Here is a 72,089-nt window from a genome sequence, read left to right as displayed (position 1 = left end):
TGTTTCATATGAAGTGTGCATATAGTATGGGACATCCCATATAAGAACTGACCATTCATTTCTTGTACTTATTAGAAATGGGGTCTTTATCCCCCTCAAATTGTAATAATGTCCCATATCTCAAAAATGCTGCAGTAAAATGGTTTCATATGAGGTGTGCATATAGTATGGGACGTCCCATATAAGAACTGACCATTCATTTCTTGTACACATTAGAAATGGTGTCTTTGTACCCCTCTAAATCGAATAATGTCCCATATCTCAAAAATGCTGCAGTAAAATTGTTTCATATGAGGTATGCATATAGTATGGGGCTTCCCATATAAGAACTGACCATTCATTTCTTGTACTTATTAGAAATGGGGTCTTTATACCCCTCTACATTGAATAATGTCCAATATTTTGAAAATGCTGCAGTAAAATGGTTTCATATGAGGTGTGCATATAGTATGGGACGTCCTCTATAAGAACTGACCATTCATTTCTTGTACTTATTAGAAATGGTGTCTTTATAGTCTTCAAAATATAATAATGTCCCATATCTCAAAAATGCTGCAGTAAAATGTTTTCATATGAGGTGTGCATATAGTATGGGACATCCCATATAAGAACTGACCATTAATTTCTTGTACTTATTAGAAATGGTGTCTTTGTACCCCTCTAAATCGAATAATGTCCCATATCTCAAAAATGCTTCAGTAAAATGGTTTCATATGATGTGTGCATATAGTATGGGGCGTCCCATATAAGAACTGACGATTCATTTAATGTACTTAATATAAATGGTGTCTTTATTTTCCTCAAAATTTAATAATGTCCCTTATCTCAAAAATGCTGCAGTAAAATGCTTTCATATGAGGTGTACATATAGTATGGGATGTCCTCTATGAGAACTGACCGTTCATTTCTTGTACTTATTAGAAATGGGGTCTTTATACCACTCTAAATTAAATAATATCCCAAATCTTGAAAACGCTGCAGAAAAATGGTTTCATATGAGGTGTGCATATAGTATGGGACATCCCATATAAGAACTGACCATTCATTTCTTGTACTTATTAGAAATGGGGTCTTTATCCCCCTCAAATTGTAACAATGTCCCATATCTTGAAAATGCTGCAGTAAAATCGTTTCATATGAGGTGTGAATATAATATGCGATGTCCTCTATAAGAACTGACTGTTCATTTCTTGTACTTATTAGAAATGGTACCTTTATAGTCCTCAAAATTTAATAATGTCCCATATCTAAAAAATGCTGCAGTGAAATGGTTTCATATGAGGAGTGCATATATTATGGCATGTCCTGTATAACAACTGACCATTCATTTCTTGTACTTATTAGAAATTATGTCTTCATAGCTCTCTAAAATGTATTAATGTTCCATATCTCAAAAATGCTGCAGTAAAATTGTTTCATATGAGGTGTGCATATAGTATGGGACATCCCATATAAGAACTGACCATTCATTTCTTGTACTTATTAGAAATGGGGTCTTTATAGTCGTCAAAATATAATAATGTCCCATATCTCAAAACTGCTGCAGTAAAATGGTTTCATATGAGGTGTGCATATAGTATGGTACATCCCATATAAGAACTGACCATTCATTTCTTGTACTTATTAGAAATGGTGTGTTTGTACCCCTCTAAATCGAATAATGTCCCATATCTCAAAAATGCTGCAGTAAAATGGTTTCATATGAGGTGTGCATATAGTATGGTACATCCCATATAAGAACTGACCATTGATTTCTTGTACTTATTAGAAATGGTGTCTTTGTACCCCTCTAAATTGAATAATGTCCCATATCTCAAAAATGCTTCAGTAAAATGGTTTCATATGATGTGTGCATATAGTATGGGACGTCCCATATAAGAACTGACCATTCATTTCTTGTACTTATTAGAAATGAGGTCTTTATAGCTCTCTAAAGTGTAATAATGTCCCATATCTCAAAGATTCTGCAGTAAAATGGTTTCATATGAGGCGTGCATATAGCGTAGGACGTCCTGTTTAAGAACTGACCATTCATTTCTTGTACTTATTAGAAATGGGGTCGTAATACCCCTCTAAATTGATTAATGTCCCATATCTCCTTTTCTACGAATCTGAAATACATTCTTTTTTTGTGATTGCCATCATAACAGGGATGATATCAACTGGTAAATTAGCCGAATTAAACTAGTTAAAGGTTTTTTGTTTGTTTTTAAATCGTTATCCATTCCCTATGAATCAACCCCATTATTTCAGCAATATAACACTAAGCTCACAATGTCAAATGCAGAAACATTAATACATGCGTTCATGACCTCGAGGCTAGATTATTGTAATGCTTTATTGGGTGGTTACTCTGAACCGTTAATAAACAAACTCCAGATGGTTCAAAATGCAGCAGCTAGAGTTCTTACTAGAACCAGGAAGTATGACCTCATTAGCCCGGTTCTGTCAATACTGCACTGGCTCCTTATTAAACATTGTATAGATTTTAAGATCTTGCTAATTACCTATAAAGCCCTGAATGGTTTGGCACCTCAGTATTTGAGTGAGCGCTTATCGCATTATAGTCCTTCACATCCGCTGCGATCTCAAAACTCTGGCCATTTGATAATACCTAGAATATCAAAATCAACTGCGGGCGGGAGATCGTTTTCCTATTTAGCGCCCAAACTCCGGAAAAATCTACCTAACACTGTTCAGGAAGCAGGCACACTCTGTCAGTTTAAATCTAGATTACAGACCCATCTCTTTAAACTGGCTTACACATAATACACTATCGCATTTCTATAATTCAAATCCGTTACAGGATTGTTAGGCTGCATTAATTAGGTCAACCGGAACCGGGAACACTTCCCAAAACACCTGATGTACTTGTTACATTGTTAGAAGAATGGCATCTACGATAATATTAGTCTGTTTCTTTTTTATTCCGAGGTCACCGTAGCCACCCAGATCCAGACTGTATCCAAATCAGATGATGGATCAGCACCTACAGATGACCTCTACAGCCAGGACACCTAGATGAGCCCCAGTGCAGCAGGCAAGCTTAGGGAGCTTACCAGGTCGTGGACGGCACCTTTTACTGCCAGAAACTGCCCTGCTAGCTCCTCCCCCCTCACCACCCTCACTGGTGGTGCAGCTAGGGGGTATACGGGGGTGGAGCAGTCGGTTGCGATGCAGTTGTGTCCTAATACTGTCTCCACCCGGCAGGGCAAACCGTGCCTCCTCTTCCGGGCCTGTAGGTACTCGTCTGGTCTGTCCGGCGATGCTTATGTGGCCTGTGGAGAAGCTGCCTCCACCTTACGCTACGGCGTTACTGCAGGTTCTTCAGGCTAAAAGCACTGAGGGACATGCACGAGCGTGGTCACGATCCAGAAGCTCTGAGAGCTTTGTACCGCGTCTGACCTCGCGCTACAAGCGACGAAGGTCATTGCGCGGTCTCTGGGTCATGCGATGTCCACACTGTGGTCCAGGACCGTCACCCCTGGCTGTGTCTGGTCGACATGGGGATGCCGATAAAGTTTGGCTCCTCAAGGGCCCTGTGTCCCAGACTGGCCTCTTCGGTGACGCAGTCAAGAACATGGCCCAGCAGTTCTCGGCTGCTCAAGAGCAGGCTGAGGCGATCCAACACTTCCTGCCCCGGCGGGCAGCTGCTGCCTCCACCCGTCTGCCGGCTGCAGCACCCCAGTCTGCTCGTTGACGAGGGCGGCCCCCTGCGTCCGTCCCCATTCCCGCACCGCATCCGCAGCAGCCTCCAGAAGCGGTGCCGTTGAGCTGGTCCTGGCGCCCGTCAAACCTGGCAAAGAAGCCCCGGGACAGGCAACCCAGAGAGAAGAGGACTGCTTCAGGAGGTGGTGGATGCACCTCCCCCAGAGTAGGGGCCGGGTGGAGAATCTTTTGTTTCAAAAATCTCGACAAGAAGCAGTTGTCTCTGCCTCTGGGTCCCAAGAAGGCATGGGGAGTCACGGACGGACCAACACCGGACCACACTCATCCTCCTCTTTCACCAGCTGGCAGCAGTGGGCGGTTCGAGAGCTTCATCAAAGGCTCTACTCACGCACCCTCTGCCAAACCACGGAACCAGGTAAGCGTGCACCGCACACTCAGATCCCTCTTTGATCAGCCACGGGCCGTGTTCCTGCGTTCCACCTCGCTGCCCCACCATGGGTACGTTGGTGGTCCCGCTGGTCCGCTTGTATGGTGTCTAGGTGCCTGGCAGCGCTACCCAGCCCGTCTTGCTGGCTCCGGTGGACCATCTGACTCGGCTATGCGGTTCAGTACCCTCCCAAGTTCAAGGGCATCCACCTCACAGCAGTGAAGACAGCTGATGCTCATGTCTCATGTGAAGAGATCGCTGTCCTACTGGCAAAGGATGGAGCCGGTCCCTCCAGCCGATATGAAGACAGGGTTTACAACCCTTACTTCATTGTGCCCAAGCAAAGCGGTGGGTTATGACCAATCTTGGATCTGCGCATCTTGAACCGGGCCCTTCACAAGCTTCCGTTCAAGATGCTCAGGCAGAAATGCATCTTCGGGTGCATCCGTTTGCAGCTATCGACCTGAAGGACGCGTACTTCCATATGACGATCCTTCCGCACCACAGGCCATTCCTGCGGTTTGCGTTCGAAAGACGGGCATATCAGTACAAGGTCCTGCCCTTCGGGCTGTCCCTGTCACCCCGTGTCTTCACGAAAGTGGCGGAAGCAGCGCTTGTTCCCATGAGAGAACAGTGCATTCGCATTCTCAACTACCTCAACGACTGGCTTATACTGGCTCAGTCTCAGGTGCGAACACAGGGACTTGGTGCTCTCACACCTCAGCCAGTTGGGCCTTCGGGTCAGCTGGGAAAAGAGCAAACTCTCCCCGACGCAGAGGATCTCTTTTCTCGGTATGGAGTTGGATTTGGTCAATCAGACAGCACGCCTCGCGCAGGAACGTGCTCAGTTGGTGTTGAACTGCTTGAATACGTTCTGATATCAGTTAAACAACAGTGAAGCGTTTTTTCCCCACAAGTTTAATGTTTATGAATGAATTTAACGTGAAAGAATATCATTAATCTTGACAAACTATATATCATTCTGAAGGTCTAAGCCTCAAGCATCGACGACAGATCGCTGTTTTTCGATGGAAAGCTTATAAGGAATGTATTTGCTACATTTGCGTAAGCAGTACACATCAAAACATGCAGAATAAAAAAGCAGTACGTACCAGATTCATTGTAATAACGAGTCACAAACGCGTCCACTGCTGAAATCCCAGTTTAGTTAGAGAGGTAAGGGTCCACAGAACAACATCCCAGCGAGCACTTTTAGTCCAACGAAACAATAACGTTGTAATAAGGATGAATATTCCTTTGTTTACGTTTCATTTCTTCGGGAGAGTTATTGTTCGCGTCCGTTATGGAATAAATTACGCTCAAAAACAGCGTCTTGGTGGTAAAAAAACAACACGGTGTTGTAGCATACAGTTTTACAAACAGAATGAGACCGTCCACGGAAAAAAAAGTCTCAGAAAAGCGGAATATAGTTTATTTGAATTTGGTGCGCTCTCCTGCCAGCGCGTGATGCACGCTGTGACGCAGCTGCCATCTGAGCGGGGCGTAACTTAGCGATCTGCTTTATCCATAAAAAAATGTTTGTTTTTTTTTCTTTTACATTTTTTATATGTGTGTGTGGGGATTGTGGCCGTATCGGCATGATTATCATATGTAAGGAAGCACATCAGTGTGTTTATTACCGACTCTATGACGGCTATCATTGTGATTCATTGATCAGCTATTATTGATTTTATGGCCCATCTGTACGATTATCATCTGTATGGAAGCACATCAGCGTGTGATTACTGACTGTATGACCATGCCTGCCAATATCACTTATCAATACTGATCTGGCAATCAGAATACTTCAGTATACATACTATATACAAAGCATTTCTTTTTTTTTTCTTTCCTTTTTTATTACTCAAATAATTATTTTTGTATTTTTTAGTGCTCAAATAAATCACTTATATGATGTCTAAAATTCTGTCTATTATTTTATAATTGAAAAACTATGCAGGAATATGTATAATGACTAAACTAGTTTGTATAATTCTGCAATCCATTTGGTGGTTATTTTTCCTCAAACGGGGGTGGGAGGACTATAAATAGTTTCAGTAAAAATATTGCAGGAATCTCATTTTTCATGGTATATAAACTCATAAGACATGTGGCTTTCAATCCATTACTTTTCTGGATTGCTCCAGGACTTATTTCATGTATTTGTAAAAAACATTCAGTGTGGAAAAATATTTTTCAAGGCACGTCAGTGTCTATAACTTTTTATCTTTTTGAGCATTATCAACTCTGGATGATGGATAGTAAAGCATAGAGTGTCTTCTTTCCAAAGATACCTAATTTGTTTGTGTAGCACACTTTGTCAGGAACTGTTACCATTTTAATTTAGGTAGGTTATTTTCACCTGTGAGGCCCAAAATGGGGGGCGAAGGTTAACAGGTTAAAAACTAAAATAAGCTATTCGTTTGTTGGTGTAATAAGATGTCACATTGATTTATGCCATAAAACCTGGTAATTTTCAGGAATCGCGTTAATAAAATTTTATAGTTTAGTTTTATAATGTTGGAAATTATTACAGTACACACGCTACAAAACAAATGTTCATCCAACAGCAGGAGGCGCTGTCTGAAAAAAACGATAGTTCTAGAAGTGCTGCTCTGAGCGTGCAGGTCTGAGTGTGCAGTTGGGCCTCCGGGCCTGCAGCTTCACCCTACTCGCCTTGTTGGCAAAGGCTATTTACTAACGTGTGATTGGGTTAGTCAACACCAAAATATGACGCTCATGTAGTATCAGTCTCAGTGGCGTAGATGGTAAAGCTCTTGCTTTTTAATGCAATCGACCCTACTTCGAGCCTGCCTTTTGCCAAACTTTTTTTCTTCTTTTTCAAATGTCATATTGCATCAGAAAGGCATTTAGTTTCAATAAAAATGAAGGAAATAATCAAAAAGTTGATTTACACTCAAACGTTATTGCATACAGTTTTATAATGTACTACAATACTCAGGTGCAGATAATTACCACTATTTCCAATAAGTAGAATAAATAGCAGAAAACATTGCTATTTTAACAGTGTAAATGGAATTTATAGCTATTTGCACAGAGTGTAAATAGCATCTATTGCTATTTTCACTTAGTGCAAATAGCCGCTGCCTTATTTTATATACAGGCTTATATACTTAAATTAAAACATTAAATGAACACAAAATAGACATCCAGAAGATGACACATTTACACGTCCAGGGACGTGCAGAAAAAACGTGTAATTCACGGCCAGAAGACATCAAAGAAGTCCAGTATATCCAATTTTCATTTTGGATATATTTTTCAACCATGACGGGACGTGTCAGAGGGATGTCTTTTCAACGGTCGTTAAACGTCCAAATGTTTGCTGGGTAGTGTTTCACTGCTGGAAATGTTAAATCATATAGTATGGAATGTCCCATATAAGAACTAACCATTCATTTCTTGTACTTATTAGAAATGGGGTCTTTATCCCCCTCAAATTGTAATAATGTCCCATATCTCAAAAATGCTGCAGTAAAATGGTTTCATATGAGGTGTGCATATAGTATGGGACGTCCCATATAAGAACTGACCATTCATTTCTTGTACATATTAGAAATGGTGTCTTTGTACCCCTCTAAATCGAATAATGTCCCATATCTCAAAAATGCTGCAGTAAAATGGTTTCATATGAGGTATGCATATAGTATGGGGCTTCCCATATAAGAACTGACCATTCATTTCTTGTACTTATTAGAAATGGGGTCTTTATACCCCTCTACATTGAATAATGTCCAATATTTTGAAAATGCTGCAGTAAAATGGTTTCATATGAGGTGTGCATATAGTATGGGACGTCCTCTATAAGAACTGACCATTCATTTCTTGTACTTATTAGAAATGGTGTCTTTATAGTCGTCAAAATATAATAATGTCCCATATCTCAAAAATGCTGCAGTAAAATGTTTTCATATGAGGTGTGCATATAGTATGGGACATCCCATATAAGAACTGACCATTAATTTCTTGTACTTATTAGAAATGGTGTCTTTGTACCCCTCTAAATCGAATAATGTCCCATATCTCAAAAATGCTTCAGTAAAATGGTTTCATATGATGTGTGCATATAGTATGGGGCGTCCCATATAAGAACTGACCATTCATTTCTTGTACTTACTATAAATGGTGTCTTTATTTTCCTCAAAATTTAATAATGTCCCTTATCTCAAAAATGCTGCAGTAAAATGCTTTCATATGAGGTGTACATATAGTATGGGATGTCCTCTATGAGAACTGACCGTTCATTTCTTGTACTTATTAGAAATGGGGTCTTTATACCACTCTAAATTAAATAATATCCCAAATCTTGAAAACGCTGCAGAAAAATGGTTTCATATGATGTGTGCATATAGTATGGGATGTCCCATATAAGAACTGACCATTCATTTCTTGTACTTATTAGAAACGGTGTCTTTGTACCCCTCTAAATCGAATAATGTCCCATATCTCAAAAATGCTGCAGTAAAATGGTTTCATATGAGGTGTGCATATAGTATGGGACGTCCTTTATAAGAACTGACCATTCATTTCTTGTACTTATTAGAAATGGGGTCTTTATCCCCCTCAAAATGTAATAATGTCCCATATCTCAAAAATGCTGCAGTAAAATGGTTTCATATGAGGTGTGCATATAGTATGGGATGTCCTCTATAAGAACTGACAATTCATTTCTTGTACTTATTAGAAATGGGGTCTTTATAGTCCTCAAAATGTAATAATGTCCCATATCTCAAAAATGCTGCAGTAAAATGGTTTCATATGAGGTGTACATATAGTATGGGATGTCCTCTATAAGAACTGACTGTTCATTTCTTGTACTTATTAGAAATGGGGTCTTTGTACCCCTCCACATCGAATAATGTCCCATATTTTGAAAACGCTGCAGTAAAATGGTTTCATATGAGGTATGCATATAGTATGGGACGTCCCATATGAGAACTGACCATTAATTTCTTGTACTTATTAGAAATGGTGTCTTTATACCCCTCTAAATCGAATAATGTCCCATATCTAAAAAATGCTGCAGTAAAATGGTTTCATATGAGGTGTGCATATAGTATGGGATGTCCTCTATAAGAACTGAACATCCATTTCTTGTACTTATTAGAAATGGTGCCTTTATAGTCCTCAAAATGTAATAATGTCCCATATCTCAAAAATGCTGCAGTAAAATAGTTTCATATGAGGTGTGCATATATTATAGCATGTCCTGTATAACAACTGACCATTCATTTCTTGTACTTATTAGAAATTATGTCTTTATAGCTCTCTAAAATGTATTACTGTTCCATATCTCAAAAATGCTGCAGTAAAATTGTTTCATATGAAGTGTGCATATAGTATGGGACATCCCATATAAGAACTGACCATTCATTTCTTGTACTTATTAGAAATGGGGTCTTTATCCCCCTCAAATTGTAATAATGTCCCATATCTCAAAAATGCTGCAGTAAAATGGTTTCATATGAGGTGTGCATATATTATAGCATGTCCTGTATAACAACTGACCATTCATTTCTTGTACTTATTAGAAATTATGTCTTTATAGCTCTCTAAAATGTATTACTGTTCCATATCTCAAAAATGCTGCAGTAAAATTGTTTCATATGAAGTGTGCATATAGTATGGGACATCCCATATAAGAACTGACCATTCATTTCTTGTACTTATTAGAAATGGGGTCTTTATCCCCCTCAAATTGTAATAATGTCCCATATCTCAAAAATGCTGCAGTAAAATGGTTTCATATGAGGTGTGCATATATTATAGCATGTCCTGTATAACAACTGACCATTCATTTCTTGTACTTATTAGAAATTATGTCTTTATAGCTCTCTAAAATGTATTACTGTTCCATATCTCAAAAATGCTGCAGTAAAATTGTTTCATATGAAGTGTGCATATAGTATGGGACATCCCATATAAGAACTGACCATTCATTTCTTGTACTTATTAGAAATGGGGTCTTTATCCCCCTCAAATTGTAATAATGTCCCATATCTCAAAAATGCTGCAGTAAAATGGTTTCATATGAGGTGTGCATATAGTATGGGACGTCCCATATAAGAACTGACCATTCATTTCTTGTACACATTAGAAATGGTGTCTTTGTACCCCTCTAAATCGAATAATGTCCCATATCTCAAAAATGCTGCAGTAAAATGGTTTCATATGAGGTATGCATATAGTATGGGGCTTCCCATATAAGAACTGACCATTCATTTCTTGTACTTATTAGAAATGGGGTCTTTATACCCCTCTACATTGAATAATGTCCAATATTTTGAAAATGCTGCAGTAAAATGGTTTCATATGAGGTGTGCATATAGTATGGGACGTCCTCTATAAGAACTGACCATTCATTTCTTGTACTTATTAGAAATGGTGTCTTTATAGTCTTCAAAATATAATAATGTCCCATATCTCAAAAATGCTGCAGTAAAATGTTTTCATATGAGGTGTGCATATAGTATGGGACATCCCATATAAGAACTGACCATTAATTTCTTGTACTTATTAGAAATGGTGTCTTTGTACCCCTCTAAATCGAATAATGTCCCATATCTCAAAAATGCTTCAGTAAAATGGTTTCATATGATGTGTGCATATAGTATGGGGCGTCCCATATAAGAACTGACGATTCATTTAATGTACTTACTATAAGCCAGAAGCATTTGAAGCATTTGTTTTTATCTTCCTTTACTGCACACTAACATAATTTAACACAGTAATTTATATTTAGACTATGTTCGCACTGTGGTTGTTTGACAACCACATTTACTTAAAAGTGGAAGTAGCGAAATGTCTTGTTAACACAGCAGATACTGCAGGTGTACATTTGGTGAATGCAGTTTTCACTTCTGTAGATAACCTTTGTGGGAACGTAACCATATTGTCGACTCAAATACAGGACTGACAAACATTTTCTACTGAATGTGGCTATTGTTTGTTTGTTTTTAAAGAAAGGGCTAATTGAATAGAACATGATCTTAGTAAGTGTGATTGAAAGCTTCTTTTTTTATTTACAAAAACAGATTATTTCTCTGATTTTGTTGGTAACAAATGGATGCGATGTCAAATTAGATCATTTATATTGCATATTTATTCTATTTTAATCCTGAAACTCATACACCTAAAGTATAGATCATACATAGATTGAATCGTAAATATAATTTTTCATTAACCGACATATGTTGAAACCATTAATGGGCAGTTTCCAGCTCAAAGAGTCCACTATTGTAGCCTCCAAGGTATTTATTAATCCACTCCATTTCTTTTGGAGTTATTGCTGTCATGGCAAAATTTCCACTCAAACATTTACATTTATAAGCTACATTTGGAATAAGCCTTTATCTAAAGCAACATATTGCTTTCAATGTATAGTCTGCATGTTTTATCCATTCATACATTTATTATTATTTGAACATCAAACCCATGACCTATATTCAGAGAAAGATTTCTTTTAGTAAGTCATATTCTTTGAACTGGTGGCCCTTTTACGAGCTAAATTCTATTAAATGGCCAACTGGCTGCTTATGACCAACTTGTCCCTTGTATTTTAAAAGATTCCATAGTAGTGCCAATTGCCAAAAAAAAAAAAATAATAATAATAAAATGATTATAAGCCTGTTGCACTCACCTCTTTGGTAATGAAATAATAATTTAAAAAATAAGTTAGGAAGGGGATTTTTGCCAGTCAGCACTTGATCCTATGTAGTAGATAAGGTAGAGGAGTGGAAGATACCACTTATACATTACTAAATATGATGTTAAGACATTAAGGTACAAATTGTTATGTTCAACAAAAACACATATAAACGGAGCTTCGGGTGAATGCTAGTTTACTCAAGGAACTCCAGCGGCAACAGCACGGAATACGGTATAACTGTGAAGTGTCCGCATCAGCATGACTTAACGACAGTATTACTACAACTATAACAATAAAGAACTGGTTAGCAACCACAACATTCCCCCCCCTCCCACCACGCTTAAGTATGAAACATAGCTTCAAAGTCCTGGAAGTGTGCAGGATGTGCCCTTGTCCTCACAGAGCGAATAGTCATAGGGGCATCTTCAGATTGTGGGCTCTGACAGCATTCGGTTCTCACTTCCTGTCTGGTGGCTACATCAGAATCCAGATTTAGTGGTGGCAGAATGGGGTCCATAGGCTGGTTCAGGTTTTCCTCCATAACAGAGGGGGTGGGCACTCTACGAAGACAACTGGCATGACAGCGGGATCCATTAGCTAGCTCAAAAGTGACCTGGAGGGGCTCAGACAGGAAAGAGCTCAATTTATTGCGGCGATGTGGCCTACAGGCTCTTACCCAATCCTTTACTCTTATCTTTGTGGGCCGAACATGATGATTGCTGTCATATCTGGCTCTCATGTTGCGCTGATGTTGATGAACCCGTACCCGAATCGAAGTGTTCACTGGGAGCTGGTGAGGTGGGCGCATCCTGTTCAATGGTAATTCTTGTTCCCTGCCAAGCATAAGACAGGCAGGGGACACCCCAGTGGTGGCATGTTGGGTAGTGCGATAATGCAAGAGGGTCTGGGAGAGAGCAGCCTTAAATGGGAAACCTTGGGCAAGGTGTGCACGAATGCCATTTTTCAGGCTTTGATTAAATCTTTCCATGCTGCCATTAGCTTGAGGATGGTAGAAGGTTATGTATGTGGGCTATGCCTCTTGAAGCCAGGTACGATGAAAACTCACTGGAAACGATCTGCGGCCCATTGTCAGTGGTAATGGTCTGCGGGATTCCCCATCCGGAAAAGAGTTGGTCCAGGAGATCAACCATTGTGGAGGCTGTAACTGAGCCCATAGGCACAACCTCGGGCCACTTTGAGTGGAGGTCACACACCACAACTAGAAACCGCTGATGGTGAGGAACAGACACACAAATGTCCAGCTGTAGATGCTTCCATGGCTTGGTGGGCCAGTCAACAGGTTGCAAAGGTGGCGGTGCTGGAGCACCTGTTTTACCACTAAGCAGACAAGGTGCACTGTCACGTACAAGAGCTTCTAGCTCTCTGTCAATCCCTGGCCACCAAACCAAATCTCAGCACCTCTGCTTCAGTTTAACTATCCCCACGTGACCCTCATGTGCTATTGACAGCACCCGCCCCCTAAGGGACAGAGGAATGACTGCTCAGTGCCCCCACGCAATGCATGACTCACCCCAACATGCCAATTCTGCCCTGACTCGGGAGAAAAGTGTCAGGTCAGCGCTCACCTGAGCAGGCCAGCCGTTCTGAATGTACGTGCTGAGGGTGACGAAGAGTGGGTCTGCTGCAGACTCTCGCTTGAGTTCTTCAAGAGACACTGCGGCCTGTAAGGGCTCATACACTAACTGCACAAGATCGCTCTCTGTATCTGACTCTGGCTGCTTGGCTGTGCTAGTTGGCTCTGCAGCTGAACATGACAGGAAATCTGCAACCACGTTGTCTTTTCCAGGAGTGAACAGCAGCCGGTAGCTGTACTGATTCAACCTGTCAGCCCATCGGTGAAGCATGAGGGGCTTGTGGCCCCTTCCGGCAAAGGACATGAGGGTAGTGAGAGCCTGGTGGTCTGTTCTGAGAGTAAAGGATCGTCCATATAAGTAAATGTGCCAGCACTCACATGCCCAAATGCACGCCAATGCCTCTCTTTCTCCCACAGAGTATTTCTGCTCAGCAGTACTCAGAGCCCTTGAAGCAAAAGCAATAGGCTTTTCAATGCCATCGTGCAGCTGTGACAGGACTGCTCTGACTGCTAATGTTGATGCATCACATGTCACCAGGGTGGGACTGGAGAGATCAAAATGAGCTAGAGTTGGTGGTGACGTGAGAAGGTGTTTGAGTCATTGAATAGCCTGCTCACAATCTGCCGTCCATGCCCAAGGGGTGTTATGCTTGAGTAGCTGTCGTAGAGGGGCAGTGATTTCAGAATACTGAGGTAAGAAGCCGAGCTTGTAAGCAGTCATGCCAAGGAAGGATGCAAGCTGTCCAGCTGAGGTTAGCACTGGAAGGTTGAGAATGGCTTTTACGTTGGACTGCAATGGTGTGATACCTGAGCTGGACACCCGAAGACCTACAAAGTCTATTGCTGGGACAGCAAACACGCATTTTTCTGTGTTTAATGTCAGATTGTGTCTTGACGGAGCTGTGAACACCCGTCTGAGGCATTCGTCATGAGTTGCCATTCCTTTCCATGTACGAAAATATAATCTAAGTACACAGCCGTACCTAGGAGTCCTGCTAGAACAGCAGCCATGATTTTCTGAAAGCAACTAGGTGGTGAACTTAGGCCAAAAGGAATCCTTTTAAAATTAAACAAACCCATGTGAGTCACAAATGAAGTCAGGTTTCTGCTGTCCTCGTGCAGGGGTATCTGCATGTAACCTTGCTTAAGATCCAGCTTTGTGAACACTGAGGAACCATAGAAGAGTGTTGCGAGTTCCTCAATAGTCTGCAATGGGTATTTGTCTGGCACCACAGCCTTGTTAGGTCCACGAAGGTCAACACAGAGACGTATGCCACCAGACCGTTTTTGCACAATCACAAGGTTTGAGACCCAAGGGGAAGCATCAATGGGCTCAATGAGGTCTGCAGCTAGCATGCCCTGTAGTTCAGTGGTGACCTTGTTGCGCATGGCGAGAGGCACTCCTTGGCTGGATTACAGGAGGTACATCTGGGTTAAGCAGGGGTTTGTGGGAAAAAACAGAGAGCCATCCCAAACCACTGAATAGAGCTGGAAACTGTGTCTGCCATGGAGAGTCCACCTGAAGAATGGTTGCACCACAGTTGTCATGCAGAGAAAAATCAAGGCTAAGGAACAAGTCAAGCGCCATGCTGAGTTACGTAGAATGGAAACTCTGGTAGACATTTTCGCCCATATTGTACTGGCAGTTTAACTACTCCAGTCACTGCAATGCTGGCTTGGCCATAACCACAGAGCTTCAGAGGTTGTAACTCAACAGTCTTTCAGCTGCACACCACATGTAGAGAAAGTGACTGAGTGAAGACCAAGTGTATGAATTACTGCTGGTGAAGGCTGCAAACTGGACTTTGATCTGCACCGCCTTGCAAAGTGGTTAAGCTTGCCACAATGTCTAAACTTTTGGCCGATAGCTGGGCAGTCTGGGGACCTGTTGGCATTAACGAATGGAGCCACAGTTGCCACATTTCCGTTTTTGTTGCCTTGACTGAAGCTGTGTTTGCTGGATGATTGCACCTGCAGACTGGAACTCATCATCCATGACTGTATTTGCAGGTACATCGGTTTTAGAGGTGACATCGGTTTTAGCTGCATTAGTCTCTGCAATTTTAGCTGTGCACTGTGCAGCTTCTTCAATTTCTTCAAGTATTTGCAGCGCAGAGTGTTTGGAAGATCCGTAATCCCTCAGCGCCGAGACAAGGAGGAGAAGTGCGCGCTTTCTCAAACAGAGCTTCAGGTGAATGCTAGTTTACTCGAGGAACTCCAGCGGTAACAGCACGGAATACGGTAGAGCTGTGATGCATGTGCATCAGCATGACTTCACGACAGTATTACCACAACAGATAATTACAATGAAGAACTGGTTAGCAACCACAACACAAATAATCATGTATGTTTGTGTTTCATTGATTTTTTTCCTCTGCTTTTAACTGGGTTCAGCCCAATATTTGGCAAGGACTCTTACCAACAATATTCACTTAAAATTGACATTGTGTGACTTAAACATTGTGTGTTGGTTAGTGGATTTTTTAACTAACAGATCTCAAAGAATATGTGTTAATGGTGTGTTGTCCAATGCATTGTTGTCTTCTTCTGGTGTAGTATAAATATTTAGGGCCTGTATTTGATGATAAACTAAAATTTGAAGCAAACACTGACATTATATAGGGAAAGCTCTTCAATGTATTTTGAGGAAACTAACAACCTTTCGTATAGATGTTTCTTTTATCCACATTTTTTACACCCGTTTTATTAAATTTGTCTCAAGTTTTTCCAATATTTGTTGGTATGGCAATCTGAATGTAAAGAACTGGAGTAAGTTGAACAGTATAGTTAAAATGTGCAGCAAGGTAGTGGGCACCAAATTTATGAACATATTAACCAGGAAGGGCCATTTAGTCCTTTCCGATGTCACCCACCCATTGTGTACTGAATTTCAACTGCTTCCCTCAGGAAAGATAAACTCCCTTTGTGCAAATCAAATAGATTTAATAATTATTTTATGCCTGCTGAATAATGTTTTTAAATGACTTCTTATAAATGTGTATTATTTAGTGTGTGTTGTGTTGCTGTTTGTATATGTATACTGTTGTGTACATAAAGAATGGCCTTTAAGGATGATAAAGTTAAGTAAGTTTAATTTACTTTTAATAAACTTTTTTTGCCTGCATGAGTGGAGGAAACCTTAATGAACAAACTTTTTTACATTATTGACAGCTATTATGTGTATTATGCTGGAATATTTCAGTATTTAAGTGTCATTTTTTTTAAATCAATTCATTAATTTATTTGAGAATAAAATTGCTCTGACGATCACTCCAAAACAAATGTCTAGTTAACACAGATTTATTTCAGAATGAAAATTACATGTAAATCTACTGAACAATCATATTATATGACTTTAGTAGAGGCTCTCATCAGGTTTGGGGGTTTCATTCTTCTTTGATCTGAGAAAAAGAAAATATGACATACAGAAGTCATGTAAATACTCATGTAAGTACATTTTTCAAGCGTAAGCTGAATACTGTATGTTTCTTCTCAGTAAATGCAGGCAAGCATTTACTTTACAGAGTAAAGATTCGCAACCAACCTTTCCAGCATCACGGCTCTTGACTCTGAGCTTGTTGACTTGAGACTCAGCAATGTCAGCACGCTCCTCAGCCTCCTCCAGCTCATGCTGCACCTTCCTCAACTTGGACAAATGAGTGTTGCCTTGCTCCTCCTAAAGAGTAAAATTTTTAGTGTTTGTTAACTAAGCTGTGGAACATCAGTTATACTGTTCCACTACATAAATTACTAATGAATTAATAATCAATGTGTCAAAATGTTCAGATTTATTTAACATACCGCCTCCTCAGCCTGCCTCTTGTAGGCTTTGACCTTCAACTGCAGCTTATCAACCAGATCCTGAAGTCTGTTGATGTTCTTCTTATCCTCCTCAGTCTACAAACAATAAAAAAAAATTCATAGATTTGTATGGATAAACCTATGGATATGGTAGGGAATGATCATACCTGATAAGACAGCTCTTTCACTCTCCTCTCATATTTGCGGACACCCTTAACAGCATCAACTCCACGTCTCTGTTCTGCTTCAACTTCAACCTCAAGCTCACGAACCTTTGATAGCACATAATAAATAAGTGAACTAAGGTTTCAAGATGGTGCTTTAATTTTTGGAATACGTGTAAGCAACATCTTCAAGAGATTTATTTACTCTGCTCTCCAACTTCTGGAGTTGTTTCTTTCCTCCCTTCATGGCCAGATTCTCAGCCTCATCCAGACGGTGCTGCAGGTCCTTCACTGTGACCTCCAGATTCTTCTTCATCCTCTCAAGGTGAGAACTGGTGTCCTGCTCCTTCTTGAGCTCTTCTGCCATCATTGCAGCCTTTTGCATTGATATAGATATATATTAGATTGACATTTTTAAGTACACAAATGTTTTGTGAAACATTTGGCAGCTACGGTTTCTCACATCAGTGATGGCTTTCTTGGCCTTGTCCTCTGCGTTTCTGGCTTCCTGTACAGTGTCGTCAACTTCACTCTGGATCTGAACAAGGTCAGACTCGAGCTTCTTCTTGGTGTTCAGGAGACTTGTGTTCTGCAATATGGAAAGCATCCGTATAAAAATGTTAAACAATGCTCTCAATTTCCTTAACTTCACTGTAAAAACAACATGCCCTAACCTGAGAGTGCAGCAGCCCAACACGCTCACTGATGTCCACCAGCTCTTGTTCAGCCACTTTGCGGCCTCTCTCTGTCTGCTCCAGAGCAGCTCTCAGCTCTTCAATCTCAGCTTGCATCAGAGTGTTTCTGCGCTCCACCATTGCCACCTGCTCCTTCATGTCTTCCTGTCCTATCAGAGCATCATCAAGGTGCAGTTGGGCATCCTGGACATAACAATAGCATTACAGTAAGCTTTTGATGTGCTTTCTGTTTGCCTTTACTTAGCATAGGTTAGATTATACAAACAAATTTATGCACCCCAAAGACAAAGAGATGCCACATACCTTGAGTTGTCCCTGAACGTTCCTGAGCTGTTTCTGGGCCTCAGAAGCTTGGCGATTGGCATGGCTCAGCTGAATCTCCATCTCATTAAGGTCTCCCTCCATCTTCTTCTTGATTCTCAGGGCATCATTCCTGCTCCTGACCTCAGAGTCCAGAGTGCTCTGCATGGATTCAATGACTCTCTGGCTGTTCCTCTTGATCTGCTCCATTTCCTCATCCTTCTCTGCAAGCTTCCTGTCAATCTCACCCTTGACCTGGTTTAGCTCAAGCTGGACACGGAGAATCTTGGATTCCTCATGCTCCAGGGTGCCCTTTGAAAAATAACAAATAAAAAACATTTACATTTCAGATTAAAAATATGCATTAACAACACAATATAATGCTTCTAGCAAGAATTACATCTCAATCTCAGGATACTCACTTCAGCTTCCTCCAGGGCAGTCTGAATCTCAGACTTCTCAGTCTCCACTGTCTTCTTGGCCTTTTCCAGCTCATGGATGCTCTTACCAGTCTCACCTAACTGCTCTGTCAGATCTGAAATCTCCTCTACAAGTTAGAAAGAAAATATTAAATCAACAAATATACTGTGAATCACTACAGATTTAACACTGTAAAACAGATTTAAATAATCAACTTAGTAATGTCATTCTTACGCTGCAGATTCTTGTTTTCTCTCTTGAGGGTCTCCAGCTGATCCATACTCTCCTCATAAGAGTTCTTCATCTTGAACAGCTCAGTGCTGAGTGAACGAGCCTCTTTCTGGGCACCTTCCAGCTCTGCCTGACCTTCCTCATATTTCTGCTTCCATTCTGCCAGGACCTTTGGTGAAGATATTTCAAGGTCAAGTTTATTTAGAACATCTTCAACAAAGCCGATTTTAGCCATAATTTAGGAAGAGAATATCATATAATGATTAATTTTTTTTACCTTGTCAAAGTTCCTCTGCTTCTTGTCAAGATTGGCAGCCAAAGAATTGGCTCTCTCCACATCAATCATGAGGTCCTCCACCTCACCCTGGAGTCTCTGTTTGGTCTTCTCCAGAGATGCACATTTGGAATTTACAGCCTCAATTTGTTCCTCTGCCTCCTGCAAGCGCTGAGCCAGCTTCTTCCTACAATGAATTTGTAAAGTTTTAACACAAAAGGCTTTTTCCATATGAACAAATAGTAATCAGCTTTTGTGATGTTTATACTTGGCCTCTTCAAGCTCCTCAGTGCGCTGGATGGCATCAGTTTCATATTTGGCTCTCCACTGAGCAACTTCACTGTTGGCCTTTGACATTCCCCGCTGCAGCTCAGCCTTTGCCTCCTGCTCTTCCTCAAACTGCTCACGGAGCAGGTCGCAGTCATGACGGGCTGATTGCACAGCATGAGCCAGTGCGTTCTTAGCCTAGGAGAGAAAGTCACATAATATTAGCTTTATTGCTTAGTAGCATAGTCAAAACTGTGTTTGTTTTGACTATGCTATATTACCTTAACCTCCTCTTCAACATGCCTCTTAAGCTCTTCAGTTTGCTGAGTGAAAGCTTGTTTGCCTCTGGTGAGCTGAGAAACCAAAGCCTCCTTCTCCTCCAGCTGACGACCAAACTCACCTGTGTAAATTTAAACTCACTGTGTCAGATTGTGTTAATGTCTCCAACAGTTAATATCAAAACAAACTATATAAAAGAACATTTTAATGTATGTTTTCTCTAATAAGACTCAATTACTATTGAAGTACTATTAATTTCTTTGTGATTGTTTATGGTTACCATTTTCAGTTTGAAGTCTTGCTCTTTGAGCACTGAGGTCATTTATCTGGCGAATGTTCTCGTCATTCTTAGACTTTATTTCACTAAGTTGGTCCTCGAGGGTGCGGGACATTTTCTCAAGATTGCCCTACAAATACAAGATCATTAGATGTTTGAAAAACTTCAAGACATGTTCTATATTCTTTAGGCATAAAATTCCCAACCTTTGCTTTGGCAACAGTCTCCATGTTGCTGGAGAGATCATCAATCTCCATTTTGTATTCACTCTTCTCTTTCTCAAGCTTCTGCTTGACACGCTGGAGGTTGTCGATTTGCTCTCCCAGCTCGGCCACACTGTCTGCCTGCTTCTTACGGAGGGCAGCAGCTGTAGCTTCATGCTGGAGGGTGGACTCTTCAAGATCACGACGCAGCTTCTGGAATTCAGCTTCACGCTTTTTATTCATCTCAATCTGAGAAGCAGTGGCTCCTCCAGCCTCCTCAAGCCTCTCACTGATCTCCTCAAGTTCCCTGGAGAGATCAGCTCTCTGCTTCTCAACCTTGGCGCGAGCAGCACGCTCAGCCTCAATCTCTTCCTCCAGTTCCTCAATGCGAGCCTACAGTGGCAAGTAGTTAATCAGAATTTTTAGTGATCTGGATTTGATCAAAATCTCTCAATTTCATACCTGAAGCTCCTTGATCTTCTTCTGGAGTTGAGCACCCAGAGTTTGTTCATCTTCAATCTTGCTGAGCAGCTGGCTTGTTTCAAAGTCTTTCCTGTGGGTGTTCAATAATGAGTTTTTTAAACAATAACAAATTAAAAAGTTTTCATTAAAAGATTGTTTTAATTACTTTTTAATTTTCTCCTCAGATTGCTGTTTGTCATTTTCCAGGTCCATGATGGACTCTTGGGCTAATTTCAGGTCTCCTTCAAGCTTTCTCTTGGCTCTCTCCAGGTCCATGCGGAGCTTCTTCTCTTGTTCAAGGGAACCCTCAAGCTATTGGACAGTGATATAGAAAATATTTTCAGGGTAAAAAAGACAGTTAATTTAATTAATTAATGACATGTTTAGTTAGTAACTCACATCATCAACTTGCTGCTCAAGTTTTGTCTTGGATTTGGTCAGGGTGTTGACTTTGTCCTCCTCTGCCTGGAGATCATCCAAGGTCTGCTGATGTGCCTCTTGGAGGGCTTTCTTCTCCTTTGTAAGCTTGGCAACGCTCTCATCCTGAGCTGCCATTTCCTCCGTCAAGTTCTTGACCTGTGTGATTTTTTTTTTTGTTCCAAATGAGTTTTTAAAAAAAAATTTACAATACATATTCTGCATCATCATATAAAACAGAGATGAATCTAATCTTAAACCAACATAATCTCCAACCTTATTCTCAGTGGCATGTTTCTCCTTTTCCACTTTAGCCAAGGTGAGCTCCAGGTCATCGATGTCTTTCTTCAGCTCAGAGCACTCATCCTCCAGTTTCCTCTTCTTGGCTGTCAGTTCAGCATTGATCTCTTCCTCATCCTCCAGTCTTTCAGTTGTCTCTTTGAGTTTAGCTTCAAGCTGAATTTTGCTCTTGATCAGACCCTCACACCTCTCCTCAGCATCTGAGAGATTCTCAGATTCCTGTTTAGAAAATATATCACTATCACTGGAAACCATACTGTTAATTTTAATGGAGCCAAAATTCAGTTAATTCAATTTGGCAAACTCACAGATGCTGCTTGCAGCTGCAGATCATTTTTCTCTTGCAGCAGTGCCACCATCTTCTCTTCAAGCTCCTTCTTTTTGGCTTCAGCCTTGGCAAGATTTTCTTTGCATTTTGTATAATCCTCTTTCATGTTTGACAACTCCTTCTCAGTCTCAGCACTCTTCAGCAGAGGCTTAATCTTGTAGTAAACCTTCATCCATGGCCAGTGTTTGACATTCATGAATGAGCGAATGTTGTATTGGATAGTGTAAATGGACTCCCTAAGAATAATTAATTATTAAATGCCATAATTATCATTATTTACCATTCACACTGGTATTATTGATATTATATTTATTCATGACATTCCTCACCTCCTCTCCATCATCTTCACAAACTCCCTCCTCATCAAGTAACCGCGGCAAAGAGCCTGAGTCATTGTTACCAGAGAAGCCAGTTTCTCATCACGCATCTCCTCAAGAGTACCCAGAAGACCAGCTTTGAAGAACACCTGAATTCACAACAAATCAAAAGATATTGATTTAAACAGAATGAGCATAAACAATAGATCATGATTATTCAATGTTTTAATTGCTGTAAAGTAGAATATGAACCTTTGTGTGTCCAAATTTGTACTGCTCGTGATCAACGTCAATGGATCCCAGGAGTTTCTCAGAAGCCTTCTTGTTGTCAATAAACTGTCCCTCTGGGATTACACCGGCATTCAGCACCTTGTATCTGTTGAAGATCAATCAAAATGCTTCATATCCTCTAATTAAAAGCCTCATACAGAAAATGGTGTTTTTTCATGTGGTCCCATTTACCTCTGCTTGAAGTCACCATAGAGGATTCTGCTGGGGAAGCCCTTTCTGCAGATTCTGATGCCCTCCAGCACACCGTTACACCTCAGCTGGTGGATAACCAGGAAGTTCTCCATGAGACCTATAAAGAACAGTTTAGATTATCAGCTTGGTAAATTGACATCATCATTATTATATATATTACTTTTGTTAATGTCAAAATATCTGTAAGCCCTTTATAACTTTACCTGGAGTCTTGGACTCATTGGGAATCAGGCAACGCACAAAGTGAGGGTGAGTGCTCCTCAAGTTGGTCATGAGCTTGCCCAAGTTCTCCTGTTTAATCATGAATTGTTACAGCTTTCTTAGTCACATTCTCTCAGTTGTTTATATATATATTTCTCTGACTTAGAGTCAAGCAAGCTGAAACAAACAAACACAAAGACATACTCTAAACTGAGAAGATACAGTCTGCATGGAACCACCCTTCTTCTTGCCTGCCTTCTTGCCACCACCGGTCTCTAAGTAAATGAAAAGACAAAGGAAGACACATTGTAATAACCAGAAGAAAGTGCAACATTAAATCAATGTTTGGTTAATTAAATTAACACGATTTAATTAACATTTCAGGTTTTGTCATTACCCTCAACAACAGGTGGGTAGAGAGTAGCTAGCAGTTTGACAGAAGACTTCTGGTAAAGCTGCAGAACAGACTCATTCAGTGGATCCTTGTTCTTGTCCAACCAGCCAGTAATGTTGTAGTCCACAGTTCCAGCGTAGTGGACCAGAGAGAAGTGGGCCTCAGCTTTGCCTTTGGCAGGCTTTGGCTTCTCGAAAGCATTGGACTTGCCAAGATGCTGATCATACAGCTTGTTCTTGAAGGTAGTGTCTGAAGCCTTGGGGAACATGCACTCCTCTTCAAGGATGGAGAAGATACCCATGGGCTGTTTATAAAATAATACTTATTATTAAAAATGTATACTTTTGAAAACGGAAAATGGAAATTAAGTTCATAAACCAGTAAAAACCTTCTCAATGAGCTCAATGCAAGCAGCCAAGTCCATGCCGAAGTCAATGAACGCCCAAACAATGCCCTCCTTCTTGTACTCCTCTTGTTCCAGCACAAACATGGTGTGGTTGAAAAACTGTTGCAGTTTCTCGTTAGTGAAGTTGATGCACAGCTGCTCCATGCTGTTGTACTGGAGAAAGGAACAGGACCATTTACTGACTGCTGAATGTAACTCAATTTGCCATAAAGAGAGATAAACATAAAAGATTCTTACATCAAAGATCTCAAAGCCAGCAATATCCAGCACACCGATGTAGAAATTTCTTTGTTGTTTTGTGTCCAACATCTGGTTGATACGAATGACCATCCACAAGAACATCCTCTCATAGATAGATTTGGACAAGGCGCTAACAGAGTTGTAAACCTGTAAGTAGAATAGAGGGGATATTTTATTAAAGACTTTTTGATTTTGCAATAATAAGTCAGATTCAATCATGATTTTCAGGCTGAACACAAGGAATTGCTGGAAATATGTTACTACATACCTGTGGCACAGTCTGACCTTTGGTCACAAACTCATTTCCGACCTTGACTCTGGGGTAGCACAAAGCCTTCAGCATATCAGCAGAGTTCAAACCCAGAAGGTAGGCAATTTTGTCAGCATCTGCAATTTAAAAGGGTACAAAACATCCATACATTTCTTGCCTTGAAAACATTTAGTTTTTCCTTCATGAAAATAGAAAGAATCAGTGCTTTTGATTCTCTCAATCAAAACACTGCATGTGATCACACATATTAGTACTACTTAGTCTCACCCTCTGTGCCATCAGGCTCAGCCTGCTCCTCACGCTGCTTCTGCTTGAACTTCACGTTTCCATGATGGAGCACTGCTCCAGTGAACTTGTAGATGCCCATCTTCTCCTCAGAAGTGAAGCCCAGAATGTCAATAGCAGTCTGGAAATTACAGAGAAGAATGAACTCTATGATCAGCCATATTTATATAGAATGCATTAATAAAAAAAAAAACAGCATTGACTCACATCAGTAGCAACCAGCTCCTCTTTATCATCAATGCTTGCCACTGTGATCTGACCCATACTGCACGTGGGGAAGTCATAGGGGTTGGTGGTGATGAGCGTCATTTCTGTAAAATGCACATAAGAGCATTTATGAAAGAGTATTATCTGGTATTATCTGAGTATTTACAATATTATCTGGCATCAAAACATAGAATCAAATATGTGCACCTACCAACCAGCTCAGGCTTATGGTTGGTCATCATCTGGTAAAAGATGTGGTAGCCTCTCTCATCTGAAAGCTGGAACGTGACTCTAGACTTCTCCAGCAGATCTGTTGAGAGAATGTACTTGAGTCACAATCATCTGAAGAGTGACAAAGACAAATGTAGGATGCATAAATTAAATTAAATCATGTTCACCTACATGTCTCAATGTCAGCACTGGCCAGTTTTCCTGTGTTGCCAAAGTGAATTCTGATGAATTTACCCTTTTTTAAACAAAACAAGACGACACATGAATAATAGTAATGATAATAGTTTTATAGTAATATGTGTGTGGAAAAATCCAACACAACTAATGAAATGTACTGTAAATAAAAAGTGGTGAACTTACAAAACGAGAGGAGTTGTCATTTCTCACAGTCTTGGCATTGCCATAAGCCTCAAGCAGAGGGTTGGCAGCAATGATCTGATCCTCAAGAGAGCCCTGCATTGGTTGAAGGGTATATTATTGTTATTATTATTATTATTATTATTATTATTACCCAAGTAAACATATATTTTTACATAGTCTCATACCTGAATTTTGCCGGCAGTCTGCTCTTTCTTCTTGTCACCATGAACTGCAACTGTGGCAAAGTACTGGATGACACGTTTAGTGTTCACAGTCTTTCCAGCACCGGATTCTCCACTGGTTTATTAAAGATGAGAAGACAAACATTGATCAAATATATACACTTTTCAGAAGACAGAAGTATACAGTATATTTATATTCTATTTTGTATACTGTATCTCCATATATTTATATTTGCCATATCTCTACCTTATACTTACATCTGTTGCCATAGTCAATGAATTGAAAATACTTACGTAATCAGGACAGACTGGTTTTCTCTATCTGTTGATTACAATGTGTACAATTTCTGTCAGGACCACTATCGTCAATGATAGACACTTAGCATACAGTTTGGCTTGGCGTTATAGTTCTGTTCTGGGCAAAAACTCCCTGCCCATCCATGCAGCCTGTCATGAATGAGCAGGGAGAGCAGCAATAATAATAACCCCCAAAGGGTTAAAAGAACAGAACAAAGCAGAAATCATTAATGTACTTAATTACATTTAGTGTAACATAACTCAAGTGTAGGGAGTCTGATTCAACAGGAATGTCAGAAGCCAAGTCCTGACTGTGGTGAAAGGATGAGTTGGGGATGGAGGAGGGTAATTTGCTCCTGAGCAAGCAAGCTGCTGAATAATACTGAATAGCGCTTATGTAGGATTATCGTAATAGGTGTCGTATTCCTATAGGTAGATGTGATCAGCTGAGAGTCAGCTGATGCAAGCTTGACTCACGTGACCTGCCAGAACTAACGCTAACGCTTAAATTCAGGTAAATCTTTCTTTTATGTACGGCAACATTTAATTAAAGCAATAGAACTAACTTCCGTAAGGTCTTACCAGTCTGCATGAACTGATAGGCGTTGTCAGAGACAGAAAAGATGTGGGGTGGGGCCTCCATACGCTTTTTGCCTCTGTAGGCAGCCACCACTTCTGAATCATACACTGGGAGCCACTTGTAGGGGTTCACAGTAGCGCAGAACAGCCCAGAGTAGGTCTGAAATGAGCAGAGAAGTGGTCAGATTGCAAAAATACAGACAAAATGAACTTGAACACTATTTCACTTTGCTTTAGAACTTACGTAGATCATCCATGCAGCATAACGCTCTTTGAGGTTATACAGCACAGAGGGTTCATTGAGATGGGTCATCATGGCCATGTCCTCAATCTTGTCATACTTGGGAGGATTCATTGGATGGACGTCTTCCTCTTTAGCAACTACCTCCTATTAATTTGATCCATTAAATATAGCAGAAAATAAATTAAATATACAATACATTTTTGTACTGGTATCTAGTCTAAATGTTGAAAATTCACCTCCTTAGTGTCAAGCACAATAACAGTGACTTTGGCACCGTCTTTGCTCTTGATTGTTCCCTTGACGTACAGCTCTTTAGGATAAGCCACATAGCAGGCAGTCTTGGCATCAAATGGTTTGCTCTGAGCCTCGATTCTCTCTCTCTCAGGCTTACGGAGGTAAATGGCAGCCTTGCCATAAAGGGCCATCTCCGCGTCCGTACTCATGGTGGCGGCTTACTAAAATTTGGAGGAAAAAAATGACTATAGGTGATCAAGTATACAAGTAAAGAATTCACAGAGGGTCTCATGTAGGTCAGGTCTTTATAGATTTACAGAGTATTAAAAAGTGAAGAAGCCTATTAAAATAATAAAAAAGTGGATACACTAGTCTTTAACTGATGGTGTGCCTGCTGCACGAGATTAGATCTGCCGCATAAGATACAATTTGCTGATACAGTTTAATACGTAAAAACAAAATGCATAAACACAAATGAAACATAATTGTTTGTATCTTTTATTTATGTGTACCAATGTGTACATACACTATGTATAAAATGTGTCCCTAGTCCCACTTAAAATCTGCCCTTGGACATGTGTGAAATCTCATTTATCAAAAATAGCAGCACATCTACAATAAGCAGTCTACATGGATTTGACAAAAGACCCGCTTATCAACCAAATTTGTAATGCAGTAACACAATGTATTGCTACCACCTACCTTCCTTCTCCTTGAGACCAGATGAAATTTTCACAGCCCTGCCAGGAAATTCAGTTAAACAAACTATATTTAGACATGTTTAGATGTAAAAGTCAATGTAATATCAATGTTTATTTTCCTTTAAAATAATATCTTAAAGACTTTATCTTCTGTCATATCAACTGGTTTAGCTCACTCAAGTAAGTAACAACATCAAATGCAAAGTACTTCAGCTTCTTACCACAAGTTGAACCTCTTCTAATCTCTGAGACTGGTCATGCTCTCGTCCACACTTATATTGAGGTCAGTTTGCACACTAAGCAGAGGCTATATCTGGACAAGCTTTGGAGTTTTATTTTATGGTAAGAAGCTACATCTATTCTCTGTCATCAATATATATAACAGCCTTTTACACAGTTATAGTTATCACATACATTTGACAACACATTACTTCAAAAAGATGTTCACATTTGGATTAAATTACATGATAGATTTAAATATCATAGTTATCTTTCATAGGAATTATAATATAATAGTTTTACATTTACATATTTTTATATATGTTTACATATTTACATTTATACTCTTTCATTTTAAATGGACTTTCAAGAAAAATAATTTCCTTTCTGCATAGGACTGTGATTGATTTTAATCTTCTTTGGGAAATTATGTAATTATCTATTTGGGAATTATTTTGTTGCAGTTTAAATTGGAATAATATCAAAAATAGAAATGACAACTCATTTTATATAACTCAAGAACAACTAATATAACAGATGTACAAGCCTGTATAAGTAACGATTGACCAATGGTTTCCCAATCTCTGATAAAAAAAATAAAATAAAAATACCATGATAGTTCACTGCCAATGTATTGCAGTGTCTATTAATGTGTCTATTAATACCTAATGAAAACTGATCCTTTATATGATTGGGATGGCTAAACTATATTACTTGACTAGTCCAGGGGAAAGATTCAATGTTTCATTCATTTGCGTTGTCATGAACACTGCAGTGTTTATATTTTATTGCTGTTTACTGCAGTGTTTCTAGACTTTAAATGTAAAGCAGCTTTAAGCTTCATTAGCAGACATTTTTAAAATAAATTTTAAGTCAATGTGAAAACATTATGGGGGGGGGGGGGGTTGCTTACATTGAAAAGATTCACTCTTCTTTGTCTTGGGAAATGAGTAAGAGGCTAAGTAGACCCAAAGTGTGAATTTGTTTATGTAATCTGTGCTTTTTATAGTAAATATATCACATAGTATAAAACAAATCATACACTGCCTATATAGCCAAATCGGATTGTTTATAGTTCATAGTTTATATAAATAATGCATTTATAAACTAAATGAATGAATTCAATCTTACAGTTCCTGCATCACAGTCAGAGGTGTCACTAGTGGGGGAAAACTGAGTACAGTGGGCCCAAAGTTATAAAACAACCCACCCCCCTCCCTCCCCATCAGAGTTTCTACCAACCCCCCAGACTGCACTGACAAGAAGTCTAATGCAATAAACTGTATAAAGAAGACAAGAAGACCTAGCAACTTGCACTGGCAACAGCTCTTGGCTTGTAGTTTGTTGTTCATATTGCTGTAGTCGAGCAATAGTGAATGTTTACATTTATTTAATTAGCAGTCTGGAAATGTTAGCAATTCCGAATACTACATTCAAACCAGATTGGCAAATAAGCTTAGCATAAGTGTAAATGCAGTAGGGAAAATAGACTTTAGGCAGGAAGTGTCTAGATCTCCCTAACAGATAGCTTTGCCCCGATAATATATTGACCTCTTAGATCTCTGGATCATCTGTAGAGGCTTAATCGTATTAACTGGAAGGCTAGTTAACTGAACATTGCAGTAGTCCAGTTTTAAGCTTTACATTATACAGACAGGTATGGTCTGATTTCTGTTTTTACTACTGCAATGTTGCTTGAATTGATTATTCTATTAAATTGCTTGAGGAATTTAGTGTCTCCAAGGATGCAAACTTTATAGCAAAAATGTTGGTAATTACAACCCGCTTTAGATTACAACCCGCAAAGAACTATGTACGTATGCTGAATTTACAGTGTACATTTCTGTAATTATAGTGTACCTATATAGAACGTACGTGTAGGTATATTGGAACAATGGGTTACGTTTGGGTAATAAAGGGGTAATAATCAGATATGCAACCTGCAAAGAACTGCGTAATGTCCATCATCCGCTGCATAGTACCATCTCTAGGCAAAAGAGTACATTCAGTGACAGAATGCTGTCTGTGTCTTGTTCTACAGAGACTGAGAATGTTGTCCCACAGAGACTGAGAATGTTGTCCCCTCAGGCGATACAGCTGTTTAACTCTTGCCTTTGAGCAGGAGTGAAATGTGACTTTTTATTTTTTTGTGGGTGTCTGTTTACTTACTGTTGCTACTGGATTTTTGAATTTCTCACACATACACAGCCCCACACATGCACTCTAATGTAAACATTCACTAACATTAGCAAATAGTAATTGAAAAACTGACCATGAAAGCAGTATTTTCCAGTCAAGATGGTAAACAGATCATCTTTTTACCAAGTTCAAGGGGATACCCATATGTTTGGAAATCTGTATTTTTATTTTTAAAAATCGCCATCACACCACTGCTCACAAACAACGGGGATGCAACGGGAGTTGCACTTGCCTCAAATTTTAAAGGGTGAATTGCATAGTCAACAAAATTTTTTGCTTAATGCATGACAGAAATGTTTGCACTGAACTATGTTCTTAGGGTTTCTGTGGGTCCTTAAACAGTATTCAGTTTAATTGATTAAATTTAAGGCCATGAAACTCTTGGTACAAAAAGTCTTAATTATTAGCGGTCTTAAATTTGGGGACGGAAAGACAAGAATTGCTATATAGATTTCACTGAATAAATATGACCGCTGAATGTATCAAAGTCAGATGCTGCTGCTTTTTGAAATGCGGTTACCGAGGAAACCGCTACATTTCTGCAGTTCCGAAAGTGAAACCTGCTGGCAGAGAACGAATTAGAATTTTCAATAAGCCCGCGTCTGCTATTTTTGCTATACATTTGTTAAATGTGAACTGATGGATCGACAAGAAGCTAAGCATGATGAAAATCTACATTAAAACACTAAGATATATTTGTTATAATACAATAACTGATTGATAATTGTTTAAATTAATATAATAATTAATACTTTTGACTCATCCCTTTTCTTAAAAAAAATTTAAAGGCTGAAATGTGAAGTGCAGGTCTTAAAAAGTTATTTAAATGTCTAAATGTGACTTTAAAAATCCTGCAGATACCTGGTTATATTATGGTACCAATTGCAATAACTTTTTTTTTTTTTAATAAGCCCTTTTTAACTGTCCTCTTGTTGTTTTGATAATGTTCTGTAGGCCACTAATAAAAAAAAAATGATCTCTGTACATTTGTTTGTTGCAAATTTACAGACAATGCAATTTAGATGTTTACATTGGCTTGTTGGGGTAATATTTCTGTCAACTAGTGTTGTTTTTGGCGGCCTGTTTTAATTTGAGTTTTAGTCTAGTCTTTGTGTGAAGCTTTTATTAGTTTTAGTCACGTTCATACTCTTTTTAGTCTAGTCAAGTTTCAGTCAACTAAAAGTCTGAGCATTTTAGTCTTATTTTAGTCAGAATTATCCATGACTATTTTCGTCTAGTTTTAGTCAACGAAAATTGGATTTTAGTCTCTTTTTAGTAATGCAATTCTATTTAACCCAGTCAATATAGTATAAGTACCTAGTAGCAGTGGCATACCGTGGGGTTTTAGTCAGGGCCTTCGGTAAGCAACTGTAAACTACATGTACACATCTTACACATCTCTGTTACAGCTAACGCAGCTATATGCATATAATGCACATATTATGCCGCACACAGGCTCTCAACAAACAATGACAGCTGATCAACTATTTTAATAGTAGGCTAGATTGGGGTGGGTTAAATGCAGAGTAAATTTCCCTACATGGTCAGTAAAAGTAATCCGCAAATACACAGGTCACTATGCACATTCATGTCACTCTAAAATGACGACGCGCTCAAAGCAGCAAAACTGTACAAATGCTGGACTTGCACACACCTCCCCACAGTATTATCAACGCACCATGTACACCTCCATAACAATGTGCATGATACAATACTCATCAAATAATACAGCACTCACCTGTCACTTGTAAATAAAGTCCATGGGTCTGTCATTCCATGCCCCTTTACTCAGATTTAAAAGTAAACACAGCCAACAAAATAACTTGTGCTCGATGCTAGCTGTTAGCCACTCATAGTTGCAATCTTTGAAATGGCGCATAAAAACTTTGCTGGCCTTTGTTAGTGAATTCAGTTTGGGTCCTTTATCAGTTATTCTCTTTTGTCTGCAAAACAGCGCCTTGAAAAAGGCGATTTTAGTAGATCAGCAACAAGATCTGGTGTAGGCGCCGATGACTGCAGCTGTCATTTTCTTTTCATTTACTTTCATGTTCGCACCTTGGAAATCCCTGTCTAAAGGGGCGGTCTAACTCTGGGGGTAGCACTGGGCACGTAGCTGGACCCAGAGGGCGGGCTGTCACTGAAAGTCAAAATTTGATTGCCTGATGATTCGGTCACTAATGCTTGTAACAAATCAGATGTGACTTCTTTCAACAAAAGGGTAGCACTATCTGAAGTGCTGGCCTCTGACTTTTTTTTTTTTATGTAGGATATTCCAGTTCAACCTCAACTAAACTAATCATAGGCAATTTAGTGGACATTACAAAAATGAAAATGATACCTAAATAAATCAATAAAATTCACACAATTTTATTTTTATAGGGCCGGCAGAGAAGGCCCTGCTTCCCCTGAAGGCTTACCACTGCGCTAGTAGTATAGACGAAACCAAAATTTTCTTTTAGCCAAACCCATTTCAAACAAGGTAATCTTATCTTATTGTTACCTTATAGACTTCATTACAGACAAGGAAGACGCTCTGATTTGAATTAACATTTATTTTACCAACCAAACATATTAACCTGTTTGTTGTCGTCTTCTAAATAATGCCGCGAGTGGGGCTTGAGGAAGTGACGTCGCCTGCGTCTGCGCAGTGCAACCTGATGCAGCCCCAGAAGTGAGAAACGGGAAACAGAAATACTGCAAAATAATAACGCGACTAAACGAGACGAAATAACGTTATAACATTTAGCATAGTTTTTATTTTGTAAACCACATTGTCTCGTTTCTATTCGTCAACAATATTGCATTATATATTTAATTATAGTCATCGTCATATGACCAGCATTTACGTTGCATCTCGTTTTCGTCACATGATAAAGGTTCGTTGACGACGATATTTAGTCATAATTTTCGTTGATGAAAGCAACACTACTGACAACAGAGTTCCCCTTCAATTCGGTCACTCTACATTGCTATGGGAAATACCTTTTTCTCGAATACTACTGAAGCCTTATTGAATCACGCCAGTGAAACTGGCCAATGGCGTTCAAGCGAGCGAAACATGAGCGGGAATCCCACTCTATTTAAGGCAGTGCTTGTACGTCATCCATTCAGAATCTTTTTCTTCAGCCAGCCTTCTACTAGAAGCAGAAAACCTATCAACAAGAAAGAACTACTCACCGTGATCTACACGCTGCAGCGGACACGCATTGTCTTCCCCTGCTGTGTTCTGGTGAGCTTCGGAAGCAAAGATGACTCACGATTGCTTCTCCTGTGCGGAGCCAATTGAACTCTGATGGCCACGAATCGTGCGTCTTCTGCCTGGGTCGCGCACATGCAGAGGCGGCGCTTGTGGGGTCGGACTGCCCCCACTGCGGAGATATGAGTCTCCGGACTCTCAGTCTCCGTGTGGCCATCGTCCAAGACGATGAAATCGCCCCCAACTAGCTCTGCCGCGCTCTTCCTCTGCAGCCTCTTTCGAGCCAAGAAGGAAAGTGCCGCGGGTTTCTGATGCGGATCGGTCAGGATCAGGTGACGAGCCCGCGCCGGCTCAGTGCCCATGCACTCCTCATCCCCTTGCTGCAGGTACTCACCATTCGGGTGCATAATCCGGGATCCTCCCTCCTGTCTTCTGTGGACGGAGCTGACCAAGTGGGGTATATCAAACTCCCCCCCGTGGAAGAAGCCATCGCTGCCCATCTCTGCCCTTCAGCCACGGCAAGCTGGAGAGTGAGAAACAACAAGTCTCTTCCCTCTAAACCTTGCCGCACTACTGCAAACCTCGCCGGCAAGGCTTTCTCCGCGGTGGGCCAGGCAGCTTAAGCATTGCACCTGATGGCAATACTCCAGGTATATCAGGCCAAGTTGCTCAAGTCTCTGGATGAGGACGGGCTGGACCCTAAAGTGTTCAAAGAGCTCCGACGCGCCACGGATCTGGCCCTCAGAGCGACTAAGGTGACAACTCGAGCGATCGGCCGCAATATGGGGAATCTTGTGGTGCTGGATTGTCACCTGTGGCTTACTCTGACCGAGTTGAAGGACTCGGTCAGAGTAAGCCACAGGTGACAATCCAGCGGCCGTTCTGGACGCTCCCGTGAACTCCTCAGGTCTCTTCGGAGTGGCGGTGGAGACGTTCACAGAAGCAGTCAAAAGCCATTAGCCACTTCCTGCCAAAGGGCGCCGGCGCAAAACCTCCTGCGCGTTCCCGCTCCTCCTCATCGCAGCGCGCGGGAAGACCAGCGGTGAGGTCAAGACAACCGTGGCCAAACCGTCATCAGGGCTCGAAGGGCCAGAGACCTGACAGAAACGGAGGATCACCGACACCGGAATCAAAGCCGCGTTCCTGATGCTGTCTCTCGGAGGAGGAAAGCTGCACCCAGCGCCGAAGACGAGCCACTGAAGAAGTCCGCTCGCTCCGCTGTGTGTGCTCACCATGCCCCCCTGCCTGTTGCGGGTGGCGAGAGCAATTGTCATGTTTGTGTTTTGACTGTTCCACTATGTAGTGTAATAAAGTCAAAAAAAAAAAAAAAAAAAACTCACCTCAATATCAGGACAATTTTCCTCCTCTCACTCCCCTCTCCCCATCACTCACTCTCGTTTGGTATTAAACTCCCCGCCCCCAAACGGCGAGTTATCCCTCACGGTGTGCAGTCTGCCTTGCCCGCTGTCACAGTTCACAGAAGCGTGGCAGGCACTGCCAGGGGTATCAGAGTGGGTTATGAAATCAATAAAGAACAGCTACACGCTTCAGCTCTTCCGCAGACCGCCCTGTTTCAACGGTGTGTTAATGTCCACTGTACAGGAGAAGAATGCCTCAGTTCTGCGAGAGGAGATACACAATCTTCTCGCAAAGCGCGCTGTGGAGGCAGTACCCCTCACAGACCGAGAGAGCGGCTTCTACAGTCGTTATTTTCTGGTGCCAAAGAAAGACCCAATCTTGGACCTGAGACCACTGAATCGTGCGTGTAACCTGTGACACCCGAATATCTTGCAAGTTATTTTACCAATGGACCAGTAAGTTCAGCAGTCTAGGTTCATCTGAGGAGAGAGATGGTGCGACAGCAGTGAACAACTCAGATACGGGGTTGAGGTAAGAATAAGAAAAGATTATATTTTAACAATGACCACAGAAATATAATAAAAATAAAAAATAAAACAATTTGGTATCTCACACTCAGTGTACAATGACCTCAGTTTAGTTTACATTCAATTGTAAGGATTTGTACCATTTTTTCGTCACAGACATTATGGCAATATCACTCAGAGTAAGTTGATGTTTCCCTTCTGTTTTTTTTTTCTTTGTTGATAGCTAATTGACCAAGTTAAATTTTAAGGCTGTTTATCATTAAGGATGTCATCAACCGTTTCCCTTCTTTAACCGTTTTGTCTTAAATTTGATTGTAGTTTTGTAAGGTCCACACATTTGGCCCAAAGAAGGTATCCAATGGTGGATGAAGGTTTCCTGCGTGTTCGGTCTTTTCAGTGTGCAAAGTTCTTCAATTTAAGTTTAACTCTCTGACTCCATTTTATTATTTAATCTGACTCCATTTTATTATGACCTCGTATTTAGCTTGAAATACAAATTGATTGCTTGTCTATTTCTAATTAGTATTCTTCTGATATTTGATTATTCTAGTTAACTCTTGACTTTATATTTACTCGTTCATTCGGTTGCTCATGTCTCTAATAAGGATACAACGTGATCTACTAGAGTCAATAATTACAGAGTAAAACAGAATAAGGTCAAATGTAACAATTTATTATCAGTCAGGTAAATACTGTATGTGTTATGTCAATTACATAGCCAATTCAAAGAGATCAAATCATATCAATACAAAACATCGAATTCTCAAAGATAAATCTACGAGTAAAGGATGCATACCTGACTCTATAGAAATACGTAGTGTGAAGTATTGAGACACACCACACTACGGGCTTCTGGCTACAGAATCGCGCCGATCCTTTTGCAACATTTGCTTAAGTTTTCTGACCAAGATAAACATCCCCCGAAATGGAGAAAGGAACTAACAATTGGAATTTGCTTTGATCAAGCAAACACCTTTTGGGACAGAAGGTAATTTGCATGAAAGGCACTGGGAACTGACCCACCCTCTACAGTGTGCAATACATCTCTAAACTCTTAGGATCTGTATTACCTTTTAGTTTACTTCTTGTAAGAATGAGCTCATTGTACCAGGCGCCCTCAGACAATTCAAATGATACCAAACATGACTGTAAATATCACTTGCATTCATGTAGAACATTATATTCTACTATCGACCATTCTGAGTGAGCTGAGTGAAGGGAAGGATGGGTGAGTGGAAGGAAGGGGATGAAAAGGAACTGATGCATATGTGAGAGAGGCATTTTCCCACATTTTCTCTCAGTGGGATGTGGAGGTAGATGTCTGTATGTTAATGCGCTGTGTGTGTGTTGTCCATCTCAGAAGTTCAAAGTGTCTGAGGTTCTGTAATTCTTACAGTTTAGTTATTTAACACTTTGAACATTTACCCAACAAATTTCTGAAAGAAACACCCAATAAAACTAAATTACATTCAGTCTGAGCACGTCAAAATTAATCAAGAGTCCAATGCTTGTAATGAACACTCAGAATGATTCTTTGAAAAAAAAAAAAAAACATTCAGTTCATATATTTAGTCCAAGAATCCAGGAATTGATGAAATCCGCAGTCTCTAAAGTCTATGCCAAAATAGGAAGAGTGATATGATATTCCACTCCTACCGTTTGAAGATAAGTTCAATTTCTTTTAAAAAGGGAATGCTCACAAGCTCCAGTTAACGGACGGCTCGCCAGTCCAACTCCACCGTTACGCAAACAGAAGAGAGTTGAGACAGTTCACAATCCAGGAAAGGTTCACACTTCACTTGATTCGCATCCAGAGCAGACCACATTCAGCAGATGAACATTAACAGAACATCACATGGAACCAAAACAAGAAGAAAAAAAAACCTGGCCTTGAAAACACAAGGCCAAAAGAACAATTAGCACTTTACAATGTATATATTAATTCAGTTTAACACAATTTCAAACAAACAACAATATCCATTCATATATCTCGGTGTAGTGAACTTCTTTGTATGATTTTTTTCTTATTTGGTGTTCCCTTTTTAACAATAAAAGCATTCCACTTAAATTTTATGCAGTCATTTGTATAATTACCTTGTTTGACACACAAAGCATGTTAATTATTTGGTATTTGACAGGAATTACCATTACTTTTGTCTGTTTCACTCTTAAATCTGTTTTCATCATTTATGCTACACCAAATAAATGGTTAATTCATGAAACACATTTTTAACAAGACTTGAACCATATTGTAACGAAAATAAAATGAAAATCACATTAACTCACCAAGGAAACTCATTCAAATGTACATATGAAGAAACAAGAAAACTGCTGATGTTACACGTTTGAAGATATCACTCTCAGACACACTCTGCTTTTCTCTCAATACTTCGTTAGAAATATATATATATATATATATATATATATATATGACCAGAGGTGGGTAGTAACGAGTTACATTTACTTCGTTACTTTTACTTGAGTAAATTTTTTGAGTAACTAATACTTTGAGTATATTAAAAATTGGGTACTTTTACTCTTACTCAAGTACATTTTTAGTGAAAAAACGGTACTTTTACTTAGTTACTGTGGGCGACGCTCCTCTCGTTACTTTATCTTAATGCAATACGTAATAATAAAGACAAAAATGCTTCAATTTATTCCAAACGCGCCGTCTACCTTTCTCTGGGCAACGAGCGATGTCCGTTCGCGAATGATTCATTCTTTTGAGTCAATTCTGTTCGAAGGCTCGATCAAACCAGTTGGCAAACCAGTGAATCGGTTCGCGAATCAGTTTGAATGATTTGTTCAGTTCCCTGCGGCACGCGCTGAGTCTCTGAAGCAGTTCTCACTCAGAGTTGTAACAGAAAGTTTAAGAACATCAAGAGCGTTGAAGACATGGCTTTGGATCTACAGTCAATTGAAAGCAAATCTGCAAAGGCTATGGTTTGCTAGCTATGAAGATCTTCATTAGATGAGCACCGCGTGCGCTGTCGGTTCCACAGGTATAGATTCGTTTACAGTACACGAACCAATATGACATTGCCATTTTTTTGCAAATGTACCTTATACATTAAATACAATCTAGAATTAATTAAATAAGCTGTCACAGAGTATGAAATGAACACCCGCCAAACCCCCGTTAGTTCCAGGAGGAATGCCTTTGCCTAGACACAATTAATATTGATATTTTCACAATATTTACGCTTGCAGAAATAAAAGCTACATTTGTTTACATTTTGCGGAACAGACGGAAGAAGATCCGTCATATGCATTTATTTCGTTATGTTCAGATGTTCTGTTGTGGTCATGTCAGGAGATTTCTCTCTTCTCCATGTCAGAGGTTATATAAATACAAAATACATAATTAATATACTTAATTAATAACATAAATATACTTTAACATATAATTTAATTCAGTGATGCAAATCTGAATTTTTATCAGCTGTTACTCCAGTTTTCAGTGTCATATGATCCTTCAGCAATCATTCTAATATATTGATTTATTATCAGTGTTGTTGAAAAAAAGAGCATATGCTAGTTTGGTATGTTTTGAAGCTGTGCTGCTGGTTTATGCTGGTCCTTAGCTGGTCATGTGCTGGTCTTAATATGGTCAGACCATTTTAGGACCAGCCCAAACCAGCATCCCATGCTTCAAAACATACCTATACCAGCATATGCTGTTTTTTTCAACAGGGTTTTGCTGCTTTTTTTGGAACCTGTGACATTTTGTTCACAATTCTTTTATGAATAGAAAGCTGAAAAGAACAGCATTGATAATAAATCAAGATATTGGAATGATTTCTGAAGGATTATGTCACACTGAAGACTGGCTTAAAGGCTGATAAAAATTCATTTGCATCACTGAAATAAATTACATTAAAAAAACATCTTTTGAACGGCAGTTGTGTGTGTGTGTGGGTGTGTGTGTGTGTGTGTGTGTGTGTGTGTGTGTGTGTGTGTGTGTGTATATATATATATATATATATATATATATATATATATACACATTTTATCTAAATATCTATACATCTAAATAAAAATAGACTATATTCAGTATATGATTCAAAGTAGCGAGTAACTAACTACTTGAGTAGTTTTTTTATCCGATACTTTTTTACTCTTACTCAAGTAACTATTCAGACTATTACTTTTACTTTTACTTTTACTTGAGTAAATATTTCTACAAGTACTTTTACTTTTACTTGAGTAGTTTTTGGGTACTCTACCCACCTCTGTATACAGTGCTCGAATTGAATCAAATCTTATGGGGGGTCCCCACCATCAGACTTTTTTTTTGGTGGGGGTGGGGGTTAGTCTCGCAATATACAATTTATACAAAATAAACAATATATTTGATCATAATATGCATAACTATATACTATTTAATGTTGCATAACAAAGAGAGATAAGCTACTATTCTTCTTTTAAATGGCTTACTCCAAGTAATACTGGATTTAGAGGGTGACAAAGCAGCAGACCCAAAAGGGCAACTATGGCACTTGAAGATCCGTAAAAGCATGTGACATAAAAATGCATTGAAATTTCTCAAAAACTGTAGAAAATATTCAGATGGCTTTCAGACACACTGAATGGTATTCAAATTCAGCAGTGGCACAGGAATAATTATTTCATAATGTTTCAGAAAGCAGTGATAAAGGAGCAGTCAGTAACTTCAAATGGACCTGTTTAAGGACCTTTTTATTGCTTAAACAGTAGCAAAAGGATGGAAAACTGTTATCAGGCTGTAATGATACTATAGAGATGAGATTAAGTATTATTCAAAGAGTGCAAGACAACTGGGCAAACAGGATATAGTCTTTATAATAGTTTATAAGTTTAACGTAGGCATGTCCAGGAGATTCTCAAAAGTCAACTCATTTATCCATAACAGCTCTCAATGTAATTTCAGGAACCAGTGGGTGAAGACATAAACCAAAACTCAAGACAGGTAAGTATTCACTGGCTAGTATCATTCATCTCATTGGATTATAACAGAACTCAGGACAGGTAAGTATCCCTGGTAAACATCAAATTTCTTCAGAAGCAGGGATAACGAAAGTCTCAAATGGGGAATGAAACTCAAACAGAAATGCACACTCAGGATAGGTATAAACTCAGTCTCTTTTTCTTTCTCACTGCAGGTAGGAATAAACGTAAAACTTCAAGAAATAAATTCAATCAAGAAATAACTGTCTCAGGGATCAAACAAGGAAAATCTCTTTTTCAATATAAATAGCACTCGTAGAAAACACTTATCTGAAGTCCAATCTGAGACACAAATAACATCCAGGAAAAAACAGAAGACGAAGAGTCCTCCCATGAGTGCACAGAGAGTATTTACAACATTCAAGCCAGACAAAGACCGATTGTCACTGCAGTATTTTTTTTAAAAGCACACCAAATGCTCCACTAATGCAGATCAGGTCAGGCTCTTTACTGCTCTGGGAAGCACAAGCAGGCAAACAAGGTAGATGGCAGAGCAAAGTCCTGAGTGCATGTGACACAGGCAATGTTGGTGGACGAATAAATGTTAATCCATAACTTTTCCACCCAGAACAGTCCACAGTGGTCTGTCTGGTTTTGTCTGTGCTTGCCTTCCTGTCTTGGTTGCAGTCGACAGCCGATGGCCGTCTTTCAGCCAAGAGAGCACAAATGATTTTGGGTCGAACTGCTCTAGCGGAGGGCCATTGATGTCTAGAAACAGGACAGAAGAAAGGCGTTTGGCCCTCAGGCAATTTCTCCTCTTGTTAGCGGTATCACTCATGGCTGAAAAGCCACGTTCACATTCAGCTGAGGTGGCTAGGTAGGTTTTGCTTGCAGTAATCAGCCTCTTGATTGTTTTCCCAGGACTATCACCTTCAAGTTTCCAGAACCTATACTCCTCAACAGCAGCTCTGGTGGGTACTCCCAGATGCTTAGCAAGGTCATGAATTTCCTTTTCACCATAGAGGACAAGGGAATTACGGTCTTTGGGCCAACAGGAAGGTTCGAGAGGTGCCAGAAGCTCAGTAAGCTCTGAGTCAGGGAGACGTACAGAGAGATTATCAATGACAGCCTGCAGGAACTGCCCCTTGTTGATATTCTCCTTGGAGGCTTCTAGTGTGATGCCTTTGAACATGCATGATGTTATCCTCACTTCTGCTTTTGCTAGTGACTTTCCTGGTGTTGTTTTCATGGCCTCCAGAACTTCCATAGTCAAATGAGTCCACCGACTGGCATTAGTGAGAGATGTGTTTCGATTCTGCAGTTTCAGGGAGAGGCTTTGTAACTCACGCAGCACATCTTTCATCAGTGCAAGTTCTTTAACAAAACCTGTGCTGCTGAGTTTCCTCAATAGTCCACTGCATTTTCGCCGATCCAAATCAGTGCGGGCAACATCCACAGAAGCATTCTGCATTTGTGTGGCAAGTGCTGGAAAGTCCTGCCAAACAGCTCTGACAGTGCTGAAACTGCTGGCAACCCAGCGAATGGAGAAAATTTGCCCAATCTTCAGCAGTGAGATGTTAACATGAGTGGCAGCATCATGGAGCAGTCTGGCATTTTTTGGAGATTGGTGGTAAAACGTATACAACTTTGAAATGAAGATTTCAAAGTGGTTACATCCAGTTATAGACTTGCATGCATCGTGCACTGCCAACTCTAGCTTGTGTGCAAGACAATGAATACTCTTCAATGAAGGGAAGTCTTTTCTCAACTTTGCAATCAGTCCACTCTCTCTTCCTGTCATGACTGATGCTCCATCTGTGGCAATGCTGATCAGGTGCAATTTTAAATATTCATTGTCCAAACCTGCTGTCAAAAGTGTGTTCTTAAGAGCTTGATACAATGCCTCTGCTGTTGTTCCCTTATCTAGCTCTACAAGATCAAGGAAAATGTTTTCAATGTCATCTCTGCCTGTCACATCTGCTCTCAAGTAAATTATTAAATAGCTTTTGCCAAAGTTACTGCTTTCATCAACAGTCAAACTCACAAAAGAATCATTGGACTTCAATGCAGATATCATTGACTTTTTCATTTTAGTGGCAATGTGTTCAATACATGTATGATCTGATCGGTGTAAAGGGCCCATTTTTCCTCCACTGATCTCTTGTAGCATAATCAGTCTGCTCATTTTACTGAATGCTAATCTTTCTTTTTGCCACAAAGTAGGCTGTTCTTAGACTGTTGGCTGTTTCTCTGACAAGAGCATCGTTTACCTTCTCTGTTAGTGTGGGGAGGATCTCTTTTTCTTTCTGGGCTTCAATTTCTAGAGCCCTCTGATGAGCCTGACTGTCGCGGTGTTTGTATATTTTTTTCCTCATGGCACGTACATTCATTGCTTGGACCCTCCCTAAAGCCCACTCCTCTGCCACTTGAATACCTTTTTTATTTGTACACATTCGTTTTACATTTCTACATGCAATACATCCAATTTTGTTTTCACTGATGTATAGCCATGGGGAGTTTTGTTCCCTCCATACTTCTAACTGATTTCTCCAGGTATCAGCTTCCTTGGAGAAGCTGCTGACTTGCTCTGTGCTTTTGTTGGTGCTGAGCTGTTCAAAGCTGTTGGTGGGGATTTGCTGTTCTGAGCTGTGGCTGACCTGCTCTTCGCTTTCTTTGGGGCTGACCTTTGCTGAGCTCCTGCCACTGCCCTCTGCTAAACTGGAATGCACTGTGCTTGCCTTAGTTGAGGTCCTCTTTATTTGTACTCTAGACAATACAACATTTTGGTTTCAATTTTTTTTAAATAAATATACATAATAAAAAGAAATATACACTACTGTTCAAAAGTTAATATCAGTAAGATGTTTTTAAAATAAGTCTCTTTTTCTGCTCAAAGTTGCGTTGATTTGATAAAAAACAGGAATATATATACAGGTGCATCTCAATAAATTAGAATGTTGTGGAAAAGTTCATTTATTTCAGTTATTCAACTCAAATTGTGAAACTTGTGTATTAAATAAATTCAGTGCACACAGACTGAAGTAGTTTAAGTCTTTGGTTCTTTTAATTGTGATGATTTAGGCTCACATTTAACAAAAACCCACCAATTCACTATCTCAACAAATTAGAATACTTCATAAGACCAATAAAAAAATAATTTTTAGTGAATTGTTGGCTTTCTGGAAAGTATGTTGGTTTACTGTATATGTACTCAGTACTTGGTAGGGGCTCCTTTTGCTTTAATTACTGCCTCAATTCGGCGTGGCATGGAGGTGATCAGTTTGTGGCACTGCTGAGGTGGTATGGAAGCCCAGGTTTCTTTGACAGTGGCCTTCAGCTCATCTGCATTTTTTGGTCTCATTTCTCATCTTCCATCTTGACAATACCCCATTCTCTATGGTGTGTAGGTCTGGTGAGTTTGCTGGCCAGTCAAGCACACCAGCACCATGGTCATTTAACCAACTTTTGGTGCTTTTGGCAGTGTGGGCAGGTGACAAATCCTGCTGGAAAATGAAACCAGAATCTTTAAAAAGCTGGTCAGCAGAAAGAAGCATGAAGTGCTCCAAAATTTATTGGTAAACGGGTGCAGTGACTTTGGTTTTCAAAAAACACAATGGACCAACACCAGCAGATGACATTGCACCCCAAATCATCACAGACTGTGGAAACTTAACACTGGACTTCATGCAACTTGGGCTATGAGCTTCTCCATCCTTCCTCCCGACTCTAGGACCTTGGTTTCCAAATACAAAACTTGCTCTCATCTGAAAAGAAGACTTTGGACCACTGGGCAACAGTCCAGTTCTTCTTCTCCTTAGCCCAGGTAAGACGCCTCTGACGTTGTCTGTGGTTCAGGAGTGGCTTAACAAGAGGAATACGACAACTGTAGCCAAATTCCTTGACACGTCTGTGTGTGGTGGCTCTTGATGCCTTGACCCCAGCTTCAGCCCATTCCTTGTGAAGTTCACCCAAATTCTTGAATCGATTTTGCTTGTCAGTCCTCATAAGGCTGCGGTTCTCTCGGTTGGTTGTGCATCTCTTTCTTCCACACTTTTTCCTTCCACTCAACTTTCATTTAACATGCTTGGATACAGCACTCTGTGAACAGCCAGCTTCTTTGGCAATGAATGTTTGTGGCTTACTCTCCTTGTGAAGGGTGTCAATGATTGTCTTCTGGAAAACTGTCAGATCAGCAGTCTTCCCCATGATTGTGTAGCCTAGTGAACCAAACTGAGAGACCATTTTGAAGGCTCAGGAAACCTTTGCAGGTGTTTTGAGTTGATTGGCATGTCACCATATTCTAATTTGTTGAGTGAATTGGTGGGTTTTTGTTAAATGTGAGCCTAAATCATCACAATTAAAAGAACAAAAGACTTAAACTACTTCAGTCTGTGTGCACTGAATTTATTTAATACACAAGTTTCACAATTTGAGTTGAATAACTGAAATAAATAAATAAGCTTTTCCACGACATTCTAATTTATTGAGATGCACCTGTATATATATTTATTTATTTAAAGTAAATATATATATTTATTTATTTAAAGTAAAAACATTAATATTGTGAGAATGTGAAACAGCTGTTTTCTATATTTTTCTATTTTCACATCATGATCATGATCCTTCAGAAATCATTTTAATATGCTGATTTGCTGCTCAAACATTTCTTATTATTATCAATGTTGAAACCAGTTGTGTACAAATGGTTTTCAGGATTCTTTGATGAGTAGAAAGTTCAAAAGAACAGCATTTATCTTAAATATAATCTTTTGTAACATTTTAAATCTTTACTGTCACTTTTGATCAATTTATGCATCCTTTCTGAATAAAAGTATTAATTTCTTTAATTTATTTCCACCCAAAAACCCCAAACTTTTGAACGATAGTGTATAATGTTACAAATTATATCTATTTCAGATAAATGTTGTTCTTTTGAACTTTCTATTCATCACAGAATCCAGAAAAAAAAATTGTACATAACTGTTTTCAACATTGATAATAATAATGAGAAATGTTTCTTGAGCAGCAAATCAGCATATTAGAATGATTTCTGAAGATCATGTGTGTTACGTTCCCTTTTATTCTAGGGGTGACGGGGAAGTAGCATATACCATTAAAGGTGTATGAAAGCGTAAGAGAGAGAGAGTGTTGGCTTTATCTGCAATCACAGCACTCACACACAAGGAAACTCTTCAAGAATTAATTTACAAAGTAGTGTCTCTAGTACAGCAGTAAAAAAAAAAAAAAAACAGAAGTAAACAGTACAGGCACTGAAGACTGGAGTAATGATGCTGAAAATAGTTTACTATTGTATTATTATTATTTTAAATTGTAATAATATTTCATGATATTAGTGTTTTTACTGTATTTTGGATCAAATCAATGGAGGCTTGGTGAACAGAAGTGACTTTTGAACAGTAGTGTACGTTCAACGATTTCAGTGCAGTTTACATAGTTACGTCCAGTAGGTGGCGGCGTGGACTGTTATGAGTGAGTCTGTCAGTCAGCAGACTATTCAACCATTTCTGTCCAAAAGTCTGCTTTATTCAGGAACTTACTATGGCTATCAATATGTCAATCATAGCTATTTCAAGAGTGAATCCCGCATTTATATGCCGATGTAATTCCCGAAACTTTGCAGCGTGTATGTGGCCGTTGGTCTTAGCAGCATGAAAAACAAGTTTTATACAATTCTGAATGGATTATATATAGCACAGAAACTGCACAACGAGCACTCCCTTTATAATTACTAAAAAGCTGTCACTCATCTTCATCGAGATCTCTAGCACCCCAGAACCAGGCCTAATAATAATTTATGCAAGGAATACAAAATACATGGAGTTGATAAATATAGTGGAAAGATATAGAGAGAAAATTACCCCTCAAAAAAGTCAGTAAGAAGCTTCCTCTTCCCGACTGCGAGTGGAGGTTTGTTATTCTGCATTTTTTTTTAGCTGAAGTTAGCTTGACGGAGCGGCGCCAATCAAGCAGTCATGTCAACGATGTCCTGCGCTTAGCGGTCTTTAGATGTGGGGCGGGGCGTTTAAAATTTAAAGAGACATGACAACTAGCCCATAAACAAACTTAATATAAATTATTGTAAATAATTCACGAAATTTTATTTACCATATCCATTGCTTGAATTTAATCACATTTGTCATTATCATTTTTACTCAAATAAAAATGTCTGAGGGACCCCCCTAAGTCTATTTTTTACTTCTTATGGGGGTCCCTAATGCCTTATAGGGGGTCCCGGATCCCCCCCAGCCCCCCTTCAATTCGAGCAGTGTCTGTATATGACACAAATCATATTAGCATTATGCTAACGCTAAAATTGCATTATTAACATGCATTTAGAACGTTACACGAGATAAATCAAACTGTTTCTGCTGTTACACAAGTACTTAGTGTTATATCATCGATGTATAACGATATAAAGACATATTAAATAGATCTTACGTCGTTTATATTCAATTCTGAAGCACTGAATCTCCTGGAGCAGTGACAGACATCTGCTCTCATCTCAAGTTCACGAAGAAAAGAAAAATCTGGCGCAATAGCGGAAGACGTAATGACGTCATTCAAAACGCGATTTCATTGGATGCGATTATAATCCTCATTATTTTACATTTATAAATATTTATGTTCATAAATATTTTATTAATCACAGGTACATATTTATTCTCGCTGCACCTTTCATCCTTTTGATGTTAATATTTGCTCTATTATTCTATCCTATCTCTGCTACTACCCACTAGCAGGGCCGGCGCCAAGGGGAAGGCATTTGCGGGCAGTGCCCTCCCCCCAAACGAGTTGCTGTGCCCCAGTGTACTGTACTGTGTACTGTTCCATACTGTAGAGTGACTTCTATTATTTTATGTGGCCCAGGTCTGGCCCAGACACTTCAAGCCAGAGACTCGGCTTGGTCCCCGGGCCAAATGTGGCCCAGAAACTGCTAAATGTAATTTAAAAACATTAAGAAGGCTTTAATTATAAAGTCACTTTAATATAAATATATATTAACAATTAACAAATGCACTACAGCAGCGGTTCCCTAACTGGGGTGCGCAGACTGACCAGCAGGGGTGCGTGAGAGAATGTTTGTAATGGCAGAAAAATTGTCTTTTTATTATTTTTATGTATTTACCTTGGATAAACTTCACATGTTGTATTTTTATTGAGAGAGAGAGAATAAAAAAAAACACATTACAAGTTGTAATTTGCAACCTATAAATTATTCACGATTTCATTTTGCGGTTAATCGTCTGGTTCACAATAGCCCCGCCCTTTCACATTAGGCGCTAAGTGATAGTAAATTCATTGATTTATATATATTTGTTTTTTCATTTACTATATTCATCAAAATGGACACCTGGTTAAAAATGGGCACTTTAAAGAAATCAAGGGACAGTAGGGATGAGCCATCTACAACAGCCTCTTCTATGGAGATGTGCACCGGCCTTGAATATATGGAGAAACCCGATCGAGCGGAATCAGAGGAGAACGAACGAGAAAAAGAGGCGGGAACAGAGAAATCCAGCAGAGATGTACTGATGAAGAGAATTAGGCCTACACTAGAGAGTGAGAAAATGGCAAGTAAGAAATGCAAATATTGCAACAGTTACATTGGTTTCGGGTTTACATGGATTGGATATGCAAAAAATCCGCAATGTGTAGTCTGTGGTGAAGTTTTAGCAAATAGCAGTCTCAAGCTCTCATATATGGTCCGGCACTTACAAACAAGACACAGCCACTTACAAGACATGACTGCAAGTTTTTTTCAAGGGAAATTGGAGGAACTGCAGAAGTAGAAAAAAATTATCCACTCCCATTCAGGCTTAAGGGTTTCCAAAAATGCACAGAGAGCTTCATATCTGGCGAGTAACCGCATAGCTAAAAGAGGCATGCCCCACACAATTGGAGAAAATCTGTGCTTACCTGTTGCCAAAGATATGGTAAACTATATGCTCGGCGAGAAAGCTGCAAAGACGCTGGACAAAATCCCTCTCTCCGACAATACAGTGGCTCGATGCATTGATTCAATATCTGCCGACATCCTCAGCCAGCTAATAATAAAAAACAGCGAATTTTTCTCACTGCAAGTCGATGAGTCCACTGACGTAGCCAATCTATCTAATATTCTGGAGTATGTCCGTTATTTACTTGAGAACACAGTGCATGAAGATTTTTTGTTTTCCCATCCCCTTACCACTTGTTCAAATCTTTTTAATTTGATGGATAGCTTTTCAGAGTAAACGAAATTGACTGGGCGTGCTGCGTTGGAATTTGTACAGACAGGGCGAAATCAATGACAGGGAGGCACAACGGAGCAGTAGCTTTCATCCGAAAAGTTGCACCATCAGTTTCCTGGGTACACTGCAGCATCCACCGAGAAGCTCTAGCGAGAAAAAACATGCCAGATGAACTTTTGTATGTTCTTAACGACGTTGTAAAAATCGTCAGCTTCATAAAAGCTTGTCCATTAAATTAACGTATTTTCCGCACAATATGCAACGAAATGGGCAGCGAGCATGAAACACTTCTGCTGCACACAGAAGTGTGCTGGTTATCGCGTGGAAAGGTCTTGTCAAGAATTTTTGAGCTCAGATGCACGGCCGTAGCCAGCTATGAGGTCACCGAGGTCCGGACCTCGGTCATTTTTTTATATTCAAAAATAAAATCTCAAGCTCTCTGAATGATTATTTAGCCGTTTAAACCACCTCATATCACAAGAGTGTTTGCAATTCATGTTGCTGCGAGAAGCTAGCGCAGTGAACGGCGCTTGAGAGCGCGGGTGCAGTCTCCGTTTGTTGCCAGATCCACCTATTATACGTGTTTTTGACTCGTTTTTCCAATTTATTGTGACACTTTGGGACGTTTATAAAGTGGAAAGTTGAACGTTAGTGTTAGTGATATATTCTTATTTACAAAACACAAGCTTTGAACTTATTTCGGATATCTTTTTCTTTCTTTTTGTAATTGCTTGTTTTTCGTAGCAATATCTGGCAACATTGTACATTCATAAAAAAAGCTTATAGACAATCTGTAACTTAATTGCTGACAGGAAGATACCACAATCGGTAAGACAAACGCAGTGATCATCGTTAATATCTAAAAGAAATGTATAACACTATCAAAAACAATAGCATAATACAAATCTGTTTGTAACAGAATGAAATAGGCTAACTTACTATGCCAAATAACGTTAACGTTACTGGCCAGCAGACGTCTCATGCTCTTTAGTTAACCTTAAGTCATCAAAAAACATTAATTAAAGCAGTGTTTCTCAACTGGTGGGTCGCAAAAACGTTTTGAGTGGGTCGCGGAGTGTGCAGTCAAAGAAACAACAAACGTAATTCTGTTTTTTCTGACGCTAGACTATTATTTTGAAAGACGTGCGTGAAAGCGGTTGACTCTTCTATCAGTAGGCCTACCTGAGAAAAACGCTTTTTCCTCATTCAGTATCTACGGTCAAATGAGATGTTGTCAAGTTTTATGTCGGTGTCATTATTCTAACGTTATTTTTATAACTTGTTATAAAATAAAAATTCCCTCACCTAAAAAAAAAAACTTTCCAGTCCTGTCAGTCATACTGTGCTGGTTGCGCGCACTCTTCAATTACACTGCAAATTTACCATGGTAACAGACCTTAACCCTCAAAATGCCACTTTATTTTCACTGTGTTTTTTTGTAATGTATTTCTAAATGACTGTGGTCTCATCACATACCAACTTATTAACAAAAACTGTTTTGGAATTGCTACCTTACCTTTACCTGTTACCTTATACCTCATTCTCATCAGTATGTGCATTTTCTTATATACCGTGTGTATGTGTGTGTGTGTATATATATATATATATGCAAAAGCCTCTAAGTGCCATCTGAAAATTTCTTCTAGAATGGTCATTTTTATCAAGCTCGTATATTTAAGTTCAGTAATTTCACTTAAATGTCAATTAATAGGTCATTTTAATTGTCATTTAAGTGAAATTACTGAACTTAAATATACGAGCTTGATAAAAATTATCATTCTAGAAGAAATTTTCAGACGGCATATATATATATATATATATATATATATATATATATATATATATATATATATATATATATATATATATGTCAATTTCCAAAAAAAAAAGGGTCGCAGCTTAATGTCCATGGTAAAATGTGGGTTCAATGGCCTAACCAGTTGACAACCACTGCATTAGAGCACAGCCAAAGTTATTATTACTTATCCATATAGCAATGTTTATTATGAAAATCTATTACAGTAATCAGTATTGTTACATAACCCATTGTGATGCAATAAAGAAGGTCTAATTTAACAATGTTTATCCTCCAAAACAGACAGAACAGAGAGAGTGTAGAATGGCAAAAAGGTTCCGGCAAAATACATTAGATGTATTTCTTAAAAAAAAGACACACACACACACAAACACGCGCACACACACACACACACACACAGAGAAACACTATAGCAAATAGCCTGTAAATAGTTTGTAACATGTAAAACATTATATTGAATAAAAAATATTTCACAATCATCTACATGTCTGTCTATTTTGAAGTTTAGGCTATATGTAGTACATTTGTGGGTGTTATTATAGCACAATTCTTAACACCTTACTTCGGACCTCACTAATTTTCAAACCCTGGTTACGGCCTTGCTCAGATGTGAAGTGCAGGAATTTTTTGTTTATAACCCATTTCATTTGTCTTCATTATTGCAAGATGACATCTGGCTTCAGAAGCTGGCATATCTAGCAGACATATTTTCTACTCTTAATTAACTTAATTTAAGTCTGCTGGGCCTTAGTACTACCATTTTTAACACCCAGGACAAAGTTGAAGCACTTATTAAAAAGCTAGTCTTCTGGGCTAACTGGATAAATACAAACTCCACCGAGTGCTTTCCTCTGCTGTCTGAAATTTTGCAATCCCGGGAAGCTGCACAAAGTGAAGCTGCACCTTTTGATGTCACTCCTCCAATCCCACATCTCTCATTTCAAGAGCAGGAACAATTACTAGAGATATCATCTGATGGGAGACACAACATACTTTTTAAAAATAAGTCGCTCGTGGATTTCTGGGCTTCAGCAATGGTGGAGTATCCAGGATTGTCAAAGCAGGTACTGAAAGTGTTGATGCCCTTTGCAACCACGCACTTATGTGAGGCAGGCTTTTCTGCACTGACATTGTTGAAAACCAAACATCGACAAAGACTAGATGCTGAGAATGATTTGAGAGTAAAACTGTCGTCCATTTGGATGATCTGTGTGAAAAAATGCAGGCCCATCCATCTCACTAAAACAGGTAGAAAGCAATATTTTTTATTTATAACTAAAATTTTTATATTTTCTAATATACAGAAAATATGTGTATTTAGTTATTGTAGTTAAAAAATGTGGAGTTTAATCAGAGAAAGGTGGTGGGGGTGCTTGACAGGTGTCAAACACTAGAAAGGGGTGCACACAGCAAAAAGTTTGGGAACCACTGCACTACAGTATAAACATTAACATTCTTTTTAAACCACAAAGTAACAATTATATTTACTGTATATTATGAAGACTTCATTTGCAAAAACAGATAACTCCATTTTTAAAAATCATGTTTTTTCATGGTGAATTCCAATTGATCTCAATCAAACTGCAGTCGGGTTATTTTGATTAGGTAAAAAATAACTAATAAATACTAGCAAGCTAACAATAAAAACATAACAAAAAACATGATTTTTAAAACATTTTAAAAATGGAGTTATCTGTTTTGCAAATAAATTATTCATATATAAAACATTATGTGCCAGTTCCATTCAGATCAAATGGTGTCAGTGTAGTCAAGTCAATAAAATTGCTGAATATTAGGTGTCTTTAACTAAGCAAGACAAAAGGCAACAGTGACAAGGAACCCAAACAAGACCAGGCTCAGTCAGGAAACCAGTTCTCCTCTGACCAAACAAATGAATGTTGTGTGATTATTCCAGGCTGCATCACAAGTCAGATTGTGGATTGATATCATTCAGAATATTTCATACAACATCTGCTTAAAGAAACATCATGCCAGCAGGTGAAACTGGTAAAAAAGGGTCTATGCAGAGGGCTTGTCTGGTTCTCGTAGTATTTGCTGAGGGTCTGCGCTGGGGCCATCAATGAGGTCTTCACAGGGATAAGTTATCTAGTTGGCATGGTCTCCGCTGACATTCGGGGATGTGTTGTGGTCGTTCCTGGGTGCAGGTCCACCGTCTGGTCTGGATACCGGCTGGATCAGCTGATTACTGTAACCTAGGGATAAGGGTGAGACAGTATATAAGCGACTAATATAAGCATTGATGTCATTCTTCTTACAAATTAACAAGTACTTTAGATATTATGGGAAGTGTTGCTGCTTACCCTAATTGGTGCAGCATAAAGATCCTTTAAGGGATTTGAATTATAGAAATGTGATAGTGTGTTATGTGTATGGAAGGCTAAAGAGATGGGACTCTTAAACTCACACAGTGTGTCTGCCTCCCAAACTCTGCCCTTTTGATCTTCTTCATAGTCCCCTTGACCTCCATTTCAGCAGCATTAGCTTGAAAGTTTTTCCAAATTGTAGCCTTGAAATATATGTATAAATATATATTGTAAGGTAATTATTAACTCTTAAGCATTACAGTTTTTTGCAGTCATTAGGACCAGACCCAGAATTCGCACCTCATGTGTTTGATGAATGTTCAAGCAGCAGCTCAGAATTTCTGTAAAAAGAAAGAAAAAAAAAGATGTCAGATTACATGCATAAAGTGTTCAGATTAAATTTTTTAATTTGTTTGCTCATAATAATCCCCACCACAGTAAAATAAGTATGATTTTAATCACATCATTTATTTTTGATGATTTTAATTCCTCATCATATACGCTTCAAAAGTTTTCATTTACTCTAAAAAATTAACCTGCTCTAGTGAAGCAGACAGATTAGGCCTCCATTCAAGAATAAAAGATGATGCACTTCCTTTTTACGGTTTACTCACATATCTATAGTTTTTTCTGAGCTTCCCACACGGCAGTGTTACCACAAAATAAATATTATTATTAAATTCAGGTTGCACATATTGAATTGTCTTAGTTATTGTAAATAATGCTACAACAGCGTGCTCAGTTTGATTCACAAACAAATGACTCATTTGAATGGTTAAGTGAATCAAATCAGAGAGTCACTCGTATAACATTAGATATTTATGGCGCCACCAGCGCAGTTTGACTCCTATGATTCACTACTCGAATGAATGAATGAATTCTAGCAATCAATAGAATTTAACTCATTACAATTTAATTAGCTAACTAGGGATGTAACGGTATGAAAATTTCTCATCACGATTATAGTGACCAAAATTATCACGGTTATCAGTATTATCGCGGTATTGTTAAAATGTGTTGGAGATGTTCAAAAAGTACCGATACATAAATCACTTCACCAAGTTTTATACTTAAAAATCAACAAACCGCAAATAAAATTACTTTTTGTTTGCATAATCACTAAAACAATAACATTACCAATGAGGTCTGGATTTTAAATGACAACTTGACTGACACCAGTTTAATAGCATGTTCAAATAAATAATGTAAATGTTCAAATAAAGCTTTGAAAAAGTTTCATATAAAGGTAAACCTCACATTTCAGCCTTTAAAGAAAAGAGTTAAGTGAAAATGATAATTGATTAATAAGGGGAAGGGGAGGGGGGAAGTGGTGAGTGGCCAAGTATGGTGACCTTTGTTCTCTGCATTTAACCCATCCAAGTGCACACACACAGTAGTGAACACACACCCGGAGCAGTGGGGTGCTGCGGTGCCCGGGGAGCAGTTGGGGGTTCGGTGCCTTGCTCAAGGGTCTCACCTCAGTCGTGGTATTGAGGGTGGAGAGAGAGTTTTGATGATTCACTCCCCCACCTACAATCCCTGCCGGACCTGACACTCGAACCCACAACCTTCAGGTTACAAGTCCAACTCTCTATCCACTTATCTGCTCCATAAATAATTCTATATAGCTTATCTGAATTGTTTAAATGTGTAGATCCACATAAGCTTGTTTTTCATCAACCGGTTAAAATTTACAGCAGGTCATGCAAAGTTGTTCCGTTTTTTGGCCAGACAGAAACTGCACTCAGGCTGAATGTAAATAAGTGTCTGTAAATCCACTCTCTGACAGCAGGTGGCGCTTTATATGCAAAAGCTGAATTACAGCTGATTCCTGTGAACTCCGCGAACAAAGCAGTATTGTGTTTAAGAACACTTCCTTTAGGTATTATGGAGCTGAGATGAAAACAAAATGCCATCAAATCGTTTCTGAAGACAGTCAGATCCTTCAGAGGTACATTCATATAATTAATTCACTGATATATTTATTTGTATAATTCCCTCTTTTAAAACCTCCCAGCTTTTCCGCCCTATTTTCACTCAGAATGAAACTACTCTGCTGCCGTGCGCTCGTGAGACTGTTACACTCTGCTTTATGCTGGACAGTATTTATTTATCGTGAGTTGTTCAGATCGTGGTAATCGAATACGGTTTCAATGATAATTAAAATATGAAACGGTAATACTAACCGTGGGGAATTTTATCATGATTTATCGTCAAACCGGTAATCGTTACATCCCTATAGCTAACATTATCGTGCACTGGATACAGCTCATCAGTTTTTTATATATAAAAAAAAAAAATCACATATTGTTTTTCTAAAGAGACCGCGCCTATCATCAATACTCAATAGGCTATTTTTGGGACCGAATGGTTTGACGTTATCATCACAAACCTCCTAATAGAAACCATCTAAAAACTATACTCTTCGTGGCATTTAAAACATCAAACAACACGAGATTGAATATTAAATCAATTAAATAACGCACTTTTTGCAGCTGAAGTATTCCTCTTGAGATCGGTGCCCGCCGAAATAGCAGCGGCCTGCCGGAGACAAAACCAACTCGGGCCGAAGATAGATACACACAACTACACCGAGTGCGGAACTGCCGCACGTACAAACAGCTTTCAGCCCAGCTTTCAGCCCCAGCTCTGGCCCATTACCTTCCCACCGATGTCGAGACAGAGCTGACAGTGCCGCATTTTGGCTTGCTATCTGGGCACAGGCGCTTACTGAGATTTGCATTCGAGGGGATAGCGTACCAATTCATGGTCCTGCCCTTCGGCTTATCCCTGGCCCCTCGCACGTTTACAAACTGCGTGGACGTTGCTCTCTGTCCTCTGAAGAAGAGCGGAATACGCATCCTGAACTATCTCGACGACTGGCTAGTCTTAGCCCAATCAGAGTGCGCGCTGCTCAGCGACAAACTCAGACTCCTCGCTCATATTCAGAGCTTAGGGCTGACTGTAAATATGCAAAAGAGCATGCTGGTACCGAGCCAGAACATCTCCTTTTTAGAGTGGAGCTGAACTCAATCAATATGCGAGCGCGTCTGTCGGAGGAGCGCTCACAAAAACTGATCAGCTCTCTCGCAGTCTTCAAATTAGGGCGTTCTTCCCCGCTAAAATGCTTTCAGAGGACACTCGGCCAGATGGCTGCTGCTTCGACAGTATGCAATCTAGAGCTTCTACATATGCGACCGCTTCAGCTCTGGCTAAAGAGCCGGGTGCCACAGAATGCATGGCGCACGACGCTGACCCCTTGGCACAATATGACTCTGTATCGCCGGGGGGTTCGTATTGGCCAAGTGATCAGGAGAAAGAATGTTACGACAGATTAGGGATGGCTCGATACCATAATTTTGGATTCGGTACGATACCAGAATGTAATACCTCGGTATCGATACTAAATCGATACAATAGGTGACAAATAACCAGCCTCAAAAGATAAGTGAATTTATTTTTTTAATAATAATAATAATAATAACAGATTAATATCTTAATACCTTTGTATCAAACTGTAACAAAAAAACCTACAGGGAACATAGGTTACATTTTGATGTTGGAGGAAAAAAAATTGGCTAACTGAAGTAATAAGATGAAAATATATTCAAATCTTCTTATCTTTTCAGTGTAAACACAGTGCAAACTAAATGTCTCAAAATGTAACAAAAAACTACCGGGAACATAGGTTACATTTTGACTGAGTTTAAAGAAAAAAATACAACTTAAGTTGCGCAATTAATGCAACAAATGTTGCTTTATTGTAAAGTGTTATTCTAACAGTCAAAGTAATATTCAAAATCATGTTATTACTTCTCTCTCTCTCAGATTGTTTTCAGATTTCAGACTCAGCCAAAGAAAATTAAAGCATTAAATATGAATCTCACTCTCTCTGCTGCTTCATTAGCGTTCGGCAGCGCATCAGAAACTTTCCCTTCATATCATTGATATTAAAATTAATATAGCAAAACTCGCTCAATTCAAATCCAATTAATATTCGATTGTATGAAATGCAAGTGTATATATTACGTGACCAAAACATCACTGGTTCTAGCATGTCTCACACGCACGTTTGAGCTTACTTTATTACATCTGTATGTGCGCTGATCAGTTGTAAATAAAAGTTCAAATTAAATCTGAATTTATGAATGATGCACAAACCTGTCGATCTCATAATTCTCTGAAAAGAACAGGATGAGCAAGCGACAAATGCTTGAAAAGATTTGTGTTCCTGTGGCAACATGATTTAGGCCTATAGCAACGCTTGCATACAGGTGCAGTTTGGTCAGTTCGTTCACCTTTGTCATCTGTTTTGTATCCAAAGTAATGCCATATTTCACTTTTACTGTTCTCTTTATTTATTAATTTCGGGTCACGGGTGCGTTGATAGAGTTTCATCTGTTTGATCCATCGCGTTCTTCTGTTGTCACATTTACCGGTTGCGCAGCAATTTGGGAAGCACTGCCACCTACAGGTGCATTTCGCAACAGCAGCGTATGAAATACCGAATTGAGCAAAATTATGATATCGTACCGTTTAAAATATAATAAATACCGGTACTTTTCCAGTACCGGTATACCGCGCATCCCTACGACAGATGCATCGAGCATGGGCTGGGGAGCCAAATGCGATGGCAGACCAGCCTTCGGGACATGGTCAGAAACGGAGAAGTCATGGCACATAAACTGTCTGGAGCTCCGTGCTGTACACCTGGCGCTCGAGTGCTTTCTCCCAAACATTCTTCACCGTCACGTTCTCATCAGGACGGACAGCATGACAGTGGTAGCGTTTATAAATCACCAAGGCGGTGTGAGCTTGCGACCACTGCTGCGGCTGGCGAGAGACCTCCTTCTGTGGGCAGATCGACACCTCCTCTCCATCCGGGCAGTACATGTCCCCAGCTGCCTGAACTACGGTGCGGATTTACTGTCGAGGGGCGGGTAATCCACGGGGAGTGGAGATTACACCCTCTGACAGTCAAATTGATTTGGAGTGTATTCGGCAGGACGGAGGTGGATCTCTTCGCATCAGCGGAGAACACTTACTGCCCGTTGTTTTATTCTCTGACACACTCTCCCCTGGAAGTGGATGCACTAGCTCACAGCTGGCTGAAAATACGCAAGTATGCTTTTCCTCCAGTGAAACTTCTGCCTCGCGTGCTTTGCAAAATCAGAGAGGAAAAGGAATCTGTTCTGTTAGTGGCACCGAAATGGCCCAATCAGCCGTGGTTCCCAGAACTAGTGGAGATGCTGGTAGCCCCCCGTGGAATATCCCACTGAAGAGAGACCTCCTCTCTCAAGCACAAGGAACGATATGGCACCCAAATCCGGAGTCATGGAGCCTTCATGTCTGGCCGCTCGATGGAGCTTGCCAGTAACACATGCACTTCCTCCGCGCATGCTGAACACTATCTCTGAGGCTAGGGCTCCTTCCACGAGGTGTCTTTATGCACATAAATGGAGGGTTTTTTCAAGTTGGTGCATATCACGGGGCGAAAACCCAATCAACTGCCCAATACCAATAATTCTTGCCTTCCTCCAAGAGCGATTTGGTAGTGGTCGTATGCCATCCACAATGAAAGTGTATGTGGCCGCTATAACAGCCTTTCACGCACAAATCGCCCGATCGGCAGAAATGAACTGATCATACGATTTTTAAAAGGAGCAAGAAGGCTGAACCCTCCTCGACCCTTTTACTCTACCCACTTGGGACTTGGCGCTTGTGCTTGATGCTCTCACGGGACCCCCGTTCGAGCCCATACAATCAGCGAACTTGCGAGCGCTCTCTCTCAAGACAGCGCTCCTGCTCGCGCTGGCCTCTGTTAAGCGAGTTCAATTGAGGACTCGTGTATTGAATTCGGGCCAGGTGATTGCAGTCTCACCTTGAAGCCTAGAAAAGGATATGTGCCTAAAGTGCTTTCGACTTCATTTAAAGCGCAGGTCATAACACTATCTGCTTTCTGCCCCGGTCAGTGGAGCCGCTTAATACACTGCTGTGCCCTGTACGTGCAGTGCGCACTTATATCGAGCGCTCTAGACAGTTCAGACTCTCGGAGCAGCTATTTGTATGTTTTGGTGGATGCACAAAAGGACTGCCTGTGTCCAAGCAAAGACTGTCACACTGGATCGTCGACGCAATTGCTTTGGCTTACAGCTCTAAGGGCACTAGTCTAACAAACAAGCAAACAGTTTGCTTTAGTGTTCAGTTAAAAGTCGTGTGCACAAATTACATGAGTTTCTGATTCTGCCTTGCAATTTAATGTCCCTTTATGATTTTTGATCCTTACTGCATGCTCTAATGTATTAATACTTAGGAAAGTATTTTCTGTGGCCAAGGAAATATCCTTTCTTAGAATTGATATGAACTTGCACTGAATGTTCGCTGGACGGACAGATCAGTTGATGGCAATTTAATTCTTCTACAGTTATTATTGTCAGCTGATATAAATAATTGTAATTAATCATAATTAATTGTAATTATTTATATACAATTCCCTTTTAAGCTTTTACTTTTACTTTTACTTTTGTCATTTAGCAGACGCTTTTGTCCAAAGCGACTTACAAATAAGAAAAAGTAACTAAAACTAAAAAGTTACAACTCTATAAATACTATCTACCCACATATTTAAGAAAATAAAGAAATTAAATAAAATTAACACATGCATATAACAACAACATTTCAATAATAAACATATCAATGAAAAAATTAAATAAAAAGCTACTACTATCCCTTGCCGGTGTCCCTGCCCGGTGGAGTCGCACGGTAGAGTCGATGGTCTTTACACTCTTTACTTTTTTACTTTTGTCATTTAGCAGACGCTTTTGTCCAAAGCGACTTACAAATAAGAAAAAGTAACTAAAACTAAAAAGTTACAACTCTATAAATACTATCTACCCACATATTTAAGAAAATAAAGAAATTAAATAAAATTAACACATGCATATAACAACAACATTTCAATAATAAACATATCAATGAAAAAATTAAATAAAAAGCTACTACTATCCCTTGCCGGTGTCCCTGCCCGGTGGAGTCGCACGGTAGAGTCGATGGTCTTTACACTCTTTACTTTTTTACTTTTGTCATTTAGCAGACGCTTTTGTCCAAAGCGACTTACAAATAAGAAAAAGTAACTAAAACTAAAAAGTTACAACTCTATAAATACTATCTACCCACATATTTAAGAAAATAAAGAAATTAAATAAAATTAACACATGCATATAACAACAACATTTCAATAATAAACATATCAATGAAAAAATTAAATAAAAAGCTACTACTATCCCTTGCCGGTGTCCCTGCCCGGTGGAGTCGCACGGTAGAGTCGATGGTCTTTACACTCTTTACTTTTTTACTTTTGTCATTTAGCAGACGCTTTTGTCCAAAGCGACTTACAAATAAGAAAAAGTAACTAAAACTAAAAAGTTACAACTCTATAAATACTATCTACCCACATATTTAAGAAAATAAAGAAATTAAATAAAATTAACACATGCATATAACAACAACATTTCAATAATAAACATATCAATGAAAAAATTAAATAAAAAGCTACTACTATCCCTTGCCGGTGTCCCTGCCCGGTGGAGTCGCACGGTAGAGTCGATGGTCTTTACACTCTTTGGTCTTCACACTAGGAGGGCTTCACACGACGACTGCCGCGACCGCTGCCGCGGTATAATAACCTTTATTATACCAAACCAACAAATGATCATTTCAATTCAGCTGGACCCACTTTCCTGTTTATCAACTACAAATGGCCAAGCAAGTGCACACACTGACAAGATACACGATACAGATTATTAAGAAGCTAAAGATTATTACACTGCTTTAGCCTAGATTTAAACTGCTGATTTTGTCTGGCCAGAGGAGAATGACACTATTTTGACACACTATTTCCCCGTCTAAATACTGAAAAGCTGATATAATGCCACCCAGCTTTATATCAAGCTTGATGTAAAGCTGCATTGACACAATTTGCATTGTTAAAAGTGCTATACAAATAATAGTGACTTGACTTGACCTCTCTGTGCGTTCAGATTCCCGTGGGCTCCCTTCAGCATCCGCCGTCCCTGGGTCTCTGCGGACTCCTTAGTGGATTGTTCAGCCTCTCGCTCGGATTAGTGAGCTGCCCTGTCGGCTTCATCTCCACTGCCACTGTCGCGGCTTGTTTCAGCTGCTGCTATCCACCCATCTGTGTGGTAAGAATTTTGCTCTGGCTCCCGGTAAACATTGGACTATGGTGGCTGGTATCTCTATTTTCACGTTCCGTACAATAGAATCGCCAATAACTAGAGCACTTTCATCAGGTTTCTCAGTGGGAGCGTGACTGAGTGGGGAGAACCTGTTTAATGTTTTGATTGGAGCAGAAGAGCGGTTTTTGAGCCGCGACTAGGCTGCCTCACAGTCACCCAGTTGCCCTGCTGCACGGGCTCTACCGGAACCGAACAATGTACAGGATTCCCTGAGCTAGTCACATCCAAAGCAGTATCTACAGCCCTCACATTCTTACTGTCCTCAACTAAAGTTTGGATGCGTGTCTCTAATTCTGAAATCTTCTCTGTCAGCCTAACTATTTCCCTGTATTTATCACATGTAAATCCCTCGTCGCCGACAGAGAGAGATAAACTGTACATGTGGCAAACAGTACAAACAACAATAGCAGAAGAAGAAGCCATTATTCACCGTGATTGAAGAATGATTTGCTTACCACTGTTGTTTGATGAACTCATGAAAAACGGAGCGAGATAAAAGAAAACAATAATAGGTGCGAATAGAAACGTGAATGGAACTGCGAGTGACAAGCTAACCAACTAACGAATGCTAACGCGCTGCACTCACAGTTTTAAAAAGTGAACGATCAAATTAGTTTGATTAGTTCGATAGATAATACCACAAATATGGTGGGAATTAAGTTATATATTATGACTTTAAACAACAGAGAGTGAAAGTAAGATAGCGATTCAACAGAAAAGCGAAGCTACACGGAGCTACAATCGCAAACCTCTCAGCAGCACGACAGACAAAAGCAATTGATCAGCCAACAAAATACGAAATGGCAGACTATTCCATAGTTTAGGACCCACAATAGCAAAAGGCACGATGACCTCTTCAGGGCTCGCAAAATCGCTAGCCTGACGTCCTGGGGCTATTGTGTTTTCCAGTCGGGGCACCATAATACATCACTAGCCCGACGGGCTACCTTAAATAGGACTCCCCGGTAGATAGATAATAAAATAAAAATAACGACTTTATTCAACAAGATGGATACGCACATGGATACGCTGTTTTCATTCAAATAAAAGCGTAAAAGACGTAGCTGACACAGAACAGCATACGCTATTTGCATCCAGCTGATATTCTCCAAAATGGCGCTATGGTGACGCAGATGAGATAAACTGTTAAATAAAGTCATTATTTTTATTTTATTTGCATACAAAAAGTATTCTCGTTTCTTCATAAAGTTCAGATTGAACCACTGATGGCAGATGGACTATTTTGACTATGTTTTTCATACTTTTCTGGGCCTTGACAGCAGAATTTTCTTGGCAGTCAATGGGACAGTCACAAACCTCCCTGTTTTCATCCAAAATATCTTAAATTGTGTTCCGAAGATAAACAAAGCTTTTACAGGTTTGGAAAGACATTGGGGTAAGTGATTAATGACAAAATTCCTTTTGGGGTGGAGTAACCCTTTAAATTTTGTACAATTAAATTTATGAGTTTGTAAGGCCTTAAAAAGTTTTAAATACATTAAATGGTATAAGAAAAGTCTTAATTATAATTTCAAAAGGTCTTACAGTTGGGGGTGGAAAGGCAAGAATCGCAATATGGCTGGATTAAACATCAAAAGGCAATTATGTAATTGAATAAATATGAGCGCTGCACGTTTTAAAGTCAAAACACGGCAAGGATGTCTTTATGTGAATGCATCTCTGAAGGGAACCGGCTGTCCTCAGAAACGTATCATTGGAGGCGTTTATGAGCCCGGTGCTGCTTTGTGTACAGCCGTTACCGGAGGAACCGCTATATTTCAGCTGATCTTAAAGCGCCACCTCGTGGCAGAGAATGAATTTGTGTTTCCAAAAAGCCTATTAGTGATGGGTCGTTCTTGAACGATTCGTTCATTTTGAACGAATCTTTAATGTGACTCGGGAAGAACGAGTCGTCTCGGGGAGTGATTCGTTCAGTCGCACATGCGCATTGCACAGCATTCTCGGGTTTGAGTCGTTCGTTCTTCACGTGACAGCCCCATACGCTTAACCAATGCAGCCTGAGCCGGAAAGAGAATTGATTAGTTCGTCTATATCGAGTCTCGGGTTTGAGTCGTTCGTTCATCACGTGACAGCCCCATACGCTTAACCAATGCAGCCTGAGCCGGAAAGAGAATTGATTAGTTCGTCTATATCGAGTCTCGGGTTTGAGTCGTTCGTTCTTTTGTCACGTGACGTGACAGTTTTGGACAAGTCAAGTCAAGTCAAGTCACCTTTACTTATATAGCGCTTTTTACAATGCAAATTGTGTCAAAGCACTGCACAAAACCTTGGGAGAAACCAGGCTCAGTCGGGGGGCAGTTCTCCTCTGGCCAAACAAACCAGCAGTTCAGTTCCAAACTGCAGCAAGTCAGATTGAATGGGCTCAGCTGGTTCCAGTGGTCTTTTCCGATGGCTGTCTAAGTGGCGGGGTCCTCAATGGGGATCTGTCTCTGGCGTTCATCTAGGCGTTTGGCCTCTGCCTACGATCAGGGACACATACGTCATCTCCCGGCGCTGATCCTCCATCTCAGGTGTTCGGTCATCTCAGATCATGTAATGGTTGGATCCGGACTGAAGTTCTGTAATTCCTGGCTACCACGGGATGTTAATCCCGTGGCAGAAACGTAGAGACAAGCAGAGACATGATTAGCGTAGCTGCTGTTCCATCTAAGCAAAAATAAATTGTTCAACCCAAGCTAAAGAATAATAATAATGTACATTTGATCAGATATAACTGCAGTACAAGATTATAAAATGCATTATGTGAATGCTTGGCTAAAGAGATGTGTCTTTAATCTAGATTTAAACAGAGAGAGTGTGTCTGAACCCCGAACGTTATCAGGAAGGCTATTCCAGAGTTTGGGAGCCAAATGTGAAAAAGCTCTACCTCCTTTAGTGGACTTTGCTATCCTAGGTACTACCAAAAGTCCAGAGTTTTGCGACCTTAGGGAGCGGGTTGGATTATAGCGTGGTAGAAGACAAGTTAGATACGCAGGTGCTAAACCATTTAGGGCCTTATAGGCAAGTAATAATAATTTGTAAATGATACGGAACTTAATAGGTAGCCAGTGCAGAGACTGTAAAATTGGAGTAATATGATCATATTTTCTTGATCTGGTAAGAACTCTAGCCGCTGCATTTTGGACTATCTGTAGCTTGTTTATTGAAGATGCAGGACAACCAGCTAGCAGTGCATTACAATAGTCCAGTCTAGAGGTCATGAATGCATGAACTAGCTTTTCTGCATCAGAAACAGGTAGCATGCTTCGAAGCTTGGCAATGTTTCTAAGATGGAAGAATGCTGTTTTTGTAACATGGGAAATATGATTTTCAAAGGACAAGTTGCTGTCTAAAATAACACCCAAATTTTTGACTTTAGAGGACGTAACAGTACATCCGTCTAGTTGCAAATTATAATCCACGAGATTCTGTGTGCTGTTTTTTGGTCCAATAAGTAATATCTCTGTCTTATCTGAATTTAGGAGGAGGAAATTATTGGTCATCCAATCTTTTACACTTTTTACACAATCTATTAGCTTAGATAGTTGAGAAGTTTCATCTGGTCTTGTTGAGATATATAATTGAGTATCATCAGCATAGCAATGAAAACTTATCCCGTGTTTTCTAATAATATTTCCAAGGGGCAACATGTAAATTGAAAATAGCAGAGGACCTAGGACAGATCCTTGTGGTACTCCATACTTTACTGGTGATAATTGAGATGACTCCCCATTTAAATGAACAAAGTGGTAGCGATCAGACAGGTAGGATCTAAACCATCTTAAAGCCTGTCCTTGAATACCAATATATTTTTGTAATCGATCTATGAGTATATTATGGTCTATAGTGTCGAACGCAGCACTAAGATCAAGTAATACTAGCAACGAGGTGCAGCCTTGATCTGAAGCAAGTAGTAAGTCATTCGTAATTTTAACAAGTGCAGTTTCTGTACTATGATTGGGCCTGAAACCTGATTGAAATTCTTCATAGAGATCATTTTTTTGCAAAAAGGAGCATAATTGAGTAGACACAACTTTTTCTAAAATCTTTGACATAAACGGAAGATTTGAAATGGGTCTGTAATTTGCCAGTTCATTAGAATCTAGTTGTGGTTTCTTAATAAGAGGCTTAATAACCGCCACCTTGAATGGTTTTGGGACGTGACCTAAAGATAACGATGAGTTAATAATATTGAGAAGCGGTTTTTCTGCTACGGGTAACAACTCTTTCAGTAGTTTAGTAGGTACAGGATCTAATAAACACGTTGTTGGTTTAGATGCACTGATAAGTTTATTTAGCTCTTCCTGTAGCTAAAAAGAACAGAGAAGGACAGAGAAATTAGTTAATTTACAACCTTCCTTACAAACGGGTGTCATTATTATTATTAGAATTATTAGTATTATTATTTACTCTTACAGTTATGTGATGCTTTTCTGGTCTCAAATTATTGCTTTTAATTTCTGTCACATGGTTCTTTTCCATAACACCATGTGGTAAAAAAGATAATAACGAGTTGGTTAAGCTCTTCTTGCACTACACATATATCTGCACAGTTTTGTTTTATTTAACTGGTTTGCACTCTATCTATTCTGCCATGTGCCTTATGCCACTTTATCTCTTTTTTTATTTTTCTACAAACGTCCTCATTTGTATATCTGTATAGTTGTATGTACATATGTTTAAACTGTATTTATCTGTATTTGAACGTCTACTGTCAGTGTCTTAAATGTTAACTGTATGCACCAAGGGTCTGAGAGTAACGCAATTTCAGTTCTCTGTATGTACTGTACATGTGGAAGAATTGACAATAAAGCTGACTTGACTTGTTATGCTTTGTTTTTATTTTATTTTTTTAGTCTAATCTTCATAAAATACAATACCTTGTTGTATTTATGTCTTTTGAGTTAACCCTTTAGATTGGACTATAGTGTTACTTACTATACTTTTGTAACATATGACACTTTAGACATTAACACTCTGTACACACTCCTGAATTGTTTTTTATTGTTTATTTTTGTGCCAGAAAAAGCTATAGCAAAGAAGATAACTATTCCAAAATGAATTTAAACTATTTAAATAAAAAATACAAGCAAATTAAAATATACTAAAGCCACAGAGCCTTAAAAAACTAAAACAAAATACTGCACAACAAGCTAGGCCTTTTTTTAATAATAAATAAAATAAATAAGCTTTAAAATAAATAACACTTTTGTGCCAAAAAAAAGCTTTCTAGCTAAGAGAATAACTAATCCCAAATGAATTTAAACAATGAAAAAAAAAATGTATATATATATATATACACATATATACATTTATACATTTGGTGGTGTGGTGGGGTGGTGATGGCGCAGTGGATAAGACACATGCCTTTGGTGTGAGAGACCCGGGTTCGAATCCACTGTGAGACACCAATGTGTCCCTGAGCAAGACACTTAACCCCTAGTTGCTCCAGTAAATAAGCTTTAAAATAACACTGTGGCTATATTTTAGAACATGCTTTAAAGCATGTTTGCATTCAAAAAAATTAACAGACCATTTTTATTTCTAGGAAAATGCTTATTACACATATTTTGATAATTTTATGATAATTCTTAAATATGATCCAACATACAAAAAATACAGTTTTACTTTATGGTAGCCTATTTGATATGTACTGATCCGGCAAGTGGTCACGTGACAAAAGAACGAACGACTCAAACCCGAGACTCAATCGAAGAACTAATCAATTCTCTTTCCGGCTCAGGCTGCATTGGTTAAGCGTATGGGGCTATGACGTGATGAACGAACGACTCAAACCCGAGACTCAATCGAAGAACTAATCAATTCTCTTTCCGGCTCAGGCTGCATTGGTTAAGCGTATGGGGCTGTCACGTGATGAACGAACGACTCAAACCCGAGACTCGATATAGACGAACTAAACAATTCTCTTTCCGGCTCACGCTGCATTGGTTAAGCGTATGGGGCTGTCACGTGATGAACGAACGACTCAAACCCGAGACTCGATATAGACGAACTAAACAATTCTCTTTCCGGCTCACGCTGCATTGGTTAAGCGTATGGGGCTGTCACGTGATAAACGAACGACTCAAACCCGAACACTTGTCCGATAAGAGGTGGTGCGCTAATCATTGACTAAAGACCCAGGTAAACAATTAAGTAATATTTTCTGTTTCTTATAGCATAGTTTTGTATTGTTTGTAGTGTGATAAACATTTGCATAAGTAGTAGATGTGTTTGGAAAGTAACACATAACATTTGAATTATATTTTGCTAAAATGAACGAAATGAACGAAATGACTCGAAAAAAGATTCGTTCATTTTGCTGAACGAGACTCAAAGGTCCGAGTCGGTAAAATGATCCGAACTTCCCATCACTAAAGCCTATGTTGTTTAGATCAATGCCCAATTGTGCATATCGACCCATGTTTTTACCAGTGGTGGTCAGTAACGAAGTAAAACTTCTTCGTTACTGTACTTACGTAAGTTTTTCAAGTATCTGTACTTTACCACATTCCAAAGCATAAGATCGTAGTTTTTACTTCACTGCATTTCATAAAACATATCGTTACTACTTATAATACATCACATGCTCTGAGACGCAGAAGCCGTGTCTGATTCATGAAGAAACTGATTCTTTTCAATTAACCAATTTTTCAGTGAAATTGGTTCGCAAATCGCAACAAACGATTCATTCACAAATTGGAATGATCCGATTACAGCTGTTCTCGAGTCGAAAACTCGCTGATTCAAATGATCCTTTTAGAGCGAGTCTTCAGTGAACTGAACTCACAAGTAAAGAACCGGGAGATCTTGTGAGCGCACGTGCAACTGATGCTGCGAAAAGTAAGTTACTGTAATAAACCTCTTATTTTACCTACAGAGGCTTAATTAAATTAATGGAGGACAGAGGGTACATCACAACACCAAGATTTTATAGAAAATTATAACTTTATTAACGATTGTATATAGAAAGATATAACCATTATGTAAAGAAACATTTAAATAAGTTCAACGAACATTTACTCTGTACACCCTCACTAGAACAATTGACGCTACACAAGTGAGACTTCAACACTGCACTCTAGTGGATATTCCCAGCCCCCACACGGCACACTAATAATCGTGATCAATTAATCAGTTTAAAAGATGAAAAGATCAGTGCCTCCCAGTTCCGTACACAGAGTAATCATGTTCATATAAACCTTAAAACTCACAACTACATCATACACACTCACACATACACGCAACACAAGAAGAGAATTTAAAATGTAAAACACTTCCCCGTTTTCAGGAAACAAGATCCCACCCCGGGGTCTAGGGAAAGGAATCAGCCGTGCCAGGTAGATATCTTCCACGGAAGCACGCACTCTTCTTCGCATTATTCCCGCTCCCGCAGTTGCGGCAAATGATCACAGCGTCACTGGTCTTGATTAGCCCTTTGTGCAAGCACAATTCTCCTTGGGAATCACAATATCGATAGTAATCATAAGTCCACTTTGCGCAGTCTCTTTGAAATTGGGACATATAGCCAGCGCTCCTAAACCCTCCACACCATTATCTAACTACACCAATTCGATCTATCTAGCTATCTTCGTTGCCGGACAAACCCTAATAGTCTCGAGAAACGCAAAGCGTCCACATTTTCCCCTGAGCGCGCAAAGCCAGTCACGTTCCTCGGCCAAGAGCGTCTCCTCTCACCTGTTCTCTCTTAAATGTCCTCCAGGTGAGTTCAATTATCCATACACTCAGTCAATGGGAAGAGAACATGCTGCCAAAAAAGTTAATATAGGCGGGGCCAAAGCCACCACAAGAAAAAAAATCCCCAGCATTCATCACACTATCCCCTCCCCTCGGGTAGACAGGACTCGTCCTCGAGTCACATCAAATCAGTCCCGGCCGGCGCCATAGGCGGGCAATGGGGGGCCTGCCAAGTAATGAGCCTGCCAAGTAAAGAAAACGCTGTACTATTCAAACATCAGTTATTATTTATTTACCCTTGCATTGCGAAAAAGCGGAGATCTGTTTCTTCCAGACTGTGCGCAGCTCGTCATTCTGAAATGAGGCGGAGTGGAGTTACGAGCTTTCGCTGAGAGCTTGAGGATCCAATGGCGTTACAAAGTTTTACAAGCTCTTTTTAATGATTGGCACTGGTTAAACATTTTAAAACCCTCTGATTTAAAATAATAATGACGAATTATAATAGAGATGAAGTATGGATAATTTTTCACGGCAGACCTGACTGGGCTAAGGCAGGGCCGGTGCCAAGGGAGGGAATTAGCGGGCTGTGCCCGCCCAAACGAATTACTGTGCTCCCACTTTCCATCCTCTCCCCTCCTTACTGAACGTGATTGATTTCAAAAGCGAAAGAGAAACCAATAAAACAGCGCACATAAGAAAGCGATTGCACGCTTTAGCGAGCGTCAGCGACTGCACGCAATCACAGATTGCACGCTTCCTACCCGAACCCCACCCACACACACACACACACGTGATTTGTGCCCCCCCCCCCTAGAAATTCAAATGCCCCCCTGATGGAGATGCCGTGGCGCCGGCTCTGTATCAAATTATAATCCCTGGTCCAAGCTGGTGGTCTCCGAGAATGAGCTGGCTGCATCCTTTGTGGACATGGTTCTGGAAGGGAGTAGGGGTCGACCGATTATCGACCTGGCCAATTATTGGCACCGATATTAAGCATTTTTATGATAATCGGCATCGGTCATTTTCAAAACCGATGTGCCGATAAAATTATTTAATTTTGAAACGCGCTATTTGGCTCTGATGCAGCCTGTCGGAACTCACCACTCTGTGGCCTAGAGCAGTCTCCGCCCACCGCGCATCTGATTTGTTGAGAGTCAGGAGTCCGACCAATCAACCTGGAAGACTAAAGGCGCTCTCACACCGAAAGCGCTTGCTAACTGGTGCTGCTTCATCACACATCAGTTCTCTCTCAAAGGCAGCAGCAGACGTTGCTCAAGTTGCAATAAATTACAATCCACTACACTGAAGTTGTAAACCTCAATATTATCTATTTATGGTTTCCGAGATGGGGGAAACGCGGAATCCAGTCATATGGAATTTACTGTATAACGCGGAGTCACGGAATTAGTCAAAGTTTGGATGAATTAATCAAAAGTAGGTCAGTACACTTAAATCGACTCATGATATGGACTATCTGTAAACATTACGCTGCAAAAAGACTATTTAAATATGAATTCTGCATGTTCGGCGTGTCTCTGTATATGTGAAAGGCACAGATGCGCGGTTTTGACACACACACACACACACACACACACACACACACACACACTGAAGTGCGCGACGCTCGCGGAGTTTTCCGCATCTGCCATGTCACTAAATGAGGACATAAATACATGAACATCATCCCCAGAACTGCTCTGAGAGTTACTTCATGAGCATCTGACTGTTTCGTTTGAGTAAAACGATCGTCATATCATAAATAGGCTACAGAAACTTAAGAGGTCCTCATGGCAACCCGTCAAAATAAAAGTTCGGTTTATTTACTAATGCTATTACAATTATTACAACTTTTGTTTAAAAGAACAATCACACAATACGCTATTTCTTACATGTTTTAATTTTAATAGTAAACATTTGTTTGCCAAAAAATAGAGTTCAACTCTCATTTGATTAAAAGATAAATTAAATTAATGTTTTATGCCTTCATTTGCACTTCTCTGTAAATGAAAACTAATGGAAAGTACTGTCACATAGGCCAAGACTAAGTTACTGTCACATAGGCCAAGATTAAGTTACTGTCACATAGGCCAAGATTATGATGACGGAAATTGGGACATTTCAATAGGCTATTGAACCAAGTGAGCCTATAACAGGCTATTAGTGTTATAGTTTCATTAAAATAGTTGCGGTCTTCTTCGCAACTTCTACAATGGAGCTGAAGACAATTAAATTATTTACACTTATTATATACATTGCGCTTTTTAAATTAATCAACTGATGTGCATTAGATGATGAATTGAATAGTCACCTCTTGTAGGTTATGATTTAGTCAACCGAAAATAATTAATGAAGAATTATGAGAGGTTATGCTATTACACATACATTTCTAACATGTAAATTATTGAAGCCAAATACTTACATTTCCCCAAGCTGTTTAGCTGTAGTATTTAGTATTCATAGGCTTAATCATGAAGCATGCAGTGGCCCCACTTTTAACTCTCTCTTTATATATTACCCTTATTGTAGATGGATGCATGGGGGAAGACAAGAGTAAGAAGTGCAACCAACACTAGGGAAGGCCGTTTTTGTCAGAGCCCTTGTTATTCTTAATTTTGACATTCATTTTCATTTTTACACCAGGCATATATATCGGTTCAATATATCGGTTATCGGTCTACTTGGTCTGTAATAATCGGTATCGGCATCGGCCCTGAAAAACACATATCGGTCGACCCCTAGAAGGGAGCCTCTAGCTTCCATCTTCTGGTCCCCAGTCTCCTGCTGCACCTCACCCGGACCAGTGTCCACAGCAATGGGATGTAAGTTTCCACTGGAAAAACCACCTTCCACAGCAGACTCTGATCTCTGATTTCCTTCGATACCAGATGCAATAGCTCTCTCGCTTATCTGGGCAGCCTCTGGAGCAGGTCGATGATACCCCCATACAAATTTATGTTCCTCTTCTGCACGGCTTTGGACCTCAAGATGTCATTTAGCAGTCCGGTCCTCAGAGGTAATTTGGTTATCCTGCCCCAGAGACTCTGAAACAGAACAAGCAACATAAGGCTTCATTCGTGTGAAATACACAACACTCTCAGAACCACCCTCTGATAGCTGCACTCTATAGAGCACATCAGACACCCTCTCTAAGATTTTAAATGGCCCCTTAAAGCGTCTCTGCAACTTAGGGCACACACCCCGTTTACGAGCTTTATTTTGAATCCAAACTAATTCACTAACTACATAGTAGTGGAAATTTGCTCGAAAATCAGCACGTCTTTTGTTGCTGAGAAGCTTAATGCTGATGCCTTTTTACTGCTTCTACTACTGTAGATAAACTTTCTGCTATTCCAGTTACATATTAATTTACAAACTGAAATTTCTGCATATTATCTACCCCCAACATAATATCCACTGGAAGGACTATTTCCTGCCCGAATAACACCTTATACGGCGTAAAACCGGTGCTTGCCTGCACACTACTACGATACGCCATCATCACGTATGGCAGCAACCTATCCCAATTCAACTGGTTTTCATCCACAAACAATGAAAGCATTGACAATAGAGTACGATTAAACCGTTCTATTAGCTCGTCAGACTGAGGACGATAGGGAGAAGTACAAGACTTATTTATTTGCAACAATTTACACAACTCTTTAAGTAAATTAGACTCAAAGTTTCTCCCCTGATCAGAATGTAAACTCGGAGGCACTCCATACCTGCACACCCACTCCTCCACCAACACTCTAGCAATGGACTGAGCCTCTTGATTAGGCAGGGGGAATGCTTTGGCCCATTTGGAAAAAGAGTCACCAATAACTAAAATATACTTGTTTTTATTTAAAGTCTCTGGTAACGGGCTCATTATGTCTACAGCCACTCGCTCATATGGACGGGATGCAA

The 72,089-nt window shown here is 39.6% G+C and overlaps 1 protein-coding gene across 1 annotated transcript; it reads right to left on the bottom strand.

Annotated features, from left to right (window-relative positions):
• Positions 1-16,644: 16,644 nt before the first annotated feature.
• LOC306871837 (myosin heavy chain, fast skeletal muscle-like) lies at positions 16,645-26,917 on the bottom strand (the record flags this gene model as incomplete). The annotated part of the gene is made up of 39 exons (XM_079420020.1): positions 16,645-16,760; positions 16,904-17,035; positions 17,161-17,256; positions 17,328-17,432; positions 17,530-17,700; positions 17,788-17,913; positions 17,999-18,202; positions 18,323-18,631; positions 18,742-18,866; positions 18,974-19,139; positions 19,248-19,431; positions 19,513-19,709; positions 19,793-19,911; positions 20,071-20,197; positions 20,274-20,663; positions 20,733-20,823; positions 20,899-21,044; positions 21,132-21,308; positions 21,426-21,668; positions 21,758-22,013; positions 22,107-22,243; positions 22,347-22,470; positions 22,557-22,674; positions 22,781-22,868; positions 22,983-23,053; positions 23,176-23,476; positions 23,561-23,731; positions 23,816-23,965; positions 24,087-24,205; positions 24,357-24,495; positions 24,582-24,685; positions 24,793-24,891; positions 24,984-25,047; positions 25,173-25,265; positions 25,358-25,469; positions 25,649-25,676; positions 26,234-26,390; positions 26,475-26,618; positions 26,711-26,917. The coding sequence occupies 39 exons, from the start codon at positions 26,915-26,917 to the stop codon at positions 16,746-16,748; spliced, it is 5,805 nt and encodes a 1,934-aa protein (XP_079276146.1). The 3' UTR covers positions 16,645-16,745.
• Between the last annotated feature and the right edge of the window lie 45,172 nt (positions 26,918-72,089).

The sequence above is a fragment of the Barbus barbus genome (genome assembly GCF_936440315.1).
Source record: "Barbus barbus genome assembly, chromosome: 6".
In the NCBI taxonomy this organism is placed as follows: domain Eukaryota; kingdom Metazoa; phylum Chordata; class Actinopteri; order Cypriniformes; family Cyprinidae; genus Barbus; species Barbus barbus.
This window is presented reverse-complemented; position numbering and strand designations above follow the sequence as displayed.